We start from the raw sequence: 72,089 nt of genomic DNA, 5'->3' as shown, positions 1-72,089 counted from the left end.
TACCTAGAAACACGGAGGAAACTTACCTATTTAAAATACAGCTAATTTATTAAGAATCTTCAGGAATATTCTTTATACCCATCAATGTAATATGTCATTAAAGAAGAAGATAACAATAATAAATCTAAACGAAGTATGAAACAGAGAAAAGATCCCGTTTTCAATTCCTAGTTGTGACCGTTATCTTTTTATTTTTCTGTGTCATGTTTCGTTTAAATTTATTAGGTAGGTACTATTGTATTCTTCTTCAATTTTATATTTAGAATCTTTTCAAATTTTACGTAATCCTGTTAAAACGGGATTGCAGGCCCTTAAATAATAAATTGATAGGTTTTCTTATATAAATTTTCAGTAAAACCCGAATGTGTTATCGCGATGCCGGAACACGTGTTCATAAAAATTCTAATATTTTAGAATTTTGCCATTGTGTATTATCAGCACAAACGCAGATGCATGAACACGTGTTCCGATTTATTAGGAATGTACTAAACGTTTACTAGGAAACGGCCTATAAACCCGTTTTTAAACGAGTTTAAATAAATCAGCAATAGAGTATACCGGGGCTATTCGGATTTTTTTTTCAATATTTCCTTAAAAAAAAAATAAAATTAATGCATTTTATATGTGAGCCATGTTTTTGACAAATAAATGAAGTTTTTATGATGTTTTATCAACTCAAAATATGACTTAAACACTTACGTACAATTATCTTGGAATGTGGATATCCGCAAAGAGTGCAAGGCTGATGTAAGCGTAATGAGTAAGATCAAGAAAGGGACGCTTAGATGGTTTGGGCATGTAGAGCGAATGAGCGAAGAAAGGAGTGTAAGGAGAATATACGATGCAAATGTGAATGGTAGCAGAAGTCGGGGACTGAAGCATGACTGAAGTACTGATAACGTTTACTAAGTCGAAAGGTAGGTACCACGATGCTAGGTGCCAACAGAATATTTAATCCTTTATGTACACCATTGTGAAATAAAATCCACATAATCTTATCGGTAAATGGGGAAAACAGAGCTTCAAAGTTACCGCCTGGGAAAGCCACTATTTTAGCTAGGCTAGAAACCTAATGGGGTGCATTTGGAAATATTAACCAATTTGACTGTCTTATATTAAATTTGGTTTACATAAATTTAATATTAAGTTGATTTTTAAAATCAGATACTTTAATTGATAGTTTATAAAACATAGTAAGTTACGTATTAAAAGTGGTAGATACTATCAGTATCACCCAGGTGAAAGACCATCATTCCGAATGGTAAAGTTGCTTGAAATGGCTTATATTTGATAAGTGACCAGTTTCAGCGCCCTTGAGGTGATTTTTCACAAAAACGGCGCTATACAAATTATCCAATTATTATTATTATTATCTAAAGATACCATATCAAAATCTCTCGACAAATACTTTACTTGCAATTAAAAATACACTGTGATTTTTATGCATACTTATGACATATTAAATAACAGAACAAAACGTGTTTATAATAATTTAAGGAGCTTACTTTGCGATTTTTTTCTATGGAGGAAATTTCTTATAATTACCGTTTCGGCTTAACAGATGTATAGATATTATCTTAAAAAATAACATATATATTTTAAAGAACTTATAAACTTATTAAAATTACACTTCGTTTAAACTTAATTACAACAAAAAACAACCAATTACACGCTGAAAATCCTATTTAGGTTCTTAGGTTGGGTTATTAAAGCAATTTGTGCGTATTTAGATAATCTAAACATTCTCAAAAGTTAAATGCGTTCTATAAAAAATCCAAAATGGCCGCACAAGATCGTTTTCATGTAAATAATAATTTTTAATTGTGTTTATTGTACTTGCAGTTTAATTGAATAATAACTTCTTGCGCGCACGTTTCCATTGTACTCCCATTGTCATCTCCGGGCCAATAATTGAGATGTTTTTATTGTAAATTCACGAGAATCCGGTTACAACGGCTTCCCTCATGCTTCATTGCTAATTAACCATGCATTTCCGCATACAAAGTGTGTGATGCTTGTTTAGGTTTTGAGGATTATTTCAAATATCTATGAATAGTGTTGTTATAAGGATGTGGGGAGCTTCATATAATAATAATATAAAAAAAAAACGGCAAATTCAATCTATGCACGGCATATTTTTGTGAATTGTTTCCAAGCTCCAACAAAATGTTAATGGGAACAAACCGAATAATTTTCATGTTCTTACAATTTTTTAAGTTTCTTCCGATTGGTCCCGAGAAAGCTACAGGTCCGCTAGTCGGTCCATCTAATGAAGACAGCAGATGTCGCAATGGTAGTTCATTCGCGTGCAGCTGGCAGATCCGGCTACGTAGTTGTAAGATAATTGTAACTAACTAACTAACTAACCATCACGCCGTTTCCCCGCAGGGGTAGGCAGATAGGACGGACCGCCAAACAACTCGGTCTTGGAACACACTCCTTGCCTCATTCACATTCATACATGGTCTCATACATACTCTTCTATTGTTCTGACTCTTGACATGGCCCGACTCGAGTATCTGATTCAGTTGGTCGTGCCATGTCTTCCTCGGGCGATGCTTTCGGGACGTTTGGGAGAGAGGCCGTTTATTTCGTGAATTTCGCTGAGAATAATATTTTATTATTATATTCCGTGGTGTTTTGAAAGCGGAAGACAATAGTGTGCTTGCATTAGTTAATTAATGAACAACAATTACTATAACATTCGTCGCAAATGTGCGTAACTGTTACTGTTTAGCCGGAATTTGCAATTATTATAGCATTTTAAACCGATAAAATTTGGGAAGTGAAGCCAGAGCAAAGACGCTCAATGCAGTTGGAGATTTTATACCTGACCCCTCAAATGTCAAGTGGTGTCTTTAGTTCGGGATTTACGGGACCTCTTCAACCAAGGATATCTACACAGAAAACAGATAAGCCATATTTTATTTAAATTTTTTGTTTTAATTTATGTTTTCGTTTCAGATGACACATACACTTCACTTTGACTTTGGTTCAAGATTTTGTTTATGTTAGCCTGCGATAAGCGAGCCCTATAGGTCTGAGACAGAGGTATGAAATCGTTGGATCACGACACAATAAAAGAAATTGTAATTTTTTTTTTTTGGCTTTTATTTAAGTATTAGAGCCAGGAAAGAGTCTAGAGGGGTCGAGAAGATGCACTCAGTGGCATGAATAGCTAAGAAGTGACTAGAAGGGACTAAAATAGACTAGGAGAGATGAGGTGATTTTGCACAAGAGCGGCGCTGTATAAATCGTCCAAATATTATTATTATTATTAATAGGGACCGCCCTTGAGGTGATTTTGCACAAAAACGGCGCTATATAAATCATCCTAATATTAGATATGATGGACTCGCCGAACGTTACAGCGGTGCTGCCCAGGTCTGTTATCTATGTGAGGATATTATTTCAGCGCTCTTTATTAGCAGCAGACACATACCTGAACGGATGACGAACCACGTGCTGGCACTGTTGGTGGACGCGGAGGACTCTCTCCCTGCAGCAGCTGGTCCAGTTTCTTCACCACCTAGGATTCTTGCTGCAAAGTCTCCATTTTTCTATCTTCGTCGAACGTCAAAGCGGTGCTGCCAAGGTCTGTTTTCCATGTGAGGATATTGTGTCAGCGCTCTATTAGCAGCAGACACATACCAGAACAGATGACAAACCTCGTGCTGGCACTTTTGGTGGACGCGGTAATCTCTCTCGATGCAGCAGCAGGTCCAGTTTCTTCACCACCTAGGATTCTTGCTGCAGAGTCTCCATCTTCTATCTTCGTCGAACGTCACAGCGGTGCTGCCAAGGTCTGTTATCTATGTGAGGATATTGTGTCAGCGCTTTATTAGCAGCAGACACATACCTGAACGGATGACGAACCTCGTGCTGGTACTGTTGGTGGACGCGGAGGACTATCTCCCTGCAACAGCTGGTCCAGTTTTTTCACCACCTGGGATTCTTGCTGCAGAGTCTCCATTTTCTATCTTCGTTGAACGTCACAGCGGTGCTGCCAAGGTCTGTTATCTATGTGAGGATATTGTGTCAGCGCTTAAATAGCAGCAGACACATGTCAGCGCTTTATTAGCAGCAGACACATACCTAAACGGATGACGAACCTCGTGCTGGCACTGTTGGTGAACGCGGTAGTGTCTCTCGCTGCGGCAGCTGGTCCAGCCTCTTCACCACCTAGGATTCTTGCTGCAGAGTCTCCATCTTCTGTCTTCATGTCACCTGTTCCTGTTCTTCATTTTACTTTACTTAACTTCACTTTATTTTGGTAATATATATAAATATATTTTTTTTGTAATACCTGCATCAACTGTAAAGCGCCCCTGAGGTGAAAACTCACAAAAGCGGCGCTATAAAAATTGTCCAATATTATTATTATTATTATTATCCCGGTATTTAAAATCTCTGTAGAAGATTTATAATAATTTTTAAGTTTGAAATCTCTAAATTATCATAATAATTATTGAAACTTTACCTCTCCATGATAATTTTCGTTGTTGACAATTCGTGGAATACAAATAATACCTTAGTCATCGATTTAATTTTAATGCGATATCAATAATCGGTTTTTCGACCCAAACAACAAATAAACAAAACCCTTCGAATTACCGAAACCCGTCAACAATCAAAAACAAAACAAAAAGTTTGCCCATTTTCCGGGAATTCATTCCTTTTTCAAACTAATTTTGTTACCTGTATTATTTCGACCGTTTTGGATTTCGTCTTATAAATTTGTTTGTACGTTAATTTCCCGGTTCAAGATGGTGGCCGTAATTAATGGTTATGTAAAGATTATTTTTTCGAATGTGAAATCGTCGTGTTTATTTGGACTTTCTTATATTATGGTGCCTACCTACTTGAACATAGTTTTAAAAAAGAATTATCTTGGAATTTTTTGGAAAAATTAGAAACATTCTTTCACATAACACAGTTGACAGAACAACAGGTAAATAATTTTAAAGCCCTCATTTCTTTGTAGCGGTGGATTAAAAAATAATTTACTTTAATTATTGTTTGGTATTTGTTATGAAGCTGAAGAATTAAACAAAAACAAAGTCTGCGAATTGAATCGCAAGTCTAAATTTAAACGGAATTGATAAACCTTGCTACACACCCAGTTAAACTTTTTTGAAACTTTCGATACTATCGGTATGCACAAATACATTCAAAAGTGTCATCTTTAAAATGATTGGCCTGTACCGAGCTACTTATTAAAACGATTCCAACTTGGTAGGTATTCTATTCTATTTCCTATTCAGTTCAATAAGTTTTTGTGAGGAATTTCTTACGGACTGACAGTGGCCTATGTCCGAGGAATGAGAAGGTACTTGGGGACGTATTCCCAGGACGAAAACAGAATAAAAACACAACATCAAAGATAAAAACCAACCACTACTGCTTACTGTGTTGCTAACAGCTACCTACTTCTGGTACTGAGGACGGCCGCGGGCCAAAACAGTGTAAACATTTAATTCATTCAAGTCTCTTGTAATGTTATTTTAAACAATGACAATTTTAGTGTTAATGTGGTCCCAACGCAATAAACATAACATTATGTTTTTAAATGTCATGAATTAATAGTATTTATTAAACTTGAAATGTGTAGTAATTTTATTATGCTAATATCTTCATCACTTATCAATAACTTAGTTTACTATTTTTATCTTTGAAGTTTTTTTTTTTCATCAGGAAACGCTGTATGATGAGAAATTGAATGTTTTTTTTCGTACAATTTTAGACTTTCTCAAAGGTCGACAGACGGACCTCCATTAATGTATAAGCTTTTGATGAAGAGTTGCCTATTTTAATATAATATCGTGCTTACACGTTCTTGTGCGGTGTGTGTATTGGTGGCAAGGTGTGCGGCCGCGCTGGTGTGTGAGAGTCTATACACGATCATCACTTTCCCACGCTTGCTGCTCATCCGACCACAATCCACACTCCGATCAATCCAGTACCATCCAGTCCTAGGACTGTCTCTGTCCTACGCCTTGCATCCGCCGCGAGAGAGACCAAGATGCACCGAGATCTCGAGTCCCCCGACAAGTAGTATTGTGTAGTGCGATCGCTCGCCGTGCCTCAGGACTGGTTATTCATACTGAACGGAAAAGCATTTCGAGCATTATCGAATCGCCTCGCTCTAACTTCCGGCGAAGGTAACGCTGCTAAAGGAGATAGATGCATCTCGCTGCGGCCGGCTGACGGGCGTATTCTGTTCTCGACTACTTTTCGCGATGCGCTTTGAGCTTTTTGTATAATATTTCGTACGGGCCTTTTATAAATTTTGCCGTAAAGCACGCCCGTCCCCAAGAAGCCATCGACATAGATTCTGTATCTCTTTGTTCCTCATTTCTCCTCAAGAACTGATATCTTCAATATTCAGTTTATTGTCAGTGACAGCTTCTTGAATTCGCAAGTGAGCTTGGTGTCTTTCGCAGACTATAAATACTACACAGTTACCGTAGCTATAAACATGTTCAAATGCTAAATCGTTTTGAATATGTGGGTACCCCTTCACCGAATCATAGATTCAGGGCGAGCGTTCCCCCGACAAGCAGTAATATAAAAGTAGAAATGTTTCCCATAACTCGTGATGAATAAAAGATGTCCAGTTATGTCACCGTGTTTATTGTTCATTTGGCCGTTTGGCTCTCTGGAACCTTGTGTCTTGTGTCCCCTCTTAATTACCGTGTCACTGGATTATCCGTGACAGCTGCCTCTCTACTCTTTCTGCATTCCTGTCATGCTATCATGCTACCCTGCAGCCCTTTATCCCTTCAGTCAAAGAAGCCAGTCTTCAATTATACGCCACAGTCTACCTTACGCTATTAGTCGAGTGTCATCTCATCTCGTTACTTGTTTCCCAAACAGGAATGTCGATCAATTAGAGCCTGATTATAAAGAACATGTTCGTGTTCACTATCGTTCATTTGCTAATTACTCAAACAATGGACGTACGTATTACAGACGTCTAGGATTCGGAATTCCTTCAATTCAGCGATTTGAAAAGAATCTCTGCTTTTCTTTGTGTATTCCGCTAATTCTTGTATAGTGTATGGATGGGTATAGGTTCGCATTCCTCCCCGACTCGGAGGTTGGTTGGAAGCTCGTATAGTATGCGATGCACCAAACATGGCCGGATTATCCTCGCGCACCGTTATTAAATTTGTCACGGAATGAAGAATACCGGTGCGTGGCCACTTGTCGCTTAGTGTGTTACCGATTCCCAGAGATTTATCACCCAGAGAAAGCTAAAAGATCGATGCCTTTTTTTGATATTCGCCAAGAATTATTGCAATTCACTGAATAATTAATTCCATGCCATTTGTTCTCGATGTACTAATGATGAAGAAAGATCTTGCATAATGCTCATTATCTTTGGCATCAATGCACTGCAGTTGAAGCAATAAATTAAAGAATTTCTCCGCCAAGGAATGAAGCCCAATCTTTGCAACATTTTCTTTATTATTATTTTTGAAATCAATTAACAAGATTTAAATGATGGCCCCTTGACATGCACGGCAGTACAGTCTGTAATAATAATAATTTCCTACCTACCTACAGTCTGTGAGAGGAGAATTGCACTCGCAGTTGTGGATCCTGTTTCTCAGCACCTGACCTTGCTGTAAGTTTCGAATAATACAAATATTTATGTAACCTCTCCGGCAATTATTGCCCTTTTTTGTTGCATAACTTTGAACCGATATCTTAATCGCTTTTTGGCTTGTAATTTGCAATCCGATCGTTATTATGAACATATTGAACATCTCTATTGAGCCTTGTGAAAACGGGTATTCATGTTATAATCGCTCCGTCATGACTATTGCGCGGATTTTTTCATCTCACAAATTGGAATCGCCGCCATTTCTCTGGCAATGTGGGTCGTCATCCTGCCATCTTGTTCATCACGGACAATAATAATTATCTAATAGTTAATCGGTCGTTGGTTGGCTGCTCTGCCCCGTTACATATATAATATCCGCGCATCTTCGCAGCATCAGTATCACATGTAGCGTAGTAGAGATGTAGGCCTCTCTTAGCCCGCGGCTTCAGACATGAAATAACATGCCTTTTATTACGTTAACGATTCCCGATCCTCTGCTCTGCGCAGTGCCCAGTGCCTGCCACTGCCATCCTGACTGATCTAGCCATCTACCATTACCAGTCTAGTCTAAAGATGCTCACTCTAGATTCCGATGTTCTGTTTTGCTATATATCTTACAATTTGATGATGCTCGTTCGAGATTTGTTTTTAGATTAACTGTTGAGCCGTTCACCATTTAAAAATAGTCCATGTTCAACAATGTTTGGCGGCTTATCTACACAAAACGGGTTGAAAATCTTTTCAAGTATGCGTCGGACACAATTGGCTAGAGATATTATGTTATTAGCAAATGTTAGTTAGCCGTGTGGTCTAAATGTCGCATAATGAGTCGGTTAAGTGACTGGCGGATTACTTAGAACGCTCTACCGGACGGTAATCTGCCCCCGTGTGTTCTAGGGATTAGGGCCTAGTCACTTGTCCACTTAACGGGCCATTTGATCTGGCTGCTGCCGTCAAAGGCGCCCGTCCCTATTAGGAAGCGCTGTTTAATGTACTTAGGTACTTCTTGTTCTTAGCCCTGGGCCTGGGATGATATTTCCAAACCACCCGACTGGCTACCTTTTGTGTTACTTATATTCGATTAGGCGAGACCACTTCCTATTACTCTGATTACCTACCAACTTACTGAGTTATATATTCCATATTTCACCGAAGCTACAAAGCGTAAGTCTCGATTTATTTTCTTATTGTTGAACTTTATAAGAGTTCGCAATTTTCCTTTGAGCGAGAAATGTCTTTCCGGTCGGTTGTAATGGCGAACAAAAGACCTTGTGTATTTCGGGGCCGTGTTCCCGAGCACGGCGGCTAATTAAATTCGCGATAATAATTACTATAGTCCCCTTCCCATGTCCCATTCGTGGTGCATTCACATTCAGTGCGAGATGTCGCTACCAGCTACCAGCTTCCCCTAATGCATTCCTCTTTGGTCGGAAGTGGAGACCACTTTTTGTTTCCCCGCCACCGTGCTCCCCTCATGCTCCTTGCTTTTAATAAGTTAAAGTACTCACTCCCTGTTGTGTGTTTTGCACACTTTGTATTGTCATATGTATTATTCAGGCAACTCAGGTATACAGGTACAGAGTCGTGATTCAATGAGTGAGATGCTTCCATACCGGTTTTGTCGCGGTCGTGCTTTTTTAGTCTCTCCTTCAGGACCCTGTGCGTAAGGCGATTCGGATGTGTGCTGTACATTGTACAAAGCGACTCAAATCATCCTATTCGCCTTCTAGATATATTCGTAATCAACCTTACCACAAATGCATATTATCTGAGTATCTAAATGTCTCAAACATCTTTTTTATTTACAGTTATACAAATATCAACCAAAACTTCAACTTGAAATAATTTTAGTCCGTGTTTCAGGCGCACATACTGTTTTTATACTATATCTACCTAACCGCTATCGTTGGTGGCTACCGGCTACTGTCTGGGTAGTTGAAATGTAATGTGGATTACATGTTCCCAACTCATTGAAAAGTGTTTTTACACTCTAGAATGCATAACAACGGCCCAAAGTTGACCGACCTTCCATTTCATTCAAGGCGATGAGTAACTTTGTTATAAATTTTCCCCGCCGCCTAATATAAACAAGAAAAACTTACTACGTCAGTTTTTCCTCGCGTATTCAAGTGTATTTCTCGGCGATAAATATTTACGTTTTCTTAATTTTCCGCGACGTGTTGCTCTGCCAGAGTGCCAGTACCTTCCAACGTCGGGAGTAGTTCCGAGTATTTAGTGTTCGAGATAAATTAAATTATGCCCAGTTCACGCTCCACTCTCCTCGAGCTATTCGCTGCCGTCCATAGGACCGATGCTCTTCTGTGTTCGTACTTGGCCACTCACTTAGATAGATTCGGTTGCAGTTTTGAATAATATTTTTTGGCCTTTTTAGAAAGTCATCAGTCATAAAGTATGATGTTCATTAGGTCGCAAATTCTGATAGTATAGTGTGTCGTTGCATTATACCCGAAATTACAATGGTTCATTATCTCGACTGGTAACATGAATGACGCAACTGTCATTCGTCTCGGATGTCTCGGAACCACCACCTGTCTCTGCTTCACATTTGTGAAGGTCTCTTAGGCTCTTAATGCTCCATTGTCTCTATGGCTGGCTCAACTGGTGACTTTACAATGGGTTCGGCGGTTCCATTTAATTAACCGTTCGAGGCTTTGTGTATTTTTCGTGTAATTGTGGCCGACGAGATCGCGCTTTTGCGAACGGCGCGGCGGTCCAAGTACCAGGGACCCCGAAAAGAATAGTTGATCCGCAATTAGGTGCAGTTATTGTTCTGTGTGACCGATTACCTTTAATCGGACCTTTGTTTTTGGCGAGTGCGCTGACTGAATAACCAAAGTGCCAAGTGTACCAGCCACCAGCATCATCACAGCCTGGGAACTGGGAACCACTACGATCCGTGAATATTCGCTCCAATTAACTCTTCTGTCGTAATGTTCCTCTGTTTGGAGGTTGGAGGCAAGTTGAGCCACTTCCTACTCCGCTACTACTCCGGCCATTTGACCAAACAAACAAACTTGTACTGCCTGTTCAACACTGGAATTAAAATGCTCGTCACTCACGCAACGATATACGACTCTGTGTTTATGGACATTGATTTACGTTACACAAAAATACTCTTGCGTTTGCCATATCTATAAATTCCCAGTTATAAGATTTGAACGTGAAGTTTCCGGCGCCTCTCGTGTCGTCGCGTTGGCTCCAACCGACTATTTCTAGCGAAAACATTTTTATACTATAATAAGTGTATATCCATTCTAATTTTACGCCGGTCTTGAGAATACCGGCTGTAGCGTACTTCCGATTGTTTTTATTTTGACTGACGAACCCCGGAGTATTTTAGTTCACTACGTGTCTTCGTCCATACTGACTTACTACATAGTAATCGTAGAACTTGCCGTTAAAACAACATTGATTATTCATAGAACCGTAGACACGAAAGCGAACAAGTTTCATATTTCGAGGTAGAGATGGTCTCTCGGAATACGTCCACTGTAACTTGTATATTAGAACTTCTCTACATCGTGATTTGACAGGTACTCTTCCCGTACTCCGTCGATCAATTATTTATTCCCAATTTGTTTTTAGTATCGATTCGATTCCTATCCACTGGTTGATTCTACTTTTCTACATAATTTATTTACAAATTCAATTTCTACTCCATTGAAATCATGCCGGCACAAGGTAAAGGTATTCGAGTGTTTGTACAGAAGCATTACGACAAAGGTGTGTTACATTACTAGCATTGCTGAAGCTTTGACATTTACATGTTTAATAAAGCAGGTAACCTCGAAATCAATCACTGCCAAACACTTTCGCTGAAAAATAGCTTCAAGCGTGTCATCTCTGGGTCTTTTGCAAGAATTTTTTGGATTCTTGCAGTCTGTGGGATGGTTTCCACCTCCCCACAGTATTTCTCCCAGGAGCATGTTTTGGCTTTCTGGATTGCCACCTTGTACTCTTTCTGGTATTGCTTGTGGGCATCCCAGTTTCCTGACTTTTTGGCCTTGTTGAAAGCTTGCCTTACTATTTTCCGTAGCTCCTGCAGTCTTCTGCTCCACCACGGTGTTTTGTCCCTGGTACTTGTCTTCAGAGGGCAGCTATTTTCGTATGCCCTTATCATTGAGTCCCTCAGTACTTCTACTGCGTCCTCAATTTCTTCGGGGCAGCCGTATTTAGCTGGGAATCTTGTCATTCCTATATTTAGTTCCTCCGAGTATCTAGTCCAGTCAGTTGCTTTTGGGTTCCTATATGTATCGGTCCCCGTTTTGCTTGTTTCTCCCTCTAGTTTAAATTCTATGTGTCGGTGGTCCGACAGGGATGGTTCGTCCGATACTCTCCATCCTGAGACTCTTAATGTTCCTAGGGTCAGGTCTATCACCTCCTGTCTGTTACTTATAACGAAGGTGGGTTCCCTACCTCTATTAAGAATCTCAAGGTTCACTGTCATCAGGTATTCCAGGAGGTCCTGTCCTCGTTTGTTGATGTCCGTACTCCCCCACACAGTGTGGTGCGAGTTAGCATCTGCTCAGAGTATCAGTTCCCTACCCTTCTCCCTGCAGTCTTGGACGAGTCTCGTTATTTCCCTTGAGGGTGGTGGTTCCACAGAGTCATAGGGCATGTATGCTGATGCCACAACTACTTCCCTGCTTCTTTGGTCCAGCGTGACCTGTAGCTTCACAGCCACTAAGTCCCTACTGCAGTGTTCGGGTAGCAGTGTGCCAGGTATCCCTCTGATGAGAATACAGGCCCTGGGTCTGTCCCCCGACTCGTTATAATAGATTAGACCTTGGTTCATGTTTAGTCCTCTGACCTTCCCCCTATAAGTCCAGGGTTCTTGGATCAGCGCGACGTCCACACTGTCCCGAGTGACTACTGCTAAGCACTGCAGTCGCTGCCGGACTGCGGTGCAAGTTTATTTGAATGAACTGTAAGTTTTTAGCCATTACTGCCTAATCCATAAGTCATTCCTCCTATTTACGCTCCTCGGTGTTAGGAGAGCGCACCGTGAAAGTGGCCTTCCTTATCCCGACATGCGCCGTCATCCCCATCTCCCTCAGCACCTTCACACTTTCCTCGTCCACACTCATGATCAGGCGATACATGTTCTTATCCCTGATCGAGTTGTGGACGATCCATTTTTTTTGTGTGTAGCCGGGGAGTCTGGTTCTCCAGCAGTTGTAGCAACCTCTCGGTGCTTACTGCTCCATTTTCGGGGATTACTGCCATAACCTTTACGTACTTTGGCAGTTCCTGCAACCCCACCACCTCCAGGTTGCAGCCCTGCCATTTCCGTATGGTCGGCACCATCTCCCTCAGCCATGTCTCTGACTCCTTGTCGGAGCAGGTCATTTTCAGGACGCCCCTCTGAGTGAAGCATTCGTCGAATCTGGGTTTGAACTGCCCCGGAGTGTCTCGGAGGAACCGTTCGTGACACTGTTCCCCAGTGTCATTCAGCCCTGAGCACGGTATCTCACACCTTAGCTTGGGATGGCTATTGCAGGTCGTGTTTCCACTCCCTGAGCGATGGGTTCGCCACACTCCCTACGCTACCTTAGTACCTAGTGTAGTGATAGTGTATCGGACGAACAGATTTGCACAGTGCTATGTATTGCGGTGACTCAGCCGGGACTGTGTAGGTACGTACCACTGCCTGGAATTTTAAGGTTTCGAATGAGAACGTTTCACGGTTGTCTGAATAGAATTTACATCGAATTCAGTAAAGCCGAAAATATGTCAGAGGAATCCAACTGACATCATCCATAGAAAATGATTATTTCAAGAAGTACAGAACTTATGACTCGGATGTTATTTATAAGTTCTCTGGTATTATGCAATTAATGTAAAAACTTGCGCCATTGTAAAATGTATCCTATTGTACACGAATGGTGATGACAGTTGTTCATAATGGGTCTCCGAGGGCATTCACAGTATTCCGACATTAAATATTACACACTTTATGCACCTCATTCTACCCACTCTACAGTTGACAAGACCTTCAGCCCGCTGCCTCCCTATATAGCTGTAATGACAGATCCAACGGTTTACTATATAAACACATTACTAACTATATCTGCTGGGAAAGGCCTTGAAGCTGTCGTTTGGCGTATCTTTAAGGGCCTATTTTTTCAATTATTCAGAAACGTTTTAACTACAATTGCTGTACATTTGCCCATTTCAGTTGAATGCCCATGTGGATATAGTTTCGAAAGGGTGAGGATAAATGTACCTCGGGGTAAATTGTATTTCATCCACCGTAAAAGAAAGGTGTAGTGTTACAGGGGTTTCCCCTTTAATCAAGTATCGATCGCGTAACTAGTATTCTCCCGATTGTACACGGCGTTATAAAAATATCCACTAATTAATTAAATAATCGATACCTATTCACTTTTAAACAACGACAGAATAGTATCTATTATTTTGTTTGCGAAATACCGAAAGTTTTCGGTAAAAGTTAGTTTAATATGCATAATACACAACAGTCCACTCCCATCAGCCAACTGTCAATTTACATTCGAGTAAAGCAACAATGGTGTTTGATTAACCTCCCCTCACCTACAGCTACACTCGACTACAGACACCCACCCCCTATTCCCCACTTGCTCTTTACGCTTGGGCAAACATCAAACCCTATTTTAATCCCCTGCATTTAGCCAGTGTGGAATTATTATTTCATAGTGTATTTGAGATGGGTACTATTCTACTCCAGCTTGAGCCTGACGCATAAGTTGCGCAAGCTTTCTGTTAGAATGTCCTCGCAGGTTCTGCAAAGCGTAGGGGTATTGTTTGTTTAGAACCGTGTTACCACCTCCTGCTGTCTTGTTTGCCTCTCTCATGGGGGTGTTCTGTTTTAAGCGGATGTGTGCATAAGTATAACTTACACATTGTGTCGAATCCCGTACCTAGAAGGGAATGTGTGAATTCATATAACCCCCCGTTTTTCGTGGCAGTTTGTTTAAATAAACCTCGGTGGCAGTTGTTTTACCTCCGCCTATCGTGAAAATATCATTCATCATAAAACGACTGTCCTCGTTTCGTGTCCGAATTGAATACGTGAAACCTCTATCTATTGGTTTTAAAGGGACCTATCGAAATAAACGATGAATGCGGAAAAACAATGAATGCGGGATTAAGAGGACAAAACAAAAGGAGGTACGATCCAGTAAAGATACTGTCCTCCCAATCTGCATAACCGTTGGTAGATTAAAATTATAAGAAGAAAATAGTTTTAGATGTAAATAAATGTATTTATTTAAAAAAAATACAAAGCTAAACAGAACCAATTTTTTTTTTAAGTTTATTGCATTGTAAATACATAATCTTTCATGGACATTTGTTTTTTTACTGTTTTATTTCCGCAAGTCAACAGTATATTTTCAGCTTTGCAAATGATATTCTTTTCGGCATCAGTTATTGAGTGTGCGTAGTAGAAAGTTTTCAATCTTTCAAAGAGTGTGCATGCTTCTGAAAATGAAGGTACAGGCAGGGGCTCCTCTTCATCAATATCGACCTCTTTTGTTGTCTCCGTCAATCTTGCGTCACACAAGCTTTCGATAGTTTCTATCCCACAAGTTGGAATATTGTCGTCGAAAGTAACAAAATTGTTAAAATTTGTCAAATTTGGTACGAAGAGATAAGAATTTTCTCCAGTTTGCTAAACTTTGATTCTTTACTGGTTTTTCTAGTTTTCGAAGATTTTCCGCACTTTTGAATTTGCTCCCGAATTTCGTTTTTTTTCAAGAAAATAGAATTTATCGCGGATGCCGCGATTCCTAAACGCTTGGCTATATCGATGCGTTTTTCAGCGGGGTTTTTTACACCTCTTCGATAATTTCCAATCTTTCTTGAAGAGTACGTACTTTTTTCATCAAACGGCTCATTTCGAAAATAGTTTAAAAGCTCAAAAAGGATAACTGCAAACAATCCACTAAGTTCGGGTATCTAGCGACAACTGACGACAACTAGCGACTGATGGCGGCGACAAACTGTTATTCTTTCTCTCTCAAAAGTTTCGCGCATCGTAACGAGTGCCGTCTGGCGCCGTTTAAACATAGACAAAAAATATCAAATACGCGACGTAATTCCTACGATGAATGCGGGAAAATGGTGGACATAGAAACGATCAATGCGATCTATTTTTGTATGAAATGAATTCGGACTAGAAGAAATAAATGATACATCCGGGAAAACGATTATTCGAGGAACGATAGATAGAGGTTTCACTGTATTTGCATAAGTAAAAGACCCGATTCACAATTTCTCAATTTGTAAGACGAGATTTGTAAATTAAGTATTCAACTCGACCCACTAAAAAACGTGTTTCGTATTGTGATTCACGAGCCCCGAAACATGAGGACAATGTGTAGCCATGAAAGCGATTTAATAAAGGGTAGGTCTGAAAAGAAGTAGACTGGATTGGCGTAAAATAATGAGTTGATATGTTGGTACAGAATATGTTGGTCATCGCTGGTACAATCGATCGGCTAGTTTGCCGAGCTCTTGGCTGTTAGTTATTGTGTGTTTTGGGGTCGGCAGTGATGTGGGATATGGGAATAAATAATTACCGCCATCGGAATTCTGGGAAACTTTTTCCGTTGTTCGCGAGGCAATGTTGGCTGTCTCACGCCCGCCAGACTTGTTGACCTTGTGTTCTGTTCCTTTTTTTACTAGACGATCGATTATCCGCGATGATCCGATAGCGTCTGAAGTCTTCATAAATTATTCACTTATCCGGGCGGCATTCGTGCCTCACGGCTTTTGATTTTATTTTGTCATTAGATCTATTGCCGGTTTCAATCACTCGTGTTTTCCATTAGCTTTGTTGTTTTTTTTTTTTTGTATTAGGCAATTCACCCTAAAGAGAGTGCTATATAGCTTTGTTGTTGATGCTTGTGTTCCATATAGTAATAATCCTGTTTGTGTTTATAGGTGTCGGGCTCCGGCCTGTTCGAGCTGAGACTGAAGACGTTCAACAACGCGCTCGGGCAGGGGCGGGGGGGCGCGTGCTGCGCGGGCGGGCGCGTGGCGCCGGGCGCGCCGTGCCCGCTGCCGTGCCGGACCCGCTTCCGGGTGTGCCTGAAGCACTACCAGGCCAACATCGATACCACCTCGCCCTGCACCTTCGGGGACGTCACCACTCCTGTGCTCGGTGACAACTCGGTCAACATGACCGACAACGGAGTCGAGGGGTTCGTCAACCCCATCCGGTTCCCCTTCGACTTTGCCTGGCCGGTAAGTCACAACCTAATGTTCATTTAAATTAACTTTACATCACCCCTAAACTAGTAACAAAACGTTGTTTTTACATCCATTCTTTATCAAGAATTATCACGTTTTATCGTTTAAAAAGCCGTATATTCTAAAATACAGCATTGTTTAGTTGCAATTTGACGATCTGCTGCGCTCAAATCGTCTGATCAAATTGGTCCTTACAAAAGTTCGAAGGAACAAGCGTTGACTTAGTGCATCTTGGATTGGTTTGGCAGTTTCTGCCTTTATTATAAGCAAAAGGAAACAGCAGATGGTTTTCACGAGATGTGTCGGCTGTTTACCTGAGCAGAACCATCACCGCCGGCCATCCCCACTACCACCGGCATAAGCCCCACTGACAGCCAACAGATGGCCCCCGTCTTGACTGACGGATCCTTACCTTGCCTTGTGGACTTAAAAAAAACATATCCAGCCAATCGTAACTGTACTTCCTTGATACGATTTCGACAGCACAACTGCTTCCTGCTAACTCCCTAATTAGTGATGACCTGACGACACTTATCCCCGCTTGAAGTAGGATTATACTCGGTTATGATCTCGCGGTCTAAATAGGTAGTACCTTTATTGCCTTAATTGATATTATTTATGTATAAAAGCTCAATAGCAGTTGTTCACATTGATTCTGTATGTGGATTATGCGGTCAGTTTCTTTTACATTTTATTGCGCTTTATCGCCAACTCTCTCTGCAATTCCAATGCAATAATTTAAATGAATGGTAACCAACATTGTGTGGCTCATCAAAGTTTAAGTTGGCCAATAAAGGTTAAAAGATATCCATTATGATTTTTCTCACGATGCGTTTCATTGTTTTGTAATTACTAAAGGGCGAGCCTTTTTTTGGTACGGCTGTCAGTCCCGCCGCTTGCAAGATGTCACGCAGAATTGTACCTTCGGGCTTCACCGGGAACCATTCGGAAAGGGAAAGGATTAAACTGTCAAATTACTTTAGTCATAAGGTTTAAATCCGCGTGCAACTGTAAACTTAGGTAATCCTGGTTGATGGTTTGCAAATAGCTATATACATAATTTATTATTTTTATCATAGCAACTCTTCACAGATGAATAATTTTCTGCTTCAATTCTATTACTTATTAATGAGCCAAGAGATAATCTGCCTTATTAATCACATTTTTTTTAAATTCGCAGATTTATCAGTAAAACAATCAGCGGAACAATTCCGCTCTGATCTCGTTATTATGAAGATTTTCTTCATTGTTTGCCAAAGCGGTTTTTGCTTCCGTTGTTTAATTGTTTACTAGTGAGTATAAAATATATAAAGGGGAATTCAAATGCCTTACATATTCACGATCTTTTTGTGGTGTAATTATTGTTATTCCTACTCGTATAGCCGTTTGTTGCGATGATCCCTCATTGTTACTTGTTACGTGGTAATTTATCGGTTAAGAGTTCATGCCCGTTGTGCGCTCGCTAAATGAGTGCTTCAAGTCACGGCTCCGTCCTACAATTAACGGCATCTCCCACTATACAGGGTGTATCGGCACGTACCCGACAAACTTTAACCAGCTATTCCTTAGCATATTTGGAGTAAAAAATCTTATGTGCACTTTGCTGTCCGGTAACGTTTTTTTTTAATAAAAAATTTATTATTCATATTTTCACCACATGTCACCACTGTTTTATCCTTTGATAAAGTTTGAAAACCCATCTGGCAAATATTTTATTCGAATTCCGTTGAATAATGCACGTGTGTACCTATATTGGCGCACGTTTACAGTCACAACGAAATAGCACGGCACCATTCGTCTCATTTTTAACTATTATTATTTAGTGTGTGCGAAAGAGCGAAGACGCTTTTTGACACACTTGCTTATAACAGCTGTTTAACACGAAACGCAATGCCAATGACAGTGATGTAGTGTGGAAATTTTAAATTTTTTTGTTTTTAATTGAAAAAAAAATGCTACCGGACAGCAAAGTGCCCATAACATTTTTTACTCCAAATGTGCTAAGGAATAGCTGGTTAAAGTTTGTCGGGTTAGTGCCGATACACCCTGTATAGTATTGTGGCCATGGTAATTACCCGCCTCTGATTAGGCAGTACATTTTAGTCCAAATGCATTAAGACTATCTGAACGTTTAAAGAATCTGCCATAAAAACACAGACGTCATAATGATAGTTTTGTTGTGCTGCATTTACTTTTACCGAATAGGAATAGAACAACGTGAGCTTGTTTTTCTCTTTTACTTCTCCCCGTACCCCTGTAACCGTGTAATGTAATGGCACACTTTACTTTGTGGTCAATACTGTATAAACACGTGCTTGACCCTTGCGTGTCAGTCTTTCCTTTATTCCTGTACATTTTATTATCGCCGCCACACTTGATCCACTAAAATGAAATTACATTATTTTCGCGAATTTTTAGACATAATGTTTTACAATGTCACGAACAAGTTTTATTCTTTAGCTCAAAGAATAATATCGTTGTTGAATATTCAAACATGATATTCCATATATTCCTCCCCCCGCCTCAATATGCTGTGTTTTTTAGTGAAGTAGCAATTTACTACGTAAACTCTGAGGGGTAAAGAATAATAAAGCATACACTTGAAATTGTATCTTCTTCCCATGTCTTTAATATTTGTTTAATGTTCCTTGGCAAACATTTCGGAAATAGAATAAGTTAGTCTAAAAAAAAAATGCAGCGGAAGGCAATTTTTTTTGTTCGAATGAGGGGGAGCCAATTTGAAGATGAAATATTAGAAGTGTGGGAGATATGGGGATTGATGACCGTTCGTTTCCCAGTAGCCAGTAGCCAGTATATAGATGGTGATCTATATTTCAAGTTTTTTTAGCAATTTATCTTGCGATCTTAAAACAGGACTGTCAATAGACGAATAAGATGACATACGTTGAAAGTTACGCATCGTAGGACATTTTATTTTATTTTTGTTTATTGCAGAAACAAACAGTACATAATTACCACAGACATAGGAATTAATAGACGAGAAGATAATGGCGAGGGGTAAAATCAACTGTTGAAGAACGAAGGGAGTAAGGCTGACTGTGATTCGTCAATAAATCAATCTGACAGTAAATAGGCATCTCGCATTATAATATCACCATTTAGTTCTTAAAAGTAAAATGATGAGCACACTTGAGAATCGCTACATTGTGATGTGATAGTATATGTTTCTAAAACTGATCCATATAATACGGTGTGAATAAGCTTAAAATAAAGTAAAATAATGCTTACTTATGGAATGTAATACGACAATTGGGTTTATTCTCTTTTTCACATCTATTTTTACAAGTTTTCATATCACAAGTCAACATTTTGCCGCGTTATTTCGTAAAATGAACCGATGATGCCTCGACCATAGTTCGCACAAGAATGATGACGTCACGTTTTCAAATTTCACTTGAGGCCATATGCGAGCCCAGCCGGCTCAATGGAACCGGTATGGGGAGTGGGGATAATACGCTTTTAATCACTTAGGGCAGGTCTACTAATATTCATATATATTCATATGTCTATGATAATTACATAGATGACAATAGTTACAAAATTATAAAAGTTAGTACAATAATTGGTACCAATGACATGTCGCTGACATATATGCATAACATTTTACGACGGTTAAGTTACATTTTTAAGTTAAGTTAATTAGTGTGCTGGGGAAGGAGAGAGGTGTGTGTGAGTGTTTGTGTGTGTGTACGTGTGCATGTGTGTCTGTGTGTGGTTGTATGTGTTATGTGGGCGAATTCAGTGTGCTAAAAAAGTTTTTCTTAAATAGAGGGAGAGAATCAAAAAATATATCGGTATTTGTGCTTGTTTGAATTGAGTTGAATGTTTGAAGGATGCGAGAAATAGGGGAATTGGCTGCAGCGTTTGTATTATTACTAGTTGTGTAAAAAAGGTTGGTGTGTCGAGTTCTTTTAGATGGGGTGTTAAAATTTATTTGGGATAGAAGTTCTGAGCAGTCTATTTCGTTGTGTATTATTTTATGGAGAAATGTCATGTCAGCTACCGTTCGCCTGGACATGGTTCGACTAAGTGGTTTTGACCAAAGATTTAATATTTTTCCCATCGGGTATAATTCGACTTCATTTGGTTGTTGGATATTTTTGCAAGATCACTGATAAAAAAGTATAGATTGATTAATTGTTTACATTTTCCCCCGTTTGACACAAAAAGTCACTTTCACACGGTCTGTCGCCGGTCGCGCCGTTTGGTAACGGGATGAATCTCCGCGGTTCACGATTTCATTTTCACACAGCTTCCGAGTTCTGGACCCATTGTGAGATGAACGTGCGGGACGAATGCTCCATCTTTAAAACACCTCTGATCTGACACTGTCCTCATCTCCTCGTCTATACATTCACTTATTGTATCGTTTCTGGATCTTCCACCCGACCACCGCCACCGGCAAGGGCGGATCCAGCTTTGGCGCCAGGGGGGGGTCACGTAGTCGTGGTCAAGTTTTTTTTTTTTTTTAAAGAAAGACAAACATTCCCGGGTTACGAATAACCCAACAATAACTCCTACCACCACCACAGAAAGCCGAAAATGCTTGCTTGTGTTGTGATGGAGGACTTAGGTCCGGTCAGTTACAGTTACAAGAAGTTATAATTTAATTTTGATAATAATATATACAAGTAAAAAGTAGGTATTGTTGGATATGGTAACACTAGGTATATCATTAAGATTGTCTTTTGCTCCGCAAGCCCGGGCGGCGTAGGCTCGTGTAATGTCAATTGTCAACCAATACAGTACAGATTACAATTATTAATCGTGTTCTTATTTCACCACAATATAACATGGTGTCAGGTGTGTCTTCAACATAGTATTGTGTGTAGGAATCTTGCAACTTTTTGAATTTCCTTTTCCTCGTTGTAGTTATTCGCCATCATATATAAAAGAAATGATTGCTTAAAACGTTTCCACTCGCCAACCATATCCGTAGCATTCTGCATTTGCAGAATTTGACTCGACATTATTATTGTAACACTTTGCTTGTCACGACAAAATAGACAAATAATAACAGCTTGTTGACCGTTATTTCTTTGCTTCCTGGTAAAGAATTTGAATCGTTCCACTGTAATATTCACTGTAGGTATGAAGTGTCTATCCAGTCTATCGAAGAGTAGAATAATGCCTTCCAGCGTGCTCTTCTCAATAGTGAGGCCGAATGAATTAAAAATTTGAACTCCTTTAGGACCAATCGTGTGCAGCAAATGTTATTAATAAATGTAAGTACTGTACTTCCATATTTAAGAGGAATATAAACGCTGGAAATATTTCGATTCTTGTGCTTTATAAATTTTAAAACCGAGCGCCTTGCACCGTCATATTTTGGCCTGATTTGCACGAGGCAAGTAATTTGAAATAAATATTGTTGCCATGACGCGGTGCTTGCAATACGTAAGAAGCGCCCAGCGAGATCTCCGTTCGCCGATGCTTCCATACGCTTGTTAATACCTTGTTACCTGGTGGATGAATACCATCCATTCTATTTTGCCAGCAGCGGCCGAGCCGGCAGCGTAGTCAATATTATCGACAATCCTCAAACTATGGGGAACGCTAATAAAAGTAAATATTTATAAAATTTGAATTGATTTTATTTATTTACAATCCAAACAAAAATATTCTGAAAGTGAATTATTAATAGGTACATATAAATATTAATAAAAAGAAACTTGATTACTTGATTGACGAGTTTTAAAATCGTTGAACGTAAAATATATTAATTGTAAGGTATTGTTTTATTAATCTAAAATATAAATAACTTGCATCCCTCGTGCGGCATAATTTTATTTTTTTTAAATTCAATTATAATTTCGCCGAAATAAATTAAAATGTTAGCCTTGGGCAAAACCTCGATGAACGAGGTTGTGTCTCGCCTTAAGAATTGCTTTAGGAAGTATAGGAAGGCTGGTAATTCGCGCGGGCGCGTTAGACCTGTCCAGACCTGTCAAAAAACTTCCGAAAGAATAAGTTCTGTAACTTACTAAAATTACGTTAAGTGACTTTTGGTGTCGTTTACATTGGGAATTTGGCCAAACTCGCCTTCAAGAGCGATTTACAGGAAAAAAACTTACGAGTCTAACCCCAGCCTTAGAACATTAACAAATAACATTTGAGTTTAAACACACATACACTGGCATAATGAAGAAACTGATTAGATTACTTACCATTTCTTGTAATGAATTGAATTTGCAGCAACAATTTTTAAGAACACTATTACTCATATTGGAACTTATTTTTTTTAACTTAGTAAACAAATAAAAGTAAACACTTTATTAATAAAGTTTAGTCGTTCCGATTGAGGTTAGGTTTTGCTAGACGCTAGACGTTAGTCGAAACAAAGAGCGCGCAAGCGTCACACGTGGTTACACGAAATGTGTCATAATAATATGAAAGGTGGCGGCCGAAGCGCGCGCCGGTGGCGGTGCGCGGTGACGCGGTAACATTCGAATTTTCGATGCGTTCGTTCCCGAATAATGCGTTTGCCGCCAAACAAAGTATTATATTAAATTAATTAAATATTGAAAGTACTTAAATAAAATTTATATTGTTACAAAAAATATATAAAAACATTATGTTTAACAATTTTAATTAGTGGTCCACCTAGGTCCTGGATGGGCCCAGGACCTAGGTAGTCATGACCCCCCCTGGGCTGGGGCCCAGGGGGGGGGTCATGACCACCGTGACCCCCCCCCTGGATCCGCCACTGGCCACCGGCCGCTTGGCTCCGAGTCAAATTATCTTTCAAATGTCGACCACTACAATCAATTGATCGCTATAAATAATCAAACGAGTATGAAACAGCGCGCCTAAGAACGCTGATTAGTATTTTAGTAAGAGTACTACAAATTTGGTATTAACTAAAAAAAGCGACATTTGTAATTGCACAACTAGCTGTGATTTTATCGGCCATAAGAAATCATTCAATTGCAAAAATTCCGGAGCAGATGTCGAAAAGTTAAAAATGTCGTGTTCGTGTCTGACCTCTCGCGAGACAACCTTAATTATTAGTGTGTACGCTGCCGCAGCCGGCCTGAAGACATCTTGACTGCTTAATTGCTACCGATCAATTAATGGCCAAGACAGGACAAGCCATCTGTCTAAAGTTCTAAAGTACAAGGAATTAATGCAATGGCTCTTTCCGGTCAGCTGTTGCTGTTGTCCTGCCCATAGTGCCTACTGGCTACTTTACTACTGGCCCGTCTTTAAATCTGCCGGAGTCCTTCGGAATAAACAAAAGGTTTTGCTGTTATTTGTTTCTGTATAATATTGTCGTTTTTCTTTTCATCACCTTTAGTAGTAATCTGCTACCGAAAACTATAACTGACAGCTGTCTTCTTTGTTTTCCTTTAAAAGTTTCAATTCCATCGATCACATCACACTGTCCTGTCCGTGTATTCCATTTACCCGGAACTGTCCTGTAGATTTACGGCCGTTGGAGACGTTTTATTGCTCTGCCCCCACTCCCGTATGTATAGTATGGCCGATGATATTTTTACAACACCACCTCTTTCATTGTGAATCACTCCAGTATGGGTAGCTCGTAAAATAATAAATAATACATTAAAATCCCTTTGTCTGAAATCGGTAGCTATTTTGCTTTATTCCCATCAGAGAATGGAGTGACGATGTCTGTTTGAAAGCGGGATGGCTAATCTCTACAAAAAGCGACAATGAGAAGCGATCATAAAGATGATTGGACCTTAATGATTATATGACTCCGTCGTAAATCATCGTCCAAACTCTGTGTGCTTTTGCATTCACTTGAAGCTGGCATTCCTTCCGTCCGTTTCGGAGACAATTCGAATCGTTTCTCAGTTCCAAATTAGAGATTCGTCTCGGATTATTGATTTTATACAATCGGCGATGTTATACAATCCTAGACGTCTCTTATTCTTATTTATTTTTCCGAATGAAGATTTACGTCCAATCGATTATTCGCTCTCTTAGCTGCAAAAGATCGCGACATCCCAATATCGACATCTCGTTATAAGCGGAGATGAGTGGTATTAATCATCTTTCGTGGATTTATTTTTACTCCGACCATTGCGGTTAATTGTGCAACACTCCACGTAGTTGTGAACTAGCCATGTGTTCCGGTGTATTATGATATGATATTATAATAGCAAGAAACAGTGGCCGAGTATTAATTAGTAACAGTAACATCGGACCCTCTAGCCCCTCTCCTTTTCCAAGTAAGCACATCGTCGATTGTATTTTTAATTCCAAATGAACTCACAGCGCCATTTAGATTTTTCTATCGTGTTTTTGCCTCATCTTGTTCACCTTCAAATTCTCAAAATCAAATTTTCGTTTTTAACAATGAATCAAAAATATATAATAGCAATTAAATATTGACGAGTTTCAAAATATGACTTTGCATTTTGTATCAAAGCAATGTCGTTTCTCAATGAATCACGAATGTAAATAATATCGTTGGTATACTATAAAAGTATACATTGCATTCTCGGGCTCGATGCAACTGTCACCTAGAGCAAGTGACCACATTCAAACAATGCCAATGCTGCATATCTGCGAGTTATACTCGCCACAACTTCTGGTTCCCGTCACCCTTAGCACTTTTATAACGAATGCACAACTCTGTATCTACAGCTTCCGCTGACCACTGTACAGTAGCCCGGAGTGAAAGAGGTCGAAAAAAAAATTTCTTCGAATTTCAAAAACCCTATATCATTTAATGTTGCTGTAGATAAATAGCTGTTGAAAAATATTTTTTATTTTTTTTTTGACATATGGTCTTCAGGTGGCGCAGAGGACCTGAAATTTTGAAAAAATGATCGATTCTAGAAATTTTAAAAAAATTTAAATCAAAATTATTATCATATTTAACTTTATTATTTGCATTAAAATATAAGGAACATTAATATATTTTTTTAATCATTTCAGCCTTCAGTCGTGTCATATGCGTATGGGGTAGCTCCCTGAATTCCAGAGGAAAAGCGTAATTTTGTTTAGAATTTCGGCATTTCTTTTCTCGATTTTATTCTTGTTCGAATATATCTATCGCGTGCTGTACTTCCGCAAACAGCCAAGCTAGCTTCAGTGACCAGCTTCACACCTCTCTCCACAGCCTGTGTGTGACAGGGTAAATTTTCAATCCGGATATTTATATCTTCGCTCATAATTTTGTCCCACAATTCACTGTCACCGTATTTTTTTGTGAATGGTGGCTCGAATATTTTTTCGGTCTTCCAGTTTATCAAATCATAATAACCGTTGGCTTCGAAGTTTAGTTTTTGAGTCAAGAATGTCCTTATTTTTTTCTCCTTTTCATTTGTCGGCCTTTACGAATTCTTTTATATGCTGTCTTTCGTCTTGTAGCATCGCTAATAAAATATTTTCAGAATGAGCGAAGAAAGAGTTCCGCTCGATTATTCGAAAAACAATAATTGTTTTCAGCTCATATTTTAAATAGGAACATCTTTTTATCATACTAAGGACATGTTTCGGACCATCTTTACATGAAGGTTTTGTTTTTATGGTGAACCATATTGGCGCATACACTTTTATCACAAACGTAGCAATCTCAACCAGACTATGAGTTGGAAACTTTGTTGCTACATCAATATTCTATTTGCACAGGTTAGCCAACGAGAGTTTACCAGCTTTCCTGGTTGCTTATTAGCCAAATCAGTTTTTACGCTGCCTTGTGTTACAGCTTGACAAATTTCATACAGACATTTTTGATCATTGCTTAGAATTTTCACGTCAATATCGGGTAAGACTGTCGTAATTTTATCAAATTTCACCACAGAGAGGTCTTCACAGTGCTGTAACATCTTGCCAATGACTCCTGCGAACGTATTGGGACCTGAAGTACTGCCATCCGAAGTATTAAAAAGATGACGCAGTGGTAATTCGTTGGCATGCAACAAACATATAAACCAGTGTAATGGTCTATTTAAATGTCTTTCAATCAATGCAATTGCTCCATTCTTGAAGCCCGTGTTTACAGCCGTTCCATCGTCTTGTCTTTCCGACCATCAAAATATAACCACTTATTTTACCGTCAGAACTCCCGAAGCTCGAAATCTGCCTTCTTTGCAACTCTTCTCGAACTTTTCGGCACTCGCGTCGTTATTTACTTCTATCTATTACTTTTGAGAAATCTTGTTTAGAAATAAAACCAATATCTTGAAGAACTGCACTGGCGATGGTTGATGCTGATCTGTCGGAGACACCAGTCCTGTCACAGGCAGTGGCAAGATTTTTTAATCGATGCCTCATCTGATTTGTTTGTGATTTAGATGTGGATGGCGTGGAGTATGCCGGAAAAAGTGTATAAAATTCTGGATCTTGATTGCTGTCTGATAATCTTACACTATCATCCGAGGTCTCTGAAGTCTCTGGCGAGGTGCTCAGAGGTTTCTCAACAGTCTGTTTTTGAAGGAATTTAGTTTGCCTCATCAGTCGTAATTGCCTACGCTCCAAAGCCTTGGTTGCCACTATATCTTTTGAGCCGATATACATTTTGCGGCTACTTCTCTGATCTTGCAGGAATTCTAGCTCCTTCTTGGGTATTTTCACTAAACATTTACAAAAATCGACACAAATGCACTTGCGAACAACAATATCAAAGAGTTTTTTTGTTGCATCTTCATAAAATTCAGTTTTCTTTTTAGGTACTCGACATTTCTTTAAGCATTCGTACTTGTGATAATACTGGGTTAGTTTAGTTACAATTTGAGGTTCAGTTACAATAGGAATAGACGCTTTATTCCACAACGTAATTAGATCAATTGCAATTATTTCACATATATCTTTGAAAGAAGGATCTTTTCCATTTGATAACCACTGCAAGTCATTTCTAATACACAAATAATACTTTATTACATCCGAATAAGTTGGCAACACATTGTCTTTTAATTTTTCTGGGTCACCAAACATAGAACACATTGTATTTTTTCTTGTTTTAGGCTTATTACAAAGAAATCACAATCAAGTTTTCGCAGCTGTTCCAACGAACGTGCACTCCGCGCTTATGTCTGTTAATTACTGATTGACTGCAGCCTGCAGCTGTTGTTACGCAAAATAGTGTCGAAGGGTGGGGGGAAGAGGGGTAAGTTAGATGGCTTAAACTCAAATACATTTTGTGACGTTTAAGCTGGATTAGATGATGTGCTTTGTTTACTAACAAAATCTGAAAACACACAATTTTTTGTAGAACTTTAGGGTCAGTGCGCCACCTGAAGATGAAGTTGGAATTTGATGATATTTTTTGTACTTTATAGGGTACTACCAAGGTACCCATTGGTAATATAGGAAACACGAAATTTGAAAAAAAGTTTTTTCACTCCGCCCTACTGTACAGTGTACACGTCCCAATTCCATTCATTAACCGCCCGTATTTGCAAAGTATGCTAATTATAGTACGTAACGTGAGATCTATCGCGTCCTGTTACATAGCTGAGGTGAATAGTTTCACAGCTTCTTTATTTGCATTAAGTTTTGACTCTCATATAGTTATTAAATATGATATTGACGTTGGGATGAAATAAAATGTTTTTATCGGTAGAATAAAACAGCCGCATGGAAAAGCGAGAGGAAATTTAGCGGAGTCTGTAAATCTGGTAAAAGACAGTAACACTTATCTGGACCGGTTTGATGGGATGTTGGCTCAGCGGTCCAGCGTCCAGCGACCAACCTCCTTACTCCACCTGCCGCGACAACAAGATGCATCTCCGTGGAGAATGTCAGATCCTGTACCGAGATACGAGTCGAGCTTTTTATTTCCAGTCGGTATTTCGTGTTTCTTCTCGTCCCTTTTTGACAACCGCGCTTTTTTATGTGCGCTCGTATCTTCTTTCCCTGTTAAATATTCGGATATTCCACTATTTATCTCCCGACAAGAACTATCCCAGCAAAGGTACCTAGGCTTTATTTTATTCGAAAACGTTTAATTAATAATGTATTTTCACAGCCTCCTGACAAGTTTACGACAACATAATATATCATTAAATAAAATCTTTGCATCGAATATCTTTGGTCGTTGTCAGTCAGCCGCTCGGAACGGACAGTTTGGATCCGTTAGAATATTTAACAAGTCATTTGTTTGAATTATCGGCAGGACTAAACTGTATGGTACAGTGCACTTTTAAAGCATTGTATTATTTTAATTGCATTTCCAGAACTCCATGGCGTTTCTCATACAGATGCGCTCTGATGATAACAGAACTATGCGTCCACGGATTGTTCAATAGTGTGCACTGATTGAGTGGATTGAACAGACAACAGTTTGTGGCATCGTGAATTGGTTCACACGGCTTACGAGTGGCATTTACCATTCCTTTCATTTCGTACTTTTTATTAATGAAAATATAGGAAGGTCACCGAACAATAATATTGTCGATATTCAATGGCATTCAGGGAACTTTTTCCCAGGCTTCGATAACAACAACGCAGCCTCTAATTAGAATGCAAAAAGGCAGCCATCGTATTATGGAATCACACAATTACAATGTCACTCGGTAGGTAGGTAGTATTAAATAGGTCAGTCGATATAAGGTTCTTAGGTCCAGGAAGCAGAAGCTGTTCCAACTTCCACCACAACCCTTGCATATCGCCAGCCACCCCGAGTGAGTCGGTTCTCGGTTCTCGCCGCCAAGTATCGTGGGAAGCTGCGACGGGCGCGGAATGCGTCCCCCATATTCGATTAACGTATTAATTTCAATTGAAATTTCGTACGGCTAAAATTCGCCGGTGGGAACGTTTGCGCGCATTCCGATCGCGTAGGAGCGCGCCGCTTTGAATACACTCCGGCTTTTTAAAGACCTAACCTCCTGGCTCCAAAACATGGAGCGAGGGGCGAGAGTGAGAGGCCAACAAGCAAAAGTCGTCAAATCACATGAACGCCTTTGCCGTGATGTCTCAATTCTAATATAACCCTTTTGGTTGACTGCCCAGTGACCGCACCGCTTTCTGGCCCAGCACGGTTCAAATTTTAGGTAACCCCGTTTCTCGCTGCACATTTTTGTCTATCAAAGGGACTGACGGGCCTTTCCAAGCCGCGTGTACTGTGTGAACGGAAACGGTTTTCAATGTACCTGTTTAGACATTATTGTCGAGATCTCCATGAATGAGATATACTTAGTCCTATTTTTTAACTGGACATTCACCCAAATCGAACATAAAGCACTTGACTGTCGAGTGGTTCGTAGAACTGACGTTTGTAACGAGAATAATACATTATATTAATATGGCTGGCTGGATGAGTTTGCCTATGCAAAGCGCGTCCACCGCTGAACGTTAAAATGGAAAGCGAGCCGTGAAAGATTCCGTTTATTATTTGCCTTGTTTGACATCCTTGGATTACACTCGCGTTTGTTTTTGCCAACGCTCCATCAATCACTTCTGTTTATTTTATCTAACTTCGAAACTTTTCAGTTATCTACATACGTAACGAGCTGACTTTATTAATCTATCTTATCTTCAGTCTATTTATTTAAATTCTGTATCTTTAGTATCTCGGGTAGTTTTGTTAAAATGATAACTGAGTTTCATTTCGATACTTAATCTATATTCGTTCGTTCTGATTAGTGAATGCTAGCCGTGTGTCTGTCTGCTTTAGAAATCGTCTTGTTCTTCGGACGTGTCCGTCCCGAACCATGCGAGTAAACAGCAAACAAATTATTTAAAACAAACCGACGTCCACTTGAGAAAACATATTATTAAAGCCTCGTTCCTCGGTCCATCCTATTTATCCGTCCACTCGACGAGGTGTGTCAATATTGATGTTGTCTCTTGAGAAGAAGTCGAGTTTTGTTTCTTGTTTGCATATTGTTTGGTCTGGCATGTCCGCTATGACACTGTGTGTGTGTGCGTGTGTGCGTTTGTATACTCTGTCGGCGTTGCGTTGTGATGATGATTGTTTAACAGTGTGTTGGTTCGGACCTGGAGTCCTGAAGCTGGTGCAGTCCGCGCCGCGGTACGTCCACGTCGACAATCGATCATCATAAGCGATTGCGAGTGCCGAGCCAAGCGCTGTACAGACACTTCTTAACCCCACTGACCTACTAGTCCCGCACTGCTCTTTCTCCAGGAAAATCTAATCTGACGTCTCTTTTTCTCTTCCACAGGGCACATTCTCTCTGATCGTCGAAGCCTGGCACGACTCCAATGAGACCTCACGATCCGGTGGTAAGTCCAGACATATTTTTTTTATTTTGAATTTATTTGAGGTTAAGTATTTATTGGAGTTTTTAGTGAGGCGTAACTCCTCTCCGATGAGAAGGGATCATGGCTCCGATCGAATACCCTCTCAATTAAAATTCTCCGCTCGGATTGTCTTATAAGGTTTTTATTAAATTATTAGAACCGCCTTTAATTACTGCTGGGTAGATGAATATTGCACCAATTAACGCGGAGAAGGTATTCATAAAACTAACATATATACAACGGTCTCAGAAGTCCCAATAATGCTAAATGCCGGTGTATATACAGTGAAACCTCTATCTATTGGTTTTAAAGGGACCTATCGAAATAAACGATGAATGCGGGAAAACAATGAATGCGGGATTAAGAGGACAAAACACTAGGAGATACGATCCAGTAAAGATACCGTCCTCCCAATCTGCATAACTGTTGGTAGATTAAAATTATAAGAAGAAAATAAGTTTTAGATGTAAATAAATGTATTTATTAAAAAAAATACAAAGCTAAACAGAAGAAATTTTTTTTTAAAGTTTATTGCATTGTAAATACATAATCTTTCATCGACATTTAAGTCAACAGTATATTTTCGGCTTTGCAAATGATATTCTTTTCGGCATCAGTTATTGAGTGTGCGTAGAAGAAAGTTTTCAATCTTTCAAAGAGTATGCATGGTTCTGAAAATGAAGGTACAGGCAGCGGCTCCTCTTCATCAATATCGACCTCTTTTGTTGTCTCCGTCAATCTTGCGTCACACAAGCTTTCGATAGTTTCTATCCCACGTCTTTCTATTCTATCAAGTTGGAATATTGTCGTCGAAAGTAACAAAATTGTTAAAATTTGTCAAATTTGGTACCAAGAGATAAGAATTTTCTCCAGTTCGCTAAACTTTAATTCTTTACTGGTTTTTCTAGTTTTCGAAGATTTTCCGCACTTTTGAATTTGCTCCCGAATTTCGTTTTTTTTTCAAGAAAATAGAATTTAACGTGGATGCCGCGATTCCTAAACGCTTGGCTATATCGACGCTTTTTCAGCGGGGTTTTTTTCCACCTCTTCGATGATTTTCAATCTTTCTTGAAGAGTACGTACTTTTTTCATCAAACGGCTCATTTCGAAGATAGTTTAAAAGCTCAAAAAGGATAACTGCAAACACTCCACTAAGTTCGGGTATCTAGCGACAACTGACGACAACTAGCGACTGATGGCGGCGACAAACTGTTATTCTTTCTCTTTCTCTCTCACAATTTTCGCGCATCGTAACAAGTGCTGTCTGGTGCCGTTTAAACATAGACAAAATATATCAAATACGCGACGTAATTCCTACGATGAATGCGGGAAAATGGTGGACGTAGAAACGATCGATGCGATCTATTTTTGTATGAAATGAATTGGGACTAGAAGAAATAAATGATACATCCGGGAAAACGATTATTTGAGGAACGATAGATAGAGGTTTCACTGTATACACATATGTTTATACCTATTAATGAATTCATTGAAGATCGTTCTTGTTCAAAGTTCTTTTCACGCCAGGTTTTAATAAGATATGCGTACTTTCAAATTCCATATAAACAGCTATTGCATATGACTGGTCTAGTGAACACCGCTACAGTTGCGCAATTAACCGCTCTACAATACATATAATACAACAATATACAAACTGGTATCCCCAAGCCACTCTGCGAGGCAAATATTATTCCTCCCCGCAATATTATCATGATGGAGATATCATGACCCACACACGGCACACAAACAATACTCCTAACAGCTGATGGATGGCAAACGCAAGCGCGTACGAACACCGTCATGTTTACCCATAAAATACTTAGTCCTGAGCGGCCATGAATTTCAATGAACGGTCAATCGGAAGCGATTCCTGAATGAATCAATCGAATACTAAATTTACATTCCCTCCGTGGTGGGAAAATGGAACCAACAAAATACAATTTGAATCGGTAATTTCATCGAATTGTATGTATTTCCGATGTTGACGGATTAGTTTGCCCCATACATTTCACCGGTGCTGCCTGTTACGTCATAACTATTCAACGGAATAACGTTTTGGCATTCGTTTCTCGCTGGTCGTGTCCTTTTAGAGCAGAGGTTCCCAAACTTTTTTGTGTCGTAGACCCCTTGCAATGTTTTTCTGTTTTTGGTAGACCCCCTACTTACCTGATAATGATTTTTTGTAAATTTCTAACTGTAGTGAAGTTTAGTGTTAAAAACTTAAAGTAAAAACACGTGTTCAGTTTTATACATTTATTAATTGAATTTAAATTAAAACTACTCAAAATAAAATTTTGTATATGTTATATAAAATAAACGTAACATAAAATAAACTAAGCAATAAGTAGATGTTTTTAGTGGGAAGGGTGAACCTAATGCTTTAATAATAAATTATCAACATTTGGCGTCAATTTTGTAAGGTTTAATCTAAGTCTCCTCGGCTAATGATGTCGTCTGTTTTTTTTTTTCGTTAGGAGATTGGTAACAGCGCTGAACCCCCTTTCCACTAGGTATGACGATGGAAAGGAAATTAAAAATTTCCTCGCTATATTCCGTAATACGGGATAGGTAACGGGTATGTTTTTTTGCAGCCAGAAGTGCTGATATCCGTGCTTAAACTGAACCTTAAGTTCTTCGTTTGTACTTATTTCAGTCAGTTCCTCTTGTTTTATGACATTCGTTTCTTCTATGTCACCATATGGGTTAATTATCCACGGTGGTATTACCATAGTCAAAACATCCTCAAACCTAGTTTCAAAATCTGAATAGAGGGCATTTAAATGTTGAACGTAGGTTGAAACGTCGTCTTCCTGGCAGTTTGTCTGTGACAAAGGGAACTGGGAAAATTCGCCCCGTCCAATATTTTACTTCATTAGTTTAACTCTGGCAAGAAACGCTGATAAGATGGACTTTGTTTTAATCAAATTTAGACTGTCGCCTTGTAACTGCAAATTAACCATATTAAATTTTGTAAGCAAATCTGTTAAATAGGCGATGTCTGTTTTCCACTTCATTAAATTGTCTTTTAAAATTTTATCTTTATAGTATATATCCAGAATAGTATCCAGAAATTCTAAAATAGTCTCAAAAAGTGCAAAAAAACATAAGCCTTTCGACAGCCAGCGTACTTCAGTGTGAAGGAGTAATTGATGAAAGTGTTCGTCATTTTCTTCACACAACTGCGCAAATAACCGCGTATTCAACGCGTTGCTTCGGATTCGGTTTACTTCATCAATGACTAATTGAAGAGATTCATGTAATCTAACACTCAAATTTTCAGCAACTAAATGTTGTCGATGGATGACACAATGTATTGCTAACACCCCTGGCACATTTTGTTTTAAATAGCTTATAAATCCACGATAACGTCCAACCATGGTAGGTGCTCCATCTGTAGCTACTGACATTATATTTGACAAAGGGATTGCTTTTTCAATGAAGTAATCCTTCAAAACATGAAATATTGATTCACCTTTAGTGTCGGTTGTCAAAGTTCTTGCGAAGAACAGTTCTTCGAAGATTTCTTGATTCATAATAAAACGAACATATGCCAATAATAATGCTTCATTACCAGATAAAGTTGACTCTTCCAGTTGTATAGAGAAATGGGTCGTTTGCAAATAATTACACAAGAACCTTTCAATATCACCTCTCATTTCATCAATACGTCTTTCAAAGTATTGTTGCTTAAGGTAATTCTTTTAATGATATCAGATGCAGGTTTGTGTAAAACAGTTTTTAAAACCTCTTCAACGGCTGGCAAAATTAACTTCTCTACGATATTATGCGGTTTTCCGGATTTTGCTTTAAGTAGCGAGATATTGTAAAACGCCCGCAAACCATCATCGTTTCTTTGTGATGTCGAAGCGAACATTCTGTCCGAAGACAGTCTTGATATTTTGCCAGAAGACAGAATTGCCAGGCTATTGAGAAAGGAACACTGTCTTCGGAACAACAACAAAGATACAGATACAGAGGGGAGACCCAAAACTTATAGAGCACGGCTGATTACGGAGGCCATTGAAATTCATAAAAATCCCGTAAACATTAATAGAGACAATGGGGCTAAGCTCAATAGTTCTTGGTATCCGGTAATTGACGGCTACACATACATAAGCTCACATTTTAACACAACCTCAAATAACACATCTGCCCTGATGATGGACACTGCAATGCTGTCCGAAATGTTGGCTAAAGAAGGAGTTAGCGCAACACGGCATAACACCCCAAAAACAAATAACAAAAAAAAATTCTTTGCACTTTCCTTTTCAAGATTCAGGAAACGAATAAACGTATTTGTCTCACATTCGTATTTATAGAGTGACGAATTGAACAAGTCAGTGCAAGTTCGCATAGCTCTGAGACAAAAATTGACAAGAATTTTTACTGCGCGTATGCTTGTAACAAGATGATACTGGTATATCATTATGTGCAGGTTTTTACAAGTTCAAAATGTATTGCAACCACAAAGCGAATGCCTACATCCTACAACTTACACAATTTTATAAACATATATAATATTTTTTTTACTTCATAGGTACTTTTATAAATAATGTATATATCTTAATATTATAAGATAGTATAATGTAAGTAAATAGGTACTATCAGTGTATGTTGAGATCCACTATCGTGGACCCCTATTTTCATTTCATGGACCCCCAATTTTTTTTTTCGCTGACGTAGACCCCTTGCAGGTTGTCATAGACCCCTGGGGGTCGATATAGACCACTTTGGGAATCACTGTTTTAGAGTTAGAGGATGCCTGTTGCCTGTAGTGTGTAGTGTGTAATATGCGATGTGTGGTGATATGTTGGTGACGGTTCACATTGGTCACACGGTTGCCTGTGTGCCTTGCATTTGGTATTCACCAGCCGTCCGGGTTGAATCCGTACTCTGCATGCTTCTCGGATATAAATGTATGATACGATACCTACCCGAGCTAGCAAGCCACTGCATTCAACTTCTTGCACCCTGATCCCTTGGAATGGGTGACAGACGTCAAAAATGTGACGTTTCGCACTATTCCACAGTACCACGTATTCCGCGTACATGTATTGTAGCCATGTATAGATGTGCAGACCTTTACCTCTACGTTTCTGATTACCTTACCGACGCATGCTTCGAGTTGATTTGCGTAACTGTTTCGAAAGACGATATTTTCAACGCGGCAATTATCTTAATAAGATCTCACGTATAGTTAGTTGGTTTGTTTGTTTGTTTGTTTGTTTGTTTGAAATGCGTCAGCGAGCTAGCTGGTGTGCAAGTGCAGCGCGGATCGTACATTGGGCAATGCTTGCTGTACGGCATGTCACGGCGTGCAGTGTTTATAGGCCGGGCATAGGCCGCGACAGGTTGTTGATATTAACTTATTTATGACAAGACACACTCGTGTATGACAATCAGACCAAACCCGTTCCGTGTGCGAGATACGGAATGAGTCGCTCGGTCGCCTGATACCCTGTTACCCTGATCGCCCGGTATCTGATAGGGCTCCCTCTGTCTGTTTTAGTTCTACATCAATCCACTCTTTATTATTTCTAAATGTCAAACACAATTATTAAATAAAAGTCCTTTCTTGATGTTATCATCATCACTGAATTAATTATAAAATTCAGGTGAGCCGTGTAACCTCCATTACTTCACTTACTGGTGCGTATCGAGCGACTTGCTCTCGAACATCTCCTTCTTCCATTCATTTTGATCTGCGGTTTCTTATTATTCGGATTGCTTTTTCTACATTTGTCGATTTGGTTTTTTCATTCCCCGGTTTTTGGTTTTCTCCACCACCACAGTTAGCCGTGATGAACGCATGGGTGTCGAACCCGAGACCTCTATCCCAAACCGCCGCGCAATTATCATTACTAACTGACCGAAACGTCTGAACGTATTTTACTTTCAAATTGCCTATTAAGTTTTCCGTTGGTTTTTTGGCACAATTCCCCGATCGGCTCAAACCACTGCGCCCGTTAACCTCGAATTCTACGTTTTATTAATAAAACTTATCAAACTAAAATAATGATACGTGTGAAGTGAATGAGAAACGATAACAGCTATATTTGCAAACATATTTATATGCGGAACAACTACTTTTCTTTGTAGTGCCTTCAGCATTTAGTTTACAACTGGTATCATATTTATAATTTGCTTTGTATAAAAGCAAACTTTCGGACAATAAAGAAACAATCTACTGAAGTACCGTGACGCTGCATTAAGTGAGTCTGCTTGAAGGGGTTTAGGGAAGGGAGATGATTAGCTACTTGTTCCTCGGCACATGTGCATGACATCTGTCACCACCTCCTGCTGGTGCTTGCTACCTTCCGGCATCCTCCTGGATACACTCTGTTTATACTGAGATTAGGTCGCTGCATATGGTTTCCCTCCGATCTTTGTGATCATAAGTAGTTACAGGAAGAGGGTGTTGTAATATCTCGTGCGCGCTCTGCATCAGATGTCCCACTAATTCAAACCTGCCGCCTGTAAGCCCACTAATTATAAAAATAGCCCGTAATATAATAATCCAAGATGAGCTCCGCATGTGTGTTGAGTTTTTATTATGTTATTTTATCAAACAGTCTGCCACAGTTAACACTGTCGAAATTGGAGTTCTTTTCCTCAGAAACAACTCGTACCTATTGAATGTGATGATTTATCGTCCAAGTCGCGTGGAACGTAAAACCTATCCGGGCAAAGATTTCATGCATCTGCTAACAGACTGGCTAAACAAGTAACCTGGACAAATATTACATTTTAAGAAGGGCCGCGTGCCTTGCCCCTCCGCTTTCAGTTTATCTTGGCCCCGCTGTCTCTACGGGAGCGAAAATGACCCTAAAGCCTTCTCTTCGAAAGCATCGTTTTGCGTAATAAGCTAGCATCCAGGTGTGTGTTGGATCTTTGCGCAAGATGTACCCCAACAAAGGAATTCCTGCGAGAGACTTTTGCTATTGTGTCAATTGTAAGTTTTCTATTATTATATCGATAGCATTTTCTTTGGCAATTGTTTACACGCGCACAGCTATTTCTTTTTATGCGACTCCTTACCCGCCATGATTGAATGCATTTATCCGTTGCATATGTGTGTATTCGTGGTGTAAACTGGCCGTTGTGTAATGGCGTTACAAGATTCATCCCCGACCGGGAATATCGCCTGGGGGAGGACAAGCAACTGTCCGAGAACAGCTGCCGACTTCTTAAGAATTTACCTTCTTTATCTCCTTCTATCCCTCGGAATCAATGCATTTTATTTTTATTCTTGCCTAAACAGCTGTTAGCTTTCTCTTCAAATATTATTTTCTTGCTGTACAGTCAAATTTACGTATTATATTCGTATTCAAATTAATGCACTCCAGTGTCTATTTTGAACACTAACTTTAGATCTAGGTTCATAAAGTGAAGCAGTTCTGTTATTCTCAACAAAATAATTTAGTAGCAACAATAAATATACCACAAAATATCAGTCGATAATGAACGGCAAAAATATTGCGGTCAGTTTGAGAATTCTCATTAAATCCCCGGTAGTAATAATTCACGAGAAGGCTTTGTTCTTCTCCGGGAGTCCGCTCTCCCGAGTCCAAGTCCCGTCCAGGCCCGCCCCGCCCTGCAGACTCCCGAACGCCCACATTCTTGTCCTCCGATCCCTTCCACTTCCCCGCTATTCATAAGCATTATTCTTTCTTATTACCTAGCCCGGAGAATGTGAGCATCCACCAAATCTGATTTTCTTATAATTATAATATAATTGCTTTTAGAGATAATGAATTATCGTGCAAGCCACGCAACCCATAATTATCTATAAATAATATATGTATATATCACTCGCCCGATGTTTTCGCCTCATCCATCCAGGATTTCTTCTTAACCTTGTGACCGATTTGACGGACATTGGAAGGTGCTTTGGGAATTAATTTAAACCATAATTAGATTAGCCGAGCTTCCGATGGGGTCGCTTCCCTCGGGCTTCGCCCCCGCTTTCGTTTCTTTTCTAATAACGCACAGCCCGCTGTGCTGTTCCATAGCTGGTCATGAATGAAGGTGAGATCGTCTATAAAAAGTTGGTTGAAAGTGCCCCGGGCCAGGACTGGTAATGGGCTCCATCACGAGGTTTAAAGTTTCGGACAAACGCAGGCAGCAACACAAACAGTACCGTTGCGTGTGGCGGGCATCAACTTGAACTGAGCAGGCGGCCGAACGGGCGCGGGCGTGTGGAACTAGCCCCGGGCTCATCACTCCTCAAACCGAATTATTATAGAATCAAAGGCACAAGCAAGCACACACGAAGCCAGTAGCAGTAGCCGATGGAGATCTAGCCCCGAGACATCGTTCAATCATATTCAAACAATAAAACACATTGACTATCATTAGGCATTATAATATAATGTTGAAATCAGCTCGTGAATGGAGGCTAACTTCGCATGGTCGACCACTAGCCATAACCATATCCGGTAAAATATTCAAATACGATGCTGCACCGCTACAGCTAATAATGCCTTAACGATTGACCCAAACGCGATCGACTCTTCAAGAGATGAGGAAAAACCTCCTTCAATCACGCCATTACCAGAGATACTCTCATAGAGATTAATAAACTTGTTTTTTTTAGTCTGCGATGTATTATAAGATTTGACGAGCTGTTTTTTCTGCATGGCGAACATACTTATTTTTTTCAATTCATTACGGGAGCAAAATAATTCAAACCCGAGGATTCACAATGCCGTAAATGTGACAGATTACAAATAAATATATCATTACATCTGTGATGATACTGATAAAGAAATGTGTCGCCTAATCTCTGCAACCTCCCGATTCAAAACATCCAGCGATCTGGAAGCGCCACGCCTCCCTATCGGACTCCTCCCGATGGCTGATCCAAACTCCTGTTTATTTATTTTCTTCTTATTTTTATCTTCCTCCGCCCGCCGATCTCATCTCTACTCATAATTACATATTATCCCACAGTCTGCCGCTCCACATACCTACTACCTACATTTTTACTGTGTAGCAACTAGCTGCCTCTCCACCCCAGACCGCGAAATTAGCTTCACCGTGCATTATCTTTATAGATATTTCGTGCTTTTGTAAACCTCTGCTTGAGCCGCTAACCATTTAGACAGCCAATTGATTATTTGATCGCTTTGTTTCTTTCAGACGTTTCAAAAACCAACCTTAAGGCTTCCTAAAACTTATACATGCTTTGATATTGTGTAAATGCAGATTAGTTTAGTGATTAGTATTACTTTTTGTCAATGTGAAAACATTGATAACAATTTCAATTAGGAGTTCTCTCGGATTACCTCCTTGAATTTATGGTGCCCATATTATGCTATTTTGTCACCGGATAAACAGATGTGCATATCCTGTGCGCATCCGCCAGTTTGTTTTATGAAATTTGATTGATTAAAGCTTTCACATGCGCACTCTGATAAGTTCTCTCATATTCTTCCATTTGAATGTATATTTTGGCCGATAGAATACTTGATCTGAAAATACTAAACGTTAAAAGTGAACACAAGTTGGCATCGGAATAGTTGTTAATGGAGATTATCCCACTTGAGATGTATGTTATGTTATGTTGGTCGCGCAGTGTGTCCGGGCCTTTGACTTTCCTTCTGACCGGAAGGTAAGCACCGTGGGAAAGGAACTTGGCGAGTCAGATTCAGTGTAAGCGGTGCGCCCGAGGCGCGGTTCGCGTAACCCGCTCCTCCGTTCTGTGATCACACAAGCTACCCGACCTGGCTTGGACCGGGGAGGCTGCATGCATCTCGTTCGTGCACAGCGAGTACTTATTATGTTCTATGCTTTCTAACCCTGGCAATGTTCTCACCTGTGTTTTTATTTGTAGGTGGTTCCAGTGGCTCTCTGATATCCCGGATGAGCAAGCAGTCCATCTTAGGAGTGTCGGACCAGTGGCAAGCCGGAGAGCATCGGTCCGCCGACTCGCTGAGGGTGCTGCGATACGAGTACAGAGTTACCTGCGACGCCCATTACTACGGACAAGGATGTGCTAGCCTCTGCAGACCTAGAGATGACAGCTTCGGACACTACACTTGCTCTCAAACAGGAGAGCGTATCTGTCTTTCTGGCTGGCAGGGAGACTACTGTTCTAAACGTTAGTATTTTATTTCAATCTTTTTTTCTCCAATTCTTTAATGCATTTTATACAATGCTGTTGGTAGATAATGCTTAAATTGCTGCTATTAAATACTTAGGACGCTGTGGTGCAAATCCCTCATTGACAATGATCTATTGTTCTTGGGGCCATCAAAAACAGCGTTTCGCTTTATATATAAACAAACCCACCTCTCAAATCGTCTGTAATAGCATTATCTTTAGATCTTTCATCCGTTCTGATTCTTCCATGAGAAACAGTCTGTGCATTTTAAATTTCACGCGATCAATCAGCATGTGCAATTAGATGGTTCGTTCGATTAGTTGTACTAAGCAACATGCGATAAACATGCCGTTTGAAAGGCATATATTCCTTGTCGTCACATCTCCATATCGAGTTGAAATCGTGGACCGAATCGAGCGGATGCCTAAAAGTCGCGAGGAACGCAGATGAATTGGAGCATTAAATAATGTAAGCGCTCCATTTATGCGCTAATGAATTCCGTTCGCAAAATGACTATAGTGTGATCATTTTTAATTTGTCTTCCTCATTATCACCTCCTGGGTGTCATTAATATGACCGCGCCACCGTTTACGCATTTGTCACACATTTCGATGTCATTTAAATATTATTTGTTTGCCCTCGCGAACGGAGATTGCACCCGCTCTTCTAAATCATTCTCTAAGATATTTGAGATAATCTGCAGTCATGCGATGCTTGACTTGCATTGTTACCGTTAGACGGATAGCTATTATGTAGGTTAATTAATTCCTCTTACGAAATCCTATGAAGACGGACAAAGAAGATTGAAGCCGTGCATTATGTTGATCGATCTGTGTAATCTGCGGCCGGAATAATAAGTTTTTCAATCACATCCTGCTACATCCCGTATCCCGTCCGTTCTTTACGACTTCACCTGCAATCCTGTCGGCTCGCTGGCCGGCCGCGGCGATTGGTTCTCCTTGTCCGACGGTGGTTGGTTTGGTTCCCACACTGTTTGCAACCATTAAGCTGCCATTACAGCAAGCTGCTCGATGGAGAGCTTCTACCGCTCCTGTTATTAAAAGCCATTTTTTTAAAACGTTTTCAACCGAAAACGCGATGTTTTTGTTTTCTGTTCCGAAACGAACGCAGAAGTTTGGCGTGATCGGTTCGCATTAAATCCTTTCATCTGCCCTCCGTATCTGTTTGTTTTCTGTTCGTGCGAAAGATTTCTCTCGTTTTGCATGCAATCACCGCAATGCACGTTACAGTCTTTTCTTCTGTGAACTGCCACCAACCCTAAATGCGTTATTTTTTTAATCAATAGGTTAAATATCGACCAAAATGCTAATTTGTTTTGGGTTCCTAACACCCCAGATGGGAAGTTGGGAGGAAGTAAATAATGAAAACATAAGATACAGGAAAGAGATCACTCCAAAAGTAAACAGAACCGAGCGCAAACAAAGATAAGTAGGCGTGCATATGCACCGGCCGGGTGTTTTCCCAACAAAAGATGTGGTAGCTACTAGCTAGGCCGAGATACTCGCAGCGGCAGCGTGGGAAGGTTACACCACCCTCTCTACCTGCTGCGCTCCTAATCAAAGCAAAAAAAACCTCCGCAGCGATCTAAATAGGATGCAGCTTTATTTCCCCGCTTTTGGGATAAACGCTTCAAGCACGTTCTTTTCATATTTACCTATCGTTATTGGCAGTGAAGCATCATTCTGAATATTCTACTCGAGTGCTGTAATCGAATGATTGCACGATATATTCCATACCGCACTTAGCGGGACCGAAACTCTCTTCGAACCGCAAAGAGTTCAAAAAACGCATTAAAAGCAAACATCCGAACCTCCATCCGGTGGTTAAGTCAGTACCTGTTCCTCCCCTCGCTGCTACGTCATCCTATGCCAGCAATCTTAATTGCTTGTTTTGGTTTTTGTCTTGTAACATGCAGTTAATTTTAGAACGGCTCTCTGGCGTCCGTCACTGTTGTCTCCCGTGCATCTTGACAATAACACCGAGCATCCATCCTCGGCCAACACTCAATAACGTATCAACGACAAATTATTGACAATTAACCGATAGCCATCTGATCCCCTGGTTTTTACTCCAAGCAATTGCCAAATTACCGTGCGGCAGTATCGATTCATATTATCTTCGATCTACTTGTCTCATCCGACTGATTTGCCCGTCTTGGATATCTCGTATGAAACAACAGCGATAAAATCTTCAGTACCGTATTATTCGTGTATTAACATTTTTATTTCGATTAATTACAGTCGTAGTACGTACACTAACTTTATATGAAGTTACATGGATTATCTGTTTTCTGCACTAATTAAATTGGAATATTTTCCATCCTAGACAAATAATTAATTACCACTATATGGATGTCTTTCTCGGGTGATGTCACACCACGCACATTACCCGCATCGTCACAAATTTTATGCGAAAAAGGTTATCAGTCCATAGAAAACGCGCTGCTTCCACCAAAACCTCCTAGATCACAAGGCCGGGACCCTGATTCAAAGCAGCCTCCTAACTTGTATGGGATGTGACAAAAAATTTCGCATTAATTTTTTTATTTTTTTATTTAAACATCTTAAAATGTTTTTTTTATTTTTTTTTTAACATTATTTCTGGCTTTCACCCTTCAAGGGTGTTCTTGGCCATCATTTAAAATTATTGAGAAATGAAAGGTGAATTTAAATATTAATTTTATTTAAATAGGCAAATTTCAAAATTATAATGAAAATTGGAGTCGAGTTCAGACTTAGAAGAGACGAGATGTTGAATGGAGGGGAGGCAATTTTAGATAAGGCTTGATAGAATAGAGGATAATTGTTTAGAGAGGGACAACCAAAAAATATGTGATCTAAAGTTCCCACTTCTAGACCACAGAATGTACAATCTGGGGAGTCAAGGACGTGAATTTTAAAAAGATGGGAAGGAACGGAACAATGTCCGATCCTCATTCGAATGAGTGAAGAAATTTCTTTTTTGGAAAAATGAGGGAATTGCTGAAACCACGGTTTTGATGGAATAGTCCTTTGTATTGAGGTGCCCTTGAGGTGATTTTTCACAAAAACGGCGCTCTACAAATTATCCAATTATTATTATTATTATTATTATTATTATAGCAGGCTCCCTTGGATTGACTAGCAATGTGCCAATACTCCGACCAAACATTGCGGGATCTATCTTTGATGATGGAAAAAATGTCAGATAGGGGAATGTGGTTTACGAGGGTAACAACAGGGTTGGACGCTCCTTGTTTTGCCAAGGCATCCGCAATATCATTACCCATGATACCAACATGTCCAGGAATCCAAATCAGAGTTACAGTTTTACCATAGCTTTGAATGGAGGCTATCATCTCTCGAATAAGGCATACAAAGTGATCATCAGGATGAAGAAGAGGACTGGATTTAAGTTTTTGGAGGGAACTGAGAGAGTCAGAGAGAACGAGGGAATGTTCAAAATTATTTTTGATTATATATTTGAGAGATTCTATTATAGCAATGCACTCGGCTGAAAATATTGAAAATTGATTTGAAATTGAATGAAATATTCTGTCATTAGAATTATTGTGGTAAACGTTAATACCTATACCACAGTTAGGAGAGTCGGGAGATTTGGATCTATCAGTAAATAAAAGAGAAAAGTTGGGCCATTTAGATAAAATAATGTCATTGAACATATTATTGACAGTTCGGGCCGGGAGATTGGAATGACTTTTAAGGATTCCGATCCCTTCTATTATTGTTGGGGATAGGGTGACGTGACTATATTTTAATTTGTATAAGGGAAGTAGATCATTTTGGATGATGTGAAGCTCTGAGAGAGACTTAAAATTTTTACAGATGTCAGGAAGAGGTTTAGTTGAAGCTTTGTTTGTAGATGAATGGGTTGAGTCAATGAACAACGAGACGCTGGGGATAACCTGATGACATTTAGAATTTAAACATTTAAGAACAAATTTGTCAGCAAATAGTTGACGCCTTAAATAAAGAGGAGGATCAGAACATTCTACTTGAAGGGAATTGATGGGTGACGATTGCATCGCTCCAGTTATAATTCGCAAAGATTTAGATTGAATTTTGTCTAATTTATCAAGTACATTTTTTGAGGCAGTACTAAAAAGTGGGCAGGCATAGTCAAGATGGCTTCGAATAAGTGCGTTGTAAAGCAACTTAATGCAAGTAGGGTGAGCACCCCACCAAACGCCAGATAATGATCTGATGATATTTAAATTTTTTTCGCATTTAGTAACTAAATTATTAATATGTGAAGACCATTTAAGTTTCCTATCAAATGTTACTCCCAAAAATTTTACTTCAGAAGCGTTGGGGATTGGAGAATTTTTAAATAAAATTTGAACGGGGGGGTTTTTATGGCGGTTTGAGAAGGTGACACACTGAGTCTTTTGGATTGAAAGTTCAAGACCATTTAACGTGAGCCATGTGCAAAGGGCATTCATGGCTTCGTTAAGATATTTGACGGCGAGAGGGATGATTTTGGATGATAAGAAGAAAGCTATGTCATCTGCGAACTCAATAACTTTTACTTGTGGGGGAATAGCGACATGCATATCATATGTGTATATATTATACAGTAAGGGGGACAATACATCGCCTTGTGGTAAACCCTTCCAAATAGACCTACTTTGAGGAAAAATATCTGGAAGTTCAATGAAAATTTTTCTATCTAGAAATAGATTAATAATAGATTGGACAAACATGGGGGGAAGGCCAAGGCCTAGAAGTTTTTTTTTCAAGATTGGGATGGAAACATTGTCAAAGGCTCCTTCTATATCTATAAAGACGGCAAGACAAACTTCCTGTTTAGAAATTGATAAATTAATATCAGTACTGATGATGGCAAGGTTATCTTGAGTGGATTTTTTTTTCCTAAATCCAAATTGAGATGGAGAGAGAAGCTGTTTACTCTCGACAAAAAATTCTAATCGGTTTTTAATTAATTTTTCATAAAGTTTACTGAGGGTGGATGAAAGAGCGATTGGTCTGTAGTTGGATCCAGAATTTGGTGATTTGTTTGTTTTTAAAATAGGGATGATTATTTGACAACTCCAGTCATCAGGCATTATACCAGTCTGGAAGATTTTATTTAAGATGCTTAAGAAGTGGTTTAGAACATTATCATTACTATTTTTGATTATGCTGTAAGATATACCATCTCTGCCTGGAGATGAGTCCTTGACTGTTGATAAACAATTTTTTAGCTCAATTAAGGTGAACGGAGAGTCTAGCCAATGATTAGACATAGGAGTATTATAGATGGGCGTTATTTCATCTAAGTTAGGTACAGAAGGGGGGGCAATTTTGTCCAAAAATTCATCAATCCATTTAGAATGAGACGCTCGAGGAGATGGTGAACTGAAGGAAGATCTAAATCTTCGGATCATAGACCAAACTTCCGAAATTGGAGTGTTCGGAGATACTGAACTTTTTTTTTTTTTATTTTTTTTTTTTATAGTGAATACCTCACAAGAGTCCCAACTGCTCCCGTCTGGAGCCAGTGAGACTATGGCATCCCCAATTGGGGGATGTTGTGAGGCTGAAAGTGCGGAAGGGAAAGAGGAAGGTGGGGAAGTACCTGGCTATTCAGATCTAGTCACTAAACACGGCTAAAGCCATTTGGAGCAACGTTTCAATTCTGAATGGTGGTCTTACACCAGGGCGATACTGGTAGTATCTTCCACTCTGGAACATGCCGCAAATATACTATATATTATTTTAATTAATTAATTGTGAAATAACACAAATTAATCAAATAAAATTTATTTGCGCACGCCGGGTTCGAACCCGCGACCTTCGGAATGGCAGTCCAATGCGTTACCACTGGACTATGCCGGCCGTCAAAGAAGTTGTACCACCCGGATCTTTTTTTTGATCTCAATACCCTTTTGGCATTGGATTCAGCGTTTTTGTATATAAGATAGTTCTCCATAGTCATATTGTAACGATAGGAAAGAGATTTAGCTTTCCGAATTCTTACTACTTTGGAACATTCCTCATCCCACCAGGGAGTTGGAGGGAGTTTTTTGAGAGATTTAGTTTTAGGGGGAGGATTTGATTTATTTATTGCAGTTATGAGCATTGATTTGAAGTTATTATAATCATCTTTGACGGAAAATATATCGGTGGCGGGTGAATTTAGTAGGAACTTGTCCATATGAGAGTTAAATTCATCCCATTTGGTGTGTTTCGTTTTAATCTTTGTCGAAATATGAGACTTGTCCGATTGGAAAGAAGTTTGATAAGTAATGATGATCGGGAAATGATCACTGGAGCAAGGGTCGGGGGACACCACCCACGAGGAGAGAGAAGCCAGACTAGTAGAACATATCGAGAGATCCACTGCACTGGGGTTTGTGCTGGGGCGTGAGATCCTAGTAGGAGATCCGTCATTCAAAAGGAAAAGGTTGGATTGATCTAGGAAATCCATCACACTTCGACCATCTCGGTCGGAGAAAGCAGAACCCCAGACGGGGGAATGGGCATTAAAATCGCCTAATATAAAGAAAGGAGGGCTTAGTTGACTTACAATTTGCAACCAAGTTTGTTTATTGAAGTGGGCTGTTGGGGGAAGATAGACTGAAATAAAGGATGTGTCCTTTATTTTAGCTGCAACCATTTGGAAGTCAGCATTGGGGGGTTTGATATTATTTATTGGGGAAAATGATATGGATTTTTTAATAAAAAGGGCAGCACCGCCGCCCGAACCTTCCGGGCGGTCGTCGCGGAGACAGGAATACCCTCCCACATTAAAGTGGGTGGATGGAGTAAACCAAGTCTCCGAGATAGCAGCCAAAGAAATAATGTTGGAATTTAATAGGTTAAGGAGATCAGATTTGTTAGAAATAGCACTTCGGCTATTCCACTGAAGTATTCTGACATCCTGAAGAGTCATTTTGAATAAATGATTTTAATGTGGAAATAATAGTAGCAGCGTTGGACGGTAGATTAGTTTGAGAAGAAATAAGGTCAATTAGAAGCATAATAAGAGTTTGGATAAATGAAGAATTGTCTTGGGAGAGTTTTTCAGAAAGTTTAAGAGAGTTCATTGAGGACGGATTATAATTATTTGCACACCCATTTGTGGCATTTGAAAGAGGTGAACCATTGGGATTTAAGAGTAGTGAGTTGTGTTGTTGCTGATCGTATCCAGGAGCCGGTTTAGAAATAGCGTTTTTGTATGTGAATTTAGTTGAACGAGAAGAAGTTGTTGTAGTGGAGGGAAGAGGGTTGGATGAGGAGTTGCTGGATAAAGCCTCAGCAAATGATTTTTTGACAGGCGGGAATAGTTTGGAAGCCTGCAGAAAAGACAAGTTCTGAGAGGCCATAGAAATTTTAATATTTTTTTGGCGAGATTGTTCTGGGCAAGATGTGTTGATAGCTGTATGTGAGCCTGAGCAGTTAAAACATTTAGGTGAGGAGGAAGAAGGACATTGGTCAGCTGCGTGGTTTTCTCCACATTTAAAACATCTGGGTTGAGATCTGCATGCAGCTTTGGTATGACCATAACGGCAGCAATTGAAACACTGAGTGGTGGGATAAGTATACATTTCAACTGGTAATGAGTTGAAGAATAAATATATATGGGAGGGAAGAGATTGACCTTCAAAGGTGATAACGACAGATTGGGAGGGCTTCCAGGAAATTATACCCTCAGAGGAGTCCTTGTAATTTAGCCTTCTGGCTTTTATGGGATTGCCAATGTGTTGGGGGGTTGAAAGTGAAGACAGAATTTCTTCGATGGACAGATCGGTCGAGATACCTCTGACCAGGCCCATGCGAGTGACATTGAAAGTAGGGATATATGCCTTAAACTTTGAATTAGATGAAATGAAGATATTTTTGATGAAACTGTTGGCAGCTGACCCTGAGAGGAATTCGACGGAGATTCGGAAGCGACCCTCGGCTTTTACACCTCCAGGCTTGATTGAAAGATTCTTGCTATTTGATAGGAATTTGCCAAATTCAAGAGGGTGGATGGTTTTTCCTTGCTCAGTTTTTTGGGCGTATACTATGAATGGGCCACGGGAATGAAGAGAATAAAAGTTTGTTGGAGGAAGTTGAGAAAGTGCTGGTGGGGACTGTGAAGTCGAAGGCGAGTCAAGTTTTATTGGGGAAGAAGGAGTAAATTTCCTTTTTTTGGTAGAAGTCAAAATGACAGAATCACTGTTAGAAATTTCTACATTTTCCCCGTCTGGGGGGTCCGGAGAGGGATCTGGGGGCTTTGTAGGGGGTCCAGGAGGGAAATCTTCCTCCATTATTCACAACAGTAAACAACTACAATAATAGTATGAAAAATGACAGAAGTAAAAAAGTTTATAAATATCTGGAAATCAGCAGCGAAAAGTGACTCCTGGAAGATCAAAAGGGAGAAGAAACCTCAAGGCACAACACACTACACTTTTTTTTGGCCAGAAAACAAAATAGAATGGAAAAAAATTAATTTTAGATAGAGCAAAACAAAACAACTGATGACAGCCAAATGTTATTGTTGCAATCTTCTCTTAAAATGTTTAGTTAATTAAAAAAAATATGTTTTTTGGAGGTTCCCATACAAGTTGGCTAGGAGGCTGATTTGATTCAGTGTCCCGGCCTTGTGATCTAGGCGGTTTCGTTTCCACTCGTTGAACCCCCCAGCTCAAAGAGATTAGGTACATCCCTTCTGGGCTTACGTTGCTAGGGTTAGCAACACGGGGCAGCCTAGCAGCTGTTCACGGTTATACGTATGACGACCTCACAATCGCCAAGAATTGGATTAGCTTACTCGTGCACGTCATATCGATAAACAGCGTTGCACAATAATTAATATTATATTAGCAATGTTTTTTTCTTAAACATCGTATTTGTATTTAAACCAACTGTGTATTATCATATTTTTTACGCACTGTTCAGCTACTTATTGGTCTCTAAAGTGCGTTGGCACAATAATAACCCTCCTGCAAGTCCCCTATCCTTGTTCTATGCTTGGGGGGACACAAGGCTTATGTATGATGTAGGTACTTAGTTTTGTAACGGTTTTTTCGTGTTATCACGACCGTTGTAGGATATGACTTTTACCTTTCGTTCACTTATCATATTACATCATATTGCAGCATTTTTGTGTTTGATCGTAAAAATCACAATAAGTTCAATTTTTCCTTATTTAGGTGTGGTATTTTTACGATGCCTCTTCACAAATCCAAATATAAACAGGCGATTTTACGGAACAAGATTCTTAACAAAGTAGCCATTTTCAAAACGAACCTAGCCCCCACGTGACTTTCATTAGAGCAGATGATCTGTATGAACTCGATCGTATTACCCTTTCGTCGCTTTGAGTTGAGCTCGTTTTTAAGAGCAACGGGGCGTTTAGTATATCGTAGATTCATTTCGGAAAGCTAGTTCTTCCTGGCGATAGGAGTCTTATACCTACTGCAGTATTCGTGCCGCCAGAAGTAAACAAACACGTTGTATCTAAACAGAAATATAAACTAGGAGGCACGAGACTGGAGCACTTCGAAGAATTTTGACCTAGGAATGCCACTGATACTAACCAATCCTTCTCGTTCAACCTTTCCTAAATGGCATAATTTGAGCTGTTTTTAATATGGGTATATTTATGTTGAAAGAGAACCAACACTTGCGTTGGTTGGAGTTAGGCATTGAGTAATGTTAGATTGGTGCATCACAAAGTTCGGAGATGCAATCAGCGACTGATGCGAAATGCGATAATATTTTTAGCAGAATTTCATGCAGACTCCTGCCACACACGTGCTACGGATTTAGCCTGGATCTCGTCTTTTTTTTCGCCGAGATGTGTTTTATTTTTCTGTCTGCCTTTTAGACTGACATTATTGCTCTTCTTTTCTCCCAACTAACTTAACTGTTACTGATTGTGTGCTCTTTTTGTCCACAGCTCGCTGCCTGCCGGGATGTGATTCTGAACACGGCCATTGCACCAAACCCGACGAATGCAAGTAAGTACATACTCATTTTCCAAATATTCTATTTGAACGAATGTTACGTTAGTAATCAGAATCCTTAATAGTTCAGATAGTGCGTTTTTAAACTCGTGTAATTCTCAATTAACGTACAGAGCAAAGCGTTGTTAAATTCCTAGTGATCAACATTGTCCGGCATTGTTGCGGCCGCGTTGCACCTGGAAGGGACTTGTAGTAAGTAGTTACACTACCCGCAGATATGTATGCAGTGGAGGCCGATTGGAATCACCTGCCCGGCGCATTCCGGCCCATTCGTAAATAATAAAATAGTTTTAACTACCAATAAAACTTATATTATGTACCTAACCTCATTATGGAAGGTGTTGTCCAAGTATGGAGTGAATGCGAATCTGACTCAGGCAATTGCGTCTCTATATGAGGGAAGCGTTGCATGTGTTAGGGTGAACGGTGGTTTTACGGGGTGGTTTGATATCACAAAAGGTGTTAAACAAGGCTGCGTAATGTCACCGTGGTTATTCAATCTATACATGGATAATTGTATGCAAGAATTGAAAGATGTGGGATTGGGCGCGAATTTGAGTAATCTGAAAGTATGTTGCCTGTTGTATGCTGATGATGCGGTGCTGATTGCTAATAGTATGGATGATCTGCAGTCTCTCGTGTCTAGGATGAACGAAGTATGCGTGAAGAATGAGTTAATGATGAATGTAAGTAAGTCTAAAGTAATGGTGTTTGAAAGAGAAAGTACGAAAACAGTGTGTAATATAGCTGTGAATGAGGAATACTTGGAGCAGGTGGATGAATTTGTGTATTTAGGAAGCATGTTTACGAGTGATGGGAAGGCTGACAGAGATATTGAAAGAAGAGTAAATGCAGGTAACTCCATTAATGGAGGACTGAACGCAGTTGGCGCTAACAAAAACTTGTCCAAAGAAGCGAAGTTAGCAGTCCACAATGGAGTGCTGGTACCTACCCTGATGTATGGAAGTGAGGCATGGAACTGGCAAAGAAAGGATGAAAGTAGATTGAATGCTGTTGAAATGAGATCCCTGAGGCGTATGTGTGGTAAAACCATGTATGATCGTGTGAGGAATGTGGATATCCGCAAAGAGTGCAAGGCTGATGTAAGCATAATGAGTAAGATCAAGAAAGGAACGCTTAGATGGTTTGGGCATGTAGAGCGAATGAGCGAAGAAAGGAGTGTAAGGAGAATATACGATGCAAATGTGAATGGTAGCAGAAGTCGGGGGCGCCCGAGGAAGACATGGCACGACCAAGTGAATCAGATACTTGAGTCGGGCCATGTCAAGAGTCAGAACAATAGAAGAGTATGTATGAGACGATGTATGAATGTGAATGAGGCAAGGAGTGTGTGCCAAGACCGAGTTGTTTGGCGGTCCGTCCTCTCTGCCTACCCCTGCGGGGAAACGGCGTGATGGTTAGTTAGTTAGTTAGTTAGTTAACCTCATTTAAAACCTTTATTGAGAGAAGCATTCTCAAATTCCCTTTCGCGTGGCACTTTCCCGCTCTTTTTCAGCACCTTGTGTTGGACAAGTGGTCACCAGATGCTACACAAAAGTAAAGCGTCCCCTATGCAACTTTTGTTTACGGCATTCTTTCTCATTAGTTCTCACCAGGCAGTGATTGCCTAGGTTTTAAATGAGGTTAGGTACATAATATAAGTTTTATTGGTAGGTAAAACTATTTTATTATGTAGCCTGAACCGTCATTTAAAACCTTTATTGAGATCTGTTTGTTATCGACTGGTGACCACTAACGCTAATGTGATACTATTATAATACGTCAAAAAACTGGAATACCTACTCACGTGTTACAGTGGGTGGAATAGGGAGGCTACAGACAATGCCCTATTTACCTCTAGGGGAGTGTTAACTTCCCTTCTGTAGAATTTGGCAAAGGTGTCCTGGCTCCTCCAGTTCCCTCGAGCCAGGATGTCCTCCAGTCTAAAATTATCCAGCCAGTTAAGTGACGCCACTGCTGCCCGTACACTTCCCGGGGCAGCTGTGATCTTAGCTTCTTCTAGAATTGTTTTGACCCAACGGGCGATGACTGTTCTTGAAGCTGCCTTAACAGTTCCCGATGTAGTGATGAAGAGTTCTGTTAAATTCTGATTTGTTTCCCTCCGTTCTTTGGAGGTTTCAATCAGTTTCTTAATCCAGTATGCTGGGTCTATATTTGGCTGATTTCCGTTTCTCAACCTCCAACCTGACTGTTGGTATGTAGCAGAGTCTGTTTTGGATCCAAAAACTGGCCATAACGAGACCCCTTCCTCATTTATGGATAGTTTGTCTGGCGAACACTGTAACAAGGTCAGGTCATGCACTCTTCGTCCCGAAGCTAACAAAAGTAAAGTCGCTGCCCTTCTCGAGACTTCAAAGAGACTCAACTTTTTGGGTGGGTTAGCTTCTAACCAGGTCAACACCATTCTGGGATCCCAGATAGGAGGCTTAGATAGTTTAGGATGTCTTAATGCTGCGGCTTTGAGAACTTGTCTGACTAGAGGGTGTGAGCTTAGGTTTCCCTCTTCAGGGCTACTGAAAGTTGTTACTACTGATTTATGGAGTCGAATTGTGCTGGGAGAGAAATTGTCTTCTAAACTAAGATCTGTTAAAAATCTTGCCAGGTTACTTCCTGTAGGGACATTCGGGTTTACCCCGTGATTTAATGCCCACTTTTGCCACCTAAGCCATGCCGGTTTATATGTTTTAAGTGTGGATTCTCTCCAACCTGACTTTAAAAATTCTTTCTGTTTGTCCGACCAATTTGTTAATGACTGACTCCACCCCGGCACTTCCACACCTCCAAAATAAAATCCTCTACTTGTGGAGGAGGTTTCAAGGTTCTGGTGTCTATCAGCACTTCTGTCAGGTTCATTATGGTGAAAGGAGGGCTCGTCGCTCGACTTTTCAAGTCTGGTCTCCAGAATACTTTCTTCCATCTCGGGGCTACAATCAGGTATAGGCCCTTGGCCCGGTTGAGGTGTGCGAGAACTCTCGGCATGAGGCATGGAGGGGGGAACACCCAAGCTAGAGGAAAATCCCACTCTCGAGTCCAAGCGTTGACAAAACTTGCCTCTTTGTCGAATACATTTAGGGACACATAATCTTCTACAACGTGAGCTGTCTCTGATGCAAACAGGTCTATAGAGGTGATTTTTCACAAAAACGGCGCTCTACAAATTATCCAATTATTATAGTTGGTCTCCCCCATTTTGCAAAAATCAATTTTGTTGCTGCTGGTAAAAGATGCCACTCCGGAGGTTCGCGTTTTCTGGAGAGTTGATCTGCCACCTCGTTGAACCTTCCTGGTAGGTAGTGGGCAGACAGTGAAATGCGATACGTGTCTGTCATCTGAAGGACTTGACGAGTCGCTTCGAGCAATGTCTTGGATCGTGTGCCGCCTTCGTTGCGAAGGTACGCGACCACCGATTTGTTGTCTGACTGGATCAGGAGACCCGAGTCTGACAGCTCTGGCCCGTGAGGAGTAAGTGCTGCCAGCACGGCGAGCATTTCCTTGACATTGCTGTGGAGAGGTTGCTGTGTTTGGGACCAAGCTCCACTCAATCTGAGGTCGTCTAGCTGCGCACCCCATCCCCAGTCCGAGGCGTCGGTCGTGAGGGTGTGACGAATCACTGCTTGATGCATTGGTGACCACGTCTGCAGGGACCTGCTCCACCATCTCAGCTCCTCTATCGCTGTTCGAGGAATGGGATGGAGTCGTCTCGGTTTGAATGCAGGCAGCTTGCGACTGGCACACTGTAACATGCGAAGGTTAAGCCTGCCTCTATGAATGGCGAAACTAGCAAAATGGAGGGTACCCAAGAGGCTCTGGGCCTGCTCAAGTGACCACCTTCCTAGATTAATGTATTGTTTCAGTAAATTTGTTATTTTCGCTATTTTAGTTTGCGGGAGGCCTTTTAAGTCGTCCCTTGAATTCCATGAAATTCCCAAATATTCAATTTTCTGAACTGGACACAGAGTGGATTTACTGAATTGTATTATCCACCCAAGAGTTTGTAACATTGAAATAGTTTCGAATGTATGCATTTTCAATATATTTTCATTTTGATGTACTATCAAAAAATCATCCAAGTAAACAATTATTCTGAGACCTTTGTCTCTTAATTTTTGCGCTATCCAATTGGTAAGTGAAGCAAAAACCTTTGGAGCTGAGGCTAGTCCAAAAGGCAAACATGTCATTTGAAGCAGTTCTCCATTAAAAATCAGTCTCAAAAAACGGCGATGATTCTCATGAATTGGAAGATGAAAGTAGGCTTGAGAAAGGTCCACTTTAACCATCCAGTCGCCTGGTTGAATAAATGTTGCAACCTTATTAACATTAATAAGTCTGAATTTGCTAATAGCTAAGAAATTGTTCAAACGACGAAGGTTGAAGACCGGCCTAAATGACCCGTCTTGCTTCGGTATGAGAAACATCCGTGACAGAAAGGAAGGCGATATTGAAGCTGATTCCAATATCTTTTCCTTTTTCATTTTGTTTATTTGTCGTGTCATTTCGTCTGTGATTTGAGTTTTATAAGTTGAGCTTACCGTGTCTGCCACTATACTTAGAGGGGGTTTCTGCCGAAAGGGTAGCTTGTACCCTCGCAAAATGGTTAGCAGAGTTGGTGGCGCTTCTAATTCTTCCCATTTGCTTATAAAGTGCTGCAATTGCCCCCCCTGAAACGCCTTCTCCGGATAGTCATAGCCTATCCTTGTTGCCAAAATTCCTTCTTGGTTTGGCTGGTCCCCTCCTGTCCGCACCTCTTGCATCTTGATTAGATCGCCCTCCGCGGGGGGCTTTGTTGTCTCGGAAGGGCTTGTTGTCCCGAAACGTCCTGCTTTCCCGAAAGGGCCTGCTCTCACGAAAAGGCTTCCTCACTGGCACTTTCTTGGGCATCTGCGAGCTGGTTGATGGCTGAGGGTCGAAGCTTGAATGTGGGAAGCATTTATCAAGTCCTCCCATCCGCTGAATCTGGGATTCTAGCTTCATTGGTTCAAAAAGATAACCCGCTGCTGGAGGAATATTTTTGACTGCCTCCCGTACGTAGCGGCTCTTTATCTCATTAAGGATTGCGTCCCTACGATGCTGGATCGCATTTGCTCTCCTTCCACAGACCATCTGCAGGACATCTTTGGTCACTGTCTGATATTGCGTATCCGGGGCAAATAGCGACTCCACTTTCTTGAAGAGGGAACCTGCTGACAATTCCTTGCCTTCCTCTGCACTCCAGTTTACCAGTTCCTGAAGAGATTTCTTGAGGCACTCATTTTGCTGCAACAGGGCATGGCTTAGTGACCCGCAAAATTTGTCAAGTGACCCCGCGTATTGCTCTGCCTTATTCAAATGCAGAAACTCTCCATTAACCTCCAACTGGTTGAACATGGGGTTGGCCAGGTATTTTCTTACGACCTCCCCATACCTTACTTCGTTCCATTCAGGCGAACCGAAGTGTTGTAACTCTTCGATTTTCTTTACGCAGTTTGCGTCAGCCTTAGGAACTGTAGGTTCCTTACACGTGGTTTCCGCCATCGATAGGTTTAATTCCTTGAATTCATGATTAGGATTTACTAATCCCATCCCTAGCGAAGATGGTGAATTTCTCTCCACGTGTATCTCTTGATCTTCCGATGATGCGTCCTCGTCGGAATCCAAGTTTCTCCTATCTTCGTATGTTTTAGACGCCATGAAATCCTGAATAAACGAGCTAATGTGCTCCACTTGAGCCGTGTGTTTATCAATACGATGTTTTTTCGTAGATTTCGTCGATTTCGGCAACTTTCGTTTCGGCTCATTTTGTTTTGGCAAAATAATATTGTTCACTTCTTCTACCGTCATCTCTACCGAATCGGATGATGACATCTCGGAGCCACTCATTGTTAATTGGGCAAGAAACCAAAACACAAAACCAAAGGTACACAAAACACAATGTAAATAAGCAAACAACACAAAATGGCCGACGAACTGACGAACTTTTCCGTCGTGTTCACCACGTGTTTTATCCGTTTTTAAACAGTTAAAAATTTAAAAAATACTTCGAACAGCCTCGCTGTTATAATATAATGTATTATCTTGAAAAAATTATACACTTAAATTAATTATATACGGGAAAAATCGTTATAAATTCGGAGCTACTTCGCAACGACAACGCCAGCGACGGAATTTAAAACGCTAATGAGAAAGAATGCCGTAAACAAAAGTCGCATAGGGGACGCTTTACTTTTGTGTAGCATCTGGTGACCACTTGTCCAACACAAGGTGCTGAAAAAGAGCGGGAAAGTGCCACGCGAAAGGGAATTTGAGAATGCTTCTCTCAATAAAGGTTTTAAATGACGGTTCAGGCTACATAATATCCACAGTCCATAACTCTCATTCTAATTCCGAAGGCGTAATTCCTTCGCAGCATGTTGTCGTGCGCAATTTTTTTGCAGTTCCATACCGGTATCGCGAATGTTGTAACGAGGTGCATAACCTGACGTTGCAAAACACGAGATTCTCGCTCGTTCCAATCAATATTAATCGCGTTTATCATTATCGATTTGCAGAATATTTTAATCGTATTTGAAGCCCGTTTTGACGATGGCGCCTGTTTTTTGTGCTCGCACAATGACGACCATCCCGCGAGATTTGCGGTCAGCCACTTTATCCGCAACTGCAGGCGAATATTCAGGACCCGGTTATGCGACGCGTTTCTGCTCTTTTTGTACTTTTCTTACGATCCACTGTTTCATTGATCAGGTACCTCGATTCGACCGCATTGACAAACGTTTCATTCACTCTTCACACAAGTACAAACCCCGCTCCCTCCTTCTCTTACCTTAAAGGAGCATTCAGTCGCCATCTTTCAATTCATTAAATCTTGCCTACTTGCTCGCGAAGATTTCGACAAAACAATTCCTCTTTATCGTATTTCTCTCTTTAATTAATTATTTATAAAACTATTATTATTTTATCTTGTGTTAATAAGCGATTCATCTTGGTCCCATTTCCCAAAACCACTTTTTCATTGTCTGCGATGTGCGCTACTGGTTTCACTTCCGCCCAGTGTATTGAATACTATACTAATGATTACCCCCTTTATCCAGTTTTATTCAAAATCTTTCCCGGGTGGTCTGAGACTACCCGTTTACTAGTATCTGCATACCATACAAATGAAGTAGCTAATATAGTGTAAAGTATGATGTATGGATTAGTGAGTGTATATTAGTGCCTACCTGTTGGATATGCGATGTGATGGTATCAGGAGCGGTGATCAGCCCAAAAGATCGAGCGGGGCCCGCTCCACTTGACTCTCTTCCGTGCCATTTGTCGAATGGCTACTTCATATTATACCAGACGGTTCCTTAAAATACTCTAAAACTTGTAACGCGTGAAATGCATCCATTACTTTCAAACAAAACCGTATACTAAAATCTAATTCGGACACGTTTCATCGTTTCTTACTGTTTCCGTATTTTGTTTTGCTTCGAAACATTTGTTATATTTAGTTATTTAAGTTTAAAAATTGCAATGCTTAATTGTCGCTGCAACGTGATCGGCGATCGCTGGATCATTGATCGATGTGTGCGGCTCTCTGCGGCCTCACCTTGACCCCGGCCACTCGCCGTGGGAACGCGCGCCCCGAGGAGCGACCGTCCTTCTCTCTCAGAGTATGAATTCCAGTGGAAAGAGGAAGACGACGACTGCCAGATCGCAAGGAATGCTAAATTATTGCGCATCCCGAGATGCGCGCGGACTTTGTTATTTATAGGTCATCCTTTTTGCTTTGTATCCACTCCGCGGTGGGCAGGGCCGAGGGGAGGCGGTGGCCGGTCGACTCCGCCCGATTCTCATCGACATTCCCTGACTTTCTGTTCTTAATTTGGTTCTCAGTTCATACCGACATCAAACCTTATTTAATTTCAATACATACTATTCCTTCGGACATACTTTATAATGTGAATACCGCAACATTTCATGTATTTGACTAATTCTTTTGCAAATTTACTAATTTTTTCATTTTCTTTTTCACAGGTGTTATTCTGGATGGGTCGGCCGATTATGTGACGAATGTGAACCTTTCCCTGGCTGTATACACGGGTCGTGCCAGAAATCCTGGGATTGCCTCTGTGATGAAGGCTGGGGGGGTCTCTTCTGCAATCAAGACCTAAACTATTGCACCAACCATCGGCCTTGCCACAATAACGGAACCTGCTTCAACACCGGGCAAGGTTCCTACACGTGCTCCTGCCCGGCGGGATTCTCTGGCACCGACTGTGAGCTGGAAGTTGACGGTTGCTCCAATAAGCCCTGCCAGAACGGCGGTACTTGCCGAGAAGGCGGTTCCCATTATCGCTGTGAATGTATCGATGGGTGGAACGGTGCCCATTGCCAAACACCATCTCGCACCTGCACAGATAACCCTTGTAGACACGGAGGAACCTGTCGCGAGAGACCCGGTGGCTACAGTTGTGCCTGTCCTGCCGGACACACGGGAACAGATTGTGAGAGGGAATTAGACGACTGTGCTTCGACTCCCTGCCTCAATGGGGGTGTTTGTTCCAAGTTGCCAGGTGGTGGCCATACTTGCAAGTGTCCTAACGGTTTCGTTGGCAATAACTGCGAAACTGATGAAGATGATTGCCACGGTAACCCCTGCTTCAATGGAGGAACTTGTGTCGATCTCGTTGGTGCATTTCGTTGCCAATGTGTACCCGGGTTCATAGATCGACTGTGCCAAACGAAAGTTAACTTGTGCTTGACTCTACCTTGTGCTAATGGTGGTACGTGCGCCGATTTGGACAATGACTACCGATGCACATGTCGTGCCGGTTTTACCGGAAAAGACTGTAGTGTTGATATTGATGAGTGTCTATCTTCCCCTTGCCTTAATGGAGGAACATGCATAAACAGAGTGAATAACTTTACATGCGCGTGCGCCGGAGGCTGGAGTGGTTGGACGTGTGACGAGTCTGCCGACGGTGTGGTGGCGGCGGGCTCCGGAAGGGCGGGAGCCGGCAGCTTGTCCCGGCAAGTTGGCACCGAGGGTACCCTGTCGGCCCAGCATGTGGTGGCAATCGTAGCACTGGCTGGCGGTCTGCCAGCTCTGCTGATATGCGCGGGAGTGGTGGCTGCCTGCCTGCAGGTTAGACGCAAGAGAAGAAGGGCAGCGGCCGACAGAGAAGCGCGCTTGCAGAACGAGAGGAATGCACACGTCTCTCTGTCCAAGCGAGACCCCCATTTCATCAAGAACACGTGGGGCAAGTGCATCAACAACGTAACAGCCTCCAACAGTCACGTGTCGGAGCTGTCCGAGTGCCAAAACGCGCACAACGTAAGCCTCGCGGAATCAGAGTGCTCGGGCAAGGGCGGTGGAGGGGGAGGGGGCCCCTTGTCCCGAGCGAGATCTCACAAGCAGCTTAACACCGAGTCAGCGGCCCGCCTGCTGTCTGCCAGGCTCAGCCTGCTCTCGTCGGATTCACTCTGCACAGCGAGGTTATTATATTTTCATCTGTTATTGTCCTTATTGTCTCGTACTCATTGTCCTTCACCAATCTTATCACAATGACAGTCAATGTGTGATGACGTTTCTAATGTGAGATTTTCTTTGTTACAGTGATGCATCCCTCGTGAAAAGGCCGGCTGGCGGGTCAGAGAAGGCGGGTAGTATCTACGTCATCGAGGACCACTACCTCAGGCCGGACCCTGGGACGTTCGCCACGCAGGTCTAGCGACAGGCCGAGCGCTTAGACTTAGTGACATTGTACATAGAATCTGTCAACCTGTAATTATTATCAATCTGTGAATAGACAAGTGAAGTGAAAAGACAAATGAACACGATAACGAACAACTGCGCGGTGTCGCGTCGGCATGACGACGGGTTTGTTTCAACACGAGTGATGGACACGAAGGAACAGTTAACAGTTAACCCTTTATTCAAGTGACGAGAAGAACATTGACTAGTGCGTACTGCGAAGTAAGTGACAGTTTGTTGTGAAGTTGGATGGACGTCTTATTTCCGATCGCCCGCTGATTCCGCGTACAACCCTACAGAGCTGTACGGCTACATAGACTAAAACTAATTTATTTTGCATGTCCTACCTGATAGTTTTTTCACGAAGGTTATGTTTATTTTAAGGATTGTATCTATGGTTAAATCCAGGGCTGTGCGGCCCCGTGCCTCGAGTGTAAATAATAGAATATTTAGTCCCGAATGTTGAAATGGTTGGGGCTAATTATTGGGGTGACTGCTGTTAGCACTAATGTTGCCTTCTTCCTATTATTTGGCTATCGAATCTTACCGTTTACTTTTTCATTCAATCAACAATTCATAATTTTACGTTCGTCAAATCATTAGAATTTATTATTTTTTACTTCGAATCACATGTCATATCAATGAAATTATTTTCTTTACTCCTATTATTATTACACACGTGAGAGATATGCGAACTTAATAAATCAGAAGGTATTTTATTTTGTGCATTTCGACTGAGTTTTTGGATCAATTATTTTAATAAACAATCATCACTTAACCTTTATTTGACAATGAACGTTTTATGCCATTTTCTGACATAAAATGTGAATTATCCAAATGAAATGAGACATACATTGTTGAATGCATGTAATTATAATGTTGACAGCATTTTGGGAAGAGGGCACCGGGCGCTATGATCTCAGGCGAAACAAAAAGTCTATAGATTTTGATTCGTCTAACCCCCCCGACTTAAAGCCCTGACACTAACGAAGTGGACATTTTAAAAAGATGTGATCATGTTTTCTTAAGAATAAAAATTTGCACTTAATTTTACAAGTTTTCCCACTGATTCTCACCCAGTAAAGCCTTCACCATAATAAAGCGGGCTCAATAGTGAGCCCTGCGGTACCCCTCATCACAGTAAAACGAACTTAAATCATTTGGACTGATATTTTTCTCAAACTCTGTAAATTTAACTAAATTACATACATATCATTTTAAATACTTTTTAATACAGAGTGTTCTTAAACTTTTTTTAGTATTTTATTTTTTCTTCTTTTGAAGGCAATGATGTTGGATTGTACGATTGTTATATCGCTAAACCATGTTCCTGTTATGTAAATTATAAGTAACTTAATATGATTAGATAAGTTAGTGAAAACTAAGTCATAAACAAAAATTATATCAAAAGTTTTAAATCCAAAATCGCGACATCCGACCTTTGAAAAGCTTCCGTATTATCCGCATAGTTTTGTCATTCCAAATAGTTACTGCATTGTATCTACGGGATATATTATGTGAAAGTTTTTCACTAAGAGTAAATAAACCGTTTGTTTTACAGGTGAGTCAACTTGTTTAACGACGCTGCGCTTAGTCAGAAACAAGGTATCCGGTATCCCGATTTTAACGCAAATATACTATACTATAAAAGTTCACAATTTTGTACTTAACCGAATAAGTATTTTCCCTTTCTCTTGATATATCGATTAATTATCAAATTGACCATTCATGTACCTATTGATAAAATTTACTTCTCGTATTTAAATGTTCGAACAAAAATAATATTTGTTAATTCCATACAATATTTACTTAATAAATTATTATCGAATCAAGAGACTTAATGATTGGGACTTTCATTTGAGAATCGTGCATCTCCGCAGAATATTGACGAAAGGAAAAAAAAAACAAAAAGAAGATAATTATTTAAAAAATGCAAGCATTTTGAAAATAGAAAAAATGCCCTTTTGTTGATGTCCTCTGCAAGAGCCGATGCGATGAGTCATTTTTTGAGGTTACAAATTATATTCTCTGCAAGAGCCGAAGCGATGAATCCATTTTTGGTGTTATAAATTATTATATCGATATCTTGTACTTGTATAAAAAATATGGCCAGAGTTAGACTTTTTGTAATTATTTATGTAAATATTGATTAACGGCACGCTGTCGTGATCGAGATCGCTAATTATAGTGTTTGTAATTAAAAGAAAATATAATTATATCAATAATCGACATCATCACATTAGTTTGTTCATTGTGTATGTACTGGACACCTACGCCAGTGACATCGACTGTAAATGCCGGTTTCCTCTCGGGGGTACCTTAGGTAAGGATTTTCAAAGAAACACAACTTGCGAATGTCGTCGGACAACTGACTGATTGTGGCAGTTGTTTGCATATTTATTGAGTTCGAATTCAACACGTGTATTAACATCAAATATTCTTATCTCTAAACAGGATGCATGAGAGCATTAAGGAACCAAGAAAAAATAACTAAATTTTAATTACTACGGTTAAATCCCATTTGAAACATGATACGTGTCCGGTGATAAGCTTCAAAAAGGGATTCGGCGTCGTTAGATACGTGATAATAGTAAATAGTCATTTCCTTAATTATTTTAATGATTATGTCCATCCGCCTGCTGTCCGGTACACCCCCAACGTGAAAAAGTATTTTTCACCAAATAGTTTCCTCGGACAGCAAGGTATCTTCTTAAGGTGTGAAGAACAATGGTTTTCACAGCAGGTGTGTTGGTATTTTCCAAGTGTAGATATTCGTTGAAGTTTCTGTCGTTGAGAGGTACTGCTATGTTGTCTTCAATTTCGATTAAAAATCCGTATCTATTGACGGCATGAAGTGATCGTTAAAGTAATCAGCTTTCATATTTCAGCAGACTGAATGAACGAATCGCCTGTTAAGTAAAGGGCGGCCTTCGGTTATGTGACCCACATGTCAAGTGTTTACATGTGAGGAATTTGTTTATAATAAACAATTATTTCGTTTGTAGTTCAAGTTCGTGAATCAGTTTTATTGTTATTACTGTCTCTCATGTGACTCTTTTTATTGGGTTTATCTGAACCTTATCTGGTTCCTTATTATTTATTCCAATCTTTATTTCAATTACGCTGCAATGGCGATTCTTTGTCCGGTATCTAAGAACCAAGTTGACTTTCTCCATTGTTTATATTGGAAGATTTCTTCAAAACTTTTTGTAGGCACAACTGCCGCGTGCGCAATCATGTTATTATTGTTTATTTTTTCATGGCTTGTGTCTTCGGGCGCCGTTATAGGCTTAACATAAACAGTTTGTTCACTTTTTTCTTGTGGAACAAAGGCATTTCCATTCTCTCCTTTGATTAATATTAGGTGTTGATACACTTCTTGTGCCACCGGTGTTCTGATTTCACGTACATTAATTTGCTGATAAATGTCACTTGGCAGATTCATAATTTTCACATTTTTCACAGATTTCAGATTTTTCACAAATCTTGAATCGTCCTCGTGAATGGTGTTTCCGGGGCACCATACGCCTCCAGATGATAGTGCAGCATAATTAATTTCACTTTCCATCAGCGCCATATTATGTGCCTGGTTGTCGACTCCTTTCCTTGCGAGTCGTTTCTTTTCTCTAACATTATTTAGCGAAAATGTTTCATAATATTCTTCATTTTTATGAAGCTGCCGCACAGGGGTTAACGGTAGCTGTGGCCTTTCTATCACAGCCGTGGAATCCTCTGGCAGATCCTGAGGCGGGAACGGTGTCTCCGGTTCCTCAGGCAGTAGTGCCAGGGTGGACTTCCAGCCACCCTGACGAGTTGCACCGTGTGCATTTTCATTTTCTTCATTTTTATGAAGATGCCGCACAGAGGTTAACGGTAGCTGTGGCTTTTCTATCACAGCCGTAGAATCCTCTGGCGGATCCTGAGGAGAGAACGGTGTCTCCGGTATATCCTCAGGCAGTAGTGTGAGGGTGGACTTCCAGCCACCCTGACGAGTTGCACCGTGTGCATTTTCATTTTCTTCATTTTTATGAAGATGCCGCTCAGGGGTAAACGGTAGCTGTGGTTTTTCTATCACAGCCGTGGAATCTTCTGGCGGATCCTGAGGCGAGAACGGTGTCTCCGGTATCTCCTCATACAGTAGTGTGAGGGTGGACTTCCAGCCACCCTGACGAGTTGCACCGTGTGCATTTTCATTTTCTTCATTTTTATGAAGATGCCGCTCAGGGGTAAACGGTAGCTGTGGTTTTTCTATCACAGCCGTGGAATCTTCTGGCGGATCCTGAGGCGAGAACGGTGTCTCCGGTATCTCCTCATACAGTAGTGTGAGGGTGGACTTCCAGCCACCCTGACGAGTTGCACCGTGTGCATTTTCATTTTCTTCATTTTTATGAAGATGCCGCTCAGGGGTAAACGGTAGCTGTGGTTTTTCTATCACAGCCGTGGAATCTTCTGGCGGATCCTGAGGCGAGAACGGTGTCTCCGGTATCTCCTCATACAGTAGTGTGAGGGTGGACTTCCAGCCACCCTGACGAGTTGCACCGTGTGCATTTTCATTTTCTTCATTTTTATGAAGATGCCGCTCAGGGGTAAACGGTAGCTGTGGTTTTTCTATCACAGCCGTGGAATCTTCTGGCGGATCCTGAGGCGAGAACGGTGTCTCCGGTATCTCCTCATACAGTAGTGTGAGGGTGGACTTCCAGCCACCCTGACGAGTCGCACCGTGTGCATTTTCATTTTCTTCATTTTTATGAAGATGCCGCTCAGGGGTAAACGGTAGCTGTGGTTTTTCTATCACAGCCGTGGAATCTTCTGGCGGATCCTGAGGCGAGAACGGTGTCTCCGGTATCTCCTCATACAGTAGTGTGAGGGTGGACTTCCAGCCACCCTGACGAGTTGCACCGTGTGCATTTTTATTTTCTTCATGTTTATGAAGCATCTGCTCAGAAGATGACGGTAACTGTGGAATGTTCATCACAGCCGTGGATCCATCTGGCGTAATCTGCTGAGGTGAGAACGAAGTCTGCCGTTTTTCCTCAGATGGTACTAAGTAGGGGAGCAACGGGACGCTACAAAGGTAAGCTGCCATCACTGCACCCATTTTCTGTGCAGCCTCGTCTTGTTGATTATGGAAGCGCCGTGTAGACTCTTCTTGTAGACGACGGAAGCGCCGTTTGCACTCTTCTTGCTCATCTTGATTAAGCCAAAAGCGCCGAGTAGATTCTTCTAGTAGGCAGTGGAAACGTCGTGCAGCCTCTTCTTGTCCACGATAGAATGACCTCTCTTGTCTCCGAAGCTCTGCCCCCAACGGTCTAGCGATTTCCTCTATAAATTGTGAGTTATCGCTGTTGTCAAGTGACGTCACTAATCCTCCCCTGTATGTAGGTGCTTCGTCGCCTTTCCAGGAGCGCAGTGATGGTGTACACTCTTTTTCCCGGCTTTGTAAGTACCGAATCTCTTCCTGTTGACGTTGTAAGCGCCAATCTTCTTCTAATTGGCGTTGTAAGCGCCAATTCTCTTCCTGTAGTGCTCTAACTGTTTCCCAAGTAGAGCATGAGTTGCCGCTGTCTTCGGGTGCCGGCACTAATCCTCTCCTGGAAGCAGCAGGTGCTTCAGCGCCTTTCCAGGAGCGCAGTGACGGTGTCATGTTTCTTGATTTTCTGAGGAAAATCCGGCTCGAAGGACCATAAATGTACTGGACACCTACGCCAGTGACATCGACTGTAAATGCCGGTTTCCTCTCGGGGGTACCTTAGGTAAGGATTTTCAAAGAAACACAACTTGCGAATGTCGTCGGACAACTGACTGATTGTGGCAGTTGTTTGCATATTTATTGAGTTCGAATTCAACACGTGTTAATGTACATCAAATATTCTTATCTCTAAACAGGATGCATGAGAGCATTAAGGAACCAAGAAAAAATAACTAAATTTTAATTACTACGGTTAAATCCCATTTGAAACATAATACGTGTCCGGTGATAAGCTTCAAAAAGGGATTCGGCGTCGTTAGATACGTGATAATAGTAAATATTCATTTCCTTAATTATTTTAATGATTATGTCCATCCACCTGCTGTCCGGTACAGTGTAGTAATTTCCAATTCCTAAGTGCGGAAATCCGGTTTGGAAAGTCTATTCAAATTATATCTTGGTGCTGAAAATCAAAGGCAACCCATTTCATTTTGTATTATTCTTTATTAATTTATTTTCTTACATATCAATGTAACGTACCGATATGTTTTATTTTATTTATCAATATTGTTTACCCTTCGTCTATAAATTTCTGATCAATGTTGAATTATTTATTGTTATTAAGTTTAATTTGTAGAACTCCATTTTATTTTTTTATTTTTTTTTATATATACAATAATATTATTATTGGGTTTATAAAAACAGTTTATTTTTAAACAAGTTCTGCTGTGTAATTATTATTACGCGTGACAGCTGTTTCGCCCTCTGAAGGCATTATCAAACTGTGGGTAGCCCACTTACAGACGATACATTTATATTATTTCTAGGTAGGTATTTTAATTTCATTTACTGATTTCTTAATTGATTTCTAAGTAAAATATTAAAAATTATTAATGGTTATTGCTGGGGTAATAACCATTAATAATTTTTAATATTTTACTTAGAAATCAATTAAGAAATCAGTAAATGAAATTAAAATACCTACCTAGAAATAATATAAATGTATCGTCTGTAAGTGGGCTACCCACAGTTTGATAATGCCTTCAGAGGGCGAAACAGCTGTCACGCGTAATAATAATTACACAGCAGAACTTGTTTAAAAATAAACTGTTTTTATAAACCCAATAATAATATTATTGTATATATAAAAAAAAAAAAAAAAAAATGTTGAATTATTTATTTTGGAATCATTTTTATCTTTAAATTATTGACATATTTGTCTCATCATGTATCGAATGTTACATGGCTACTTTGTTATTCTTTTTTTGGGTTGTATAATATTTTTTGGCACTCGAGAATACTTAATGTTTGTAGAGGATAGTGGATTAAATTGAAGGAATATTTCCTCTTTGCACTATTCTCGACCTCCCCTACTTACATGATATATGTAATTGTTCCTGATGCATAATGCGACTACATGATAAAATTCAACTGTGCGGTATTATTAAAAATGTTAAATAAAACATTGTTTATTATAAATATACCTCTTTCTTTTTCAATCCACACCAAATAACCTATACATATTGGCATCTAAAAGACGGATGTGCTCAGAAAATCTTACTCAAGTGTAATACACTTGGAATGCTTCAAGGATGAAAACCCGGACCCCTTGGAAACTATTAAACAATAATTCTTACATTCTAAGCATCGCTGTTCATATACTCATTCTAAGGCAGTATTCAATACCTAATCGAATTACGGGAAAGGAACAAAGCAACTGCAAGCGGCGTTTCGTGCCATTTGCCGTTGCTTCGTTCCTTTCCCATAAGTTGAGGTTCAGCTCGGCAGTTCGGCTCGCGTATTTATACATAACCTTACATAAGAATTGGACTGTCTGAATTTTTTAATCGAGTATATTAAAAATAGTACAAATTAGTATCTATCTGCACACAAAGAAGGTAAAATTCACAAAAAATGTTGTTAAAAAGGAAAGAAATAACCTGTGTTTTTATTGTTATTAACATCATGTACCTGTAGCCTGTAGGTCTGTAGGTATATATACATGGAACTATTATTAGTAACATCATGTACTTGTAGGTCTGTAGGTATATATACATGGAATTATAACATCATGCACCTTTAGCCTGTAGGTCTGTATGTATATACATGGAACTATTATTAGTAACATGTGTAGGTCTGTAGGTATACATGGAACTATAACATCATGTTCCTTTAGCCTGTAGGTCTGTAGGTAAATATACATGGAACTATTATTAGTAACATCATGTACCTGTAGCTTGTAGGTCTGTAGGTATATATACATGGAATTATAACATCATGTACCTGTAGGTCTGTATGTATATACATGCAACTATTAAACTGAGTAATTAGAAGAAATATCAACAATTAAATATCCCGGGAATGATTTATAGTTGCAGTCAGGATTCCTTTGAATAGCGAAGCTTTTTAATGCTAAGCCATGAAATAAAATACGTAGATCCCCTGATCAACTATAATAATGAACTATGGAAAAGTATACCTAAAAACCCTTTGAATTAGTAAAACCTTTCGGTTTTTTTTTGTTAAATGATATCTCGTAGGTTCATTAGCTTCACCCAATTTTTTCAACGTTTTCCCTTTATTCCCCCGCTACCATATTTGACTATCTATCTCACGCCCGATGCCACACACAGTCATGCATGTTGGTCCTACGAGATGATGGAACGGATGGCATCTCTTGGAATGGATCACGATGGGAAACATTCATAAAGATGGTGAGATTAGAGATCGATTCGAAGAACATCTATCACCTGACAAATACAATCCCAGAAGTTGGATAGTGTACTGACGGCGATATCCTCTTACGTTTTGTTCGAGTCGGCCAAGCAATGGGATTTGTAAACCTTTTTTTTATTGACGGTTTCAAATGTTTGTGGTGGGTAAATCTTATTCATTTGAATGCGGTTCATTACTAAATCTAAAAATTCGCAAACATTTCTCTTGCATGCCAATACACACGACATAATTTCAGAAAAGTGTGTAATAATTAAATTAAGAGCTGACGCGTACCCGGCGTTACTCGACTTTTCTCTACTTTATATAAATATTTATTTATTTATTAACGTCCTTTTTCGGGACTTTTACATGAGAATATGAAGAAATTTACATTATTTATTGTACATAACTGAATTGTTTCATTAAAAATATTTTATATTTGTTTAAAGATAAAATGAAGATGTCCACTGACTTGGTATAATTGTTTCCCTCCATTAGTATTCTGGGCAAAGAGGAATACATATGGTAGTTAGTCCCAGAATTTCTGCACTGAAATAAATCCCGACTTTACTTAGTATTACGTTGTGGAATCCGGAAGCTTATCAAAAAAAAAATATTATTTAAAATCTTTCTTATAAGCATGTATTATATGTATATATAAACCTTCCGGAAGAAATTCTCTAAATGATAGTGAAAAAACGCCACAGATCTAATGGCTCCAGGCGGTTGGAAGCAGTTACATTCTGAAGATGCCTATAAAAGTAAACAAATGGAAAAGTATCGAATCATAATGCAATGAATAAAAACAACATGTTTGAAGACGCTACGTGTTTAGAACTTGAATGTGAAGTGAATGTTTTGCTCTTTAGGCGGCATTTTAGACCCAGCTTCCAAAGAAAGTATGATACACCTTCGTGATTATTAAATTCGCTATTAATTAAATCGTCGGCATAGAATTTACCGTAGTTCCCGTAATCAAATTTAACTCGTAATTTTCTGTGTGAACATTTTTTGTGGCCGAGCGACGATTAAAACAGTTAAAATAAAGTACAATAATAATGTGGATAAATCAATTAAATGAGTAATAATTGAAAAGCAGAATATTTTCCCACAGGCTATAACATAAAATATGTAAACGTACCATCTCAATTTCTACTCTGAAAACTAAATGTAATTGGAACGAACATTGAGTTTTTTTTTTTTTTTTTTCCATTATTTCTGGCTTTCACCCTTCAAGGGTGTTCTTGGCCATCATTTAAAATTATTGAGAAAGGTGTATTGAAAGGTGAATTTAAATATTAATTTTATTTAAATAGGCAAATTTCAAAATTTTAATGAAAATTGGAGTCGAGTTCAGACTTAAAAGAGATGAAATGTTGAATGGAGGGGAGGCAATTTTAGTTAAGGCTTGATAGAAGAGAGGATATTTGTTTAGAGAGGGACAACCAAAAAATATGTGATCTAAAGTTCCCACTTCTAGACCACAGAATGTACAATCTGGGGAGTCAAGGACGTGAATTTTAAAAAGATGGGAAGGAACGGAACAATGACCGATCCTCATTCGAATGAGTGAAGAAATTTCTTTTTTGGAAAAATGAGGGAATTGCTGAAACCACGGTTTTGATGGTATAGTCCTTTGTATTGAGGCATAGCAGGCTCCCTTGGATTGACTAGCAATGTGCCAATACTCTGACCAAACATTGCGGGATCTTTCTTTGATGATGGAAAAAATGTCAGATAAGGGAATGTGGTTTACGAGGGTAACAACAGGGTTGGACGCTCCTTGTTTTGCCAAGGCATCCGCAATATCATTACCCATGATACCAACATGTCCAGGAATCCAAATCAGAGTTACAGATTTACCAGAGCTTTGAATGGATGCTATCATCACTCGAATAAGGCATACAAAATGATCATCAGGATGAAGAAGAGGACTGGATTTAAGTTTTTGGAGGGAACTGAGAGAGTCAGAGAGAACGAGGGAATGTTCAAAATTATTTTTGATTATATATTTGAGAGATTCTATTATTGCAATGCACTCAGCTGAAAATATTGAAAATTGATTTGAAATTGAATGAAATATTCTATCATTAGAATTATTGTGGTAAACGTTAATACCTATACCACAGTTAGGAGAGTCGGGAGATTTGGATCCATCAGTAAATAAAAGAGAAAAGTTGGGCCATTTAGATAAAATAATGTCATTGAACATATTATTGACAGTTCGGGCCGGGAGATTGGAATGACTTTTAAAGATTCCGATCCCTTCTAATATTGTTGGGGATAGGGTGACGTGACTATATTTTAGTTTGTATAAGGGAAGTAGATCATTTTGGATGATGTGGAGCTCTGAGAGAGACTTAAAATTTTTACAGATGTCAGGAATAGGTTTAGTTGAAGCTCTGATTGTAGATGAATGGTTTGAGTCAATGAACAACGAGACGCTGGGGATAACCTGATGACATTTAGAATTTAAACATTTAAGAACAAATTTGTCAGCAAATAGTTGACGCCTTAAATAAAGAGGAGGATCAGAACATTCTACTTGAAGGGAATTGATGGGTGACGATTGCATCGCTCCAGTTATTATTCGCAAAGATTTAGATTGAATTTTGTCTAATTTATTAAGTACATTTTTTGAGGCAGTACTAAAAAGTGGGCAGGCATAGTCGAGATGGCTTCGAATAAGTGCATTGTAAAGCAACTTAATGCAAGTAGGGTGAGCTCCCCACCAAACGCCAGATAATGATCTGATGATATTTAAATTTTTTTCGCATTTAGTAACTAAATTATTAATATGGGAAG

At 40.0% G+C, this 72,089-nt stretch overlaps 3 protein-coding genes across 3 annotated transcripts; 1 reads left to right on the top strand and 2 right to left on the bottom strand.

The window, feature by feature from the left end:
* Positions 1–11,426: 11,426 nt before the first annotated feature.
* LOC149409206 (uncharacterized) lies at positions 11,427–12,077 on the bottom strand. The gene has a single exon (XM_089650042.1). It carries the CDS (start codon positions 12,075–12,077, stop codon positions 11,427–11,429), a length of 651 nt encoding a protein of 216 aa, XP_089506168.1.
* A 2,299-nt stretch (positions 12,078–14,376) lies between these two features.
* On the top strand, positions 14,377–60,857 carry LOC149409204 (uncharacterized). The gene is made up of 7 exons (XM_089650040.1): positions 14,377–14,406; positions 16,556–16,858; positions 30,982–31,042; positions 40,896–41,162; positions 51,081–51,141; positions 59,161–60,621; positions 60,743–60,857. Exons 1-7 carry the CDS (start codon positions 14,377–14,379, stop codon positions 60,855–60,857), a joined length of 2,298 nt encoding a protein of 765 aa, XP_089506166.1.
* Positions 54,327–55,748, bottom strand: LOC149409205 (uncharacterized). The gene is made up of 2 exons (XM_089650067.1): positions 55,698–55,748; positions 54,327–54,902 (listed from the first exon to the last, which is right to left on the bottom strand). Exon 2 carries the CDS (start codon positions 54,789–54,791, stop codon positions 54,327–54,329), a length of 465 nt encoding a protein of 154 aa, XP_089506193.1. The 5' UTR covers positions 54,792–54,902; positions 55,698–55,748.
* Positions 60,858–72,089: the final 11,232 nt, after the last annotated feature.

This window comes from Hesperophylax consimilis, unplaced genomic scaffold, assembly GCF_061612785.1.
Source record: "Hesperophylax consimilis isolate HC1 unplaced genomic scaffold, BYU_Hcon_1.0 scaffold_33, whole genome shotgun sequence".
NCBI classification, from domain to species: domain Eukaryota; kingdom Metazoa; phylum Arthropoda; class Insecta; order Trichoptera; family Limnephilidae; genus Hesperophylax; species Hesperophylax consimilis.
This window is presented reverse-complemented; position numbering and strand designations above follow the sequence as displayed.

What these genes read in the sequence shown, in the direction of transcription:
- LOC149409204 (XM_089650040.1), top strand. Translation starts at nt 14,377, where the DNA reads ATGTCCTCGCAGGTTCTGCAAAGCGTAGGG. An exon ending in GGGAGACTACTGTTCTAAAC is followed by an intron (nt 41,163 to 51,080) that starts GTTAGTATTTTA and finishes TTTTGTCCACAG; the next exon opens with CTCGCTGCCTGCCGGGATGT. An exon ending in ACCAAACCCGACGAATGCAA is followed by an intron (nt 51,142 to 59,160) that starts GTAAGTACATAC and finishes TCTTTTTCACAG; the next exon opens with GTGTTATTCTGGATGGGTCG.
- LOC149409205 (XM_089650067.1), bottom strand. Translation starts at nt 54,791, where the DNA reads ATGCATCAAGCAGTGATTCGTCACACCCTCACGACCGACGCCTCGGAC.
- LOC149409206 (XM_089650042.1), bottom strand. Translation starts at nt 12,077, where the DNA reads ATGACAGTGAACCTTGAGATTCTTAATAGAGGTAGGGAACCCACCTTC.